This window comes from Pipistrellus hanaki (assembly GCF_964339955.1).
Source record: "Pipistrellus hanaki genome assembly, chromosome: 2".
Lineage (NCBI taxonomy): Eukaryota > Metazoa > Chordata > Mammalia > Chiroptera > Vespertilionidae > Pipistrellus > Pipistrellus hanaki.
Window position 1 is genome coordinate 134,458,263 of NC_140504.1, and position 72,089 is coordinate 134,530,351.

At 39.1% G+C, this 72,089-nt stretch overlaps 1 protein-coding gene and 1 pseudogene across 3 annotated transcripts; one reads left to right on the forward strand and one right to left on the reverse strand.

Annotated features, from left to right (window-relative positions):
- Positions 1–9,789: 9,789 nt before the first annotated feature.
- On the reverse strand, positions 9,790–36,909 carry BRDT (bromodomain testis associated; the record flags this gene model as incomplete). Of its 2 annotated transcripts, none has more annotated exons than XM_084873415.1 (17): positions 9,790–9,858; positions 10,623–10,797; positions 11,538–11,743; positions 12,414–12,511; positions 15,039–15,210; positions 16,556–16,617; positions 26,812–26,943; positions 27,137–27,250; positions 27,341–27,630; positions 28,099–28,271; positions 29,494–29,682; positions 30,354–30,482; positions 32,456–32,797; positions 33,328–33,500; positions 33,893–34,007; positions 35,439–35,576; positions 36,721–36,909. In XM_084873415.1, the coding sequence occupies 17 exons, from the start codon at positions 36,907–36,909 to the stop codon at positions 9,790–9,792; spliced, it is 2,766 nt and encodes a 921-aa protein (XP_084729541.1). The 2 variants fall into 2 exon arrangements, with proteins under 2 accessions (XP_084729541.1, XP_084729540.1); XM_084873414.1 differs by having other exon boundaries at positions 15,024–15,210.
- Positions 36,910–64,439: 27,530 nt separating this feature from the next.
- On the forward strand, positions 64,440–64,839 carry LOC311615677 (large ribosomal subunit protein uL22-like; annotated as a pseudogene). The gene has a single exon. The product of its transcript is annotated as a large ribosomal subunit protein uL22-like (transcript).
- Positions 64,840–72,089: the final 7,250 nt, after the last annotated feature.

The following is a 72,089-nucleotide window of genomic DNA, read 5'->3' on the forward strand; positions in this document are numbered from 1 at the left end:
CATCGATGAGAGAGAAACACTGATCGGCTGCCTCCTGCGTAGGGGATGTGCCTGCAAACAAGGTACATGCCCTTGACCGGAATCGAACCTGGGACCCTTCAGTCCGCAGGCCGATGCTCTATCCACTGAGCCAAAACTGCTTCGGTAAGCCTCTCTTGTTTTGACCAGTGTTCAGATGTTCTCCTGCACACTTGCCTGATGGAATTTCATTAGGCCTTGATCTGGATCATGGGATTATGATTCAGAGAGGGGCAGAAACTGGTTTTCCTACTACTCAGCGGACATTATGACTTGATTCGTTCCTAACACTTTCTGAAGATGCTGATATTCTGCAACTATTTCAGTCGTTATGTTGAAGAAGACCGGGGAAACACACACACACACACACACACACACACACACACACACACCAAGCAACACTTGGAGAGTCGGTGGGCTTAGAGAAAAATGAATTCAAATTCTAAGCAGAGCAAACAAGCAGAATTTTTCTTTTTAATTAAAGAACCAGCCCTATGTGTGCTTAGTGGTTATCTCGTTGGAAGCTTGTGGTCTTGAAAACAACACTGTTCTATCCGATTAAAAAATACACCTGGCATGGCAAGCGAGTATGGGCGTATCTAGTCTCTGGCCTACAAGGTCAGACAGCTAAGTTTATCTTCCTTATTATGCAAGCAGGCTAGAAAGCAAAGTTATTTTTATATTTTATATTTCAGAGAATTTCAAACAGTAGTTTTATAAAACAGAGGTTAGCCTTCTCAGTTATATAGAGTCATGTCTGGAAACCCCTGGTCTGTTCTCAGTCCTTATAAGTTTTCCCTTTACAAGAATATTGTATAATATTCTTGTAAAGGGAAAACCATCTAGTATATAACCTTTTGTTTTTGGCTTTTTACACTTAGCATCATGTGTCTGAGATTCAATCATGCTATTGCATGCATTGTGCCTTTTTTATTGCTGAGTAGTGTTTCATTGAATGGATGTACGGTATTGTTGATCCATTCCTCAGCTAAAGGACAGTTGAGTTTCTTCCAGTTTGGGTGGCTATGAGTAAAACCACTATGAACATTCATGTAGAGTGGTTTTTTTGTTTTTTGTGTGTGAACATATGTTTTCATTTAAGTTGGCTAAATACTGAGAGTGGGAATGCTGGGTGGGGTGGCAAGTGTGCATTCAACTTTATGGCGAACTGACAAACTGTCCAGTTTTGAGTTTACATGCGCAGTGTGTGAAAGTGATGGTTGGGTCAGTCAGATTCCTGCAAGCACTGGGATTGTAAAAAAAAAAAAAAAAATTAAATTAATTTTAGCCATTCTAAGAAGTGTGTAATGGTATCATTGACACTTTAATTTGCATTTCCCTAATGGAGAATGTTGGACATCTGTAGCACTTGTGTGCCACTCGAATACATTCCTCTTTGACTGCTTTTGTTACTGTGGTAGGAAGTGCAGGGGCAGAGGGGCATTCTCTGCTGTCCTAATTCAGCCTCAGAGGCAGGCACTACGTCCTTGGACATCAGGGCGGGACCTTCTCACTTATCCTTCCTCACCCCCAGCAGCTCTGAGAGTCTGCACCTGAGATGCATTTCCTTCCCGCCAGCAGCAGTGGCTCTTCATCAGAGCCTTAAAGGTGAGGTTTGTATTCTGTCGTGGTTGTTAATCCTCACCTGAGGATCTTTGCTCATTGATTTTTCGGGAGTGTGGCAGAGAGGGGGAAGACAGAAAAATCATGTGGGAGAAACACATGCATTGGTTGCTTCCTGCACCAGCCCGGATAGTGCGGGAATCGACCTGGGACCGCTCTATCCACTGAGCCAAACTGGCAAAGGCAAGGCTTATATTCTTTAGGAAAGATAGGGGAGAAAGATTTGGGGGTGAGGGGTAGGTGGGGAGGGCTCTTTGCTTTTCTTGTATCTGCCGCCATTGAAGGATGGCTTCCTTAGAATCCTTATCCTGCACCCCACATCTTCTTTGTGAAGTACTGATGCCTGGATCCAGTCTATGGAGAAGAGCCGGTAAGTGTTTGCAGATTTCTCTAGTGTTCCCAGGGGTTCTACATTCTCAGCTCTTCAGCCTTTAGCCATTTGATACAACTTTTAGGTGATTTTTGTTGTTGTTATCAGATTATATAGCATTTGATGGTATCTGCTCAGGTAAGCCAATACTTATGTCCTGCCTCTACTTTGATGTGTTTGTCTTTTCTTAGATTTCAGGGTATTTTGGTTACCTTGCAATCTCAGCCCTCAATTATTATTTTTATAGCAAGGCCTACGCTTGCATGAATTTTGTGCATTGGGTCTCTAGTTAATAAATAATACAAGATATATAAAAGCCTAAGCGATTGCCCAGTAGCTATGACATGCAATGACCACTAGGGGGCAGACGCTCAATGCAGGAGCATCTGTGGTTTTCAGGTGATGCACCTGGAACCAGAAGGAGGGAGTCTGATTCCAGGGTGTGTCACCCAAGATGGGGGAGGGTAATCTGGGACTCCTTGGGGGGTGTCAGAGAGCTGGGTTCAACCTGATCCCTGCAGGTCAGGCTGAGGGACCCCACCAGTGCATGAATATGTGCAATGGGCCTCTAGTTCTCAATGGGCCTGAGAATCATTGATTGGCTGCCTCCTGCATGTCCCCCCTCCACTGTAACTTTGTGTATTCACCAAGATAAACTCACATATGTAAATCTACTTTTACCAAACCTTGTAATTGATATATAGCATTATATTTGTTTTAGATATATGATTTAAGTATATATTGTACAATGATCACAAATTTAGAATTTTTTGAGAGTATTATCTTTTTTAATTTAAAATTTTAATAATATAAATTTATATTCTATATAATAAGGAGGTAATATGCAAATTGACCATCACTCCAACACACAAGATGGCCACCCCCATGTGGTCAAAGATGGCCGCCCTCATGTGGACACAAGATGGCCACCTCAAGATGGCCTGCAGGGGAGGGCAGTTGTGGGCAATCAGGACAGCAGGGGAGGGCATTTGGGAGGGACCAGGCCTTCAAGGGAGGGCAGTTGGGTGTGATCAGGCATTCAGGGGAGGGCAGTTAGGGGTGATCAGGTCAGCAGAGGAGGACATTTGGGGGCAGCCAGGCCTGCAGGGGAGGACAGTTGTGGGGGAACTGGGCCTGCAGGGGAGGAAAGTTAGGGGTGACCAGGCCAGCAGGAGATGGCAGTTGGGGGTGATCAGGCCTGCAGGGGAGGGCAGTTGGGAGTGACCAGGTTGGCAGGAGAGGGCAGTTGGGGGTGACCAAGCCTGTAGGGGAGGGCAGTTGGGGGGTACCAGGCCTTCAGGGGAGGGCAGTTAGGGACAATTGGGCCAGCAGGGTAGGCTGGCAGGGGAGAGCAGTTAGGAGCAACCAGGCTGGCAAGAGAGGGCAGTTGGGGGTAACCAGGCCTGCAGGGGAGGACAGTTAGGGGTGACTAGGCTGGCAGGGGAGGGCAGTTAGGAGCAATCGGGCCAGCAGGGGAGCAGTTAGGCATTGATCAGGCTGGCAGGGGATTGGTTAGGGGTGATCAGGCTGGCAGGCAGAAGCAGTTAGGGGCAATCAGGCAGGCAGGCAAGCGATTGGGAACCAACAGTCCCAGATTGGAAAGAGTGCAGGCTGGGCTGAGGGCCCTCCCCCACCCCCCATGCATGAATTTCATACACTGGGCCTCTAGAGAATAGAGAACATGTGGACACTTTATGCACTGTAATTTACACTCTATAATTTTATCACATATGTAACTTTGTGTATTCACCAACTTTGTGTATTCACCAACAATGATACAGATCATTTCTATAACAAGGATGCTTTCTGTTGCCCTTTTATATCACCTACACCTTTTCCCTCCTAGCAAGCACTAATCTGTTCTGTTTCCAATGTTTTGTCATTTCAAAAATATTATGAGATCATATAGCCTATAACTTTTAGGGATTTTTTTCATATGGCTTTGAATTTTTTTTTTTTTTTTTTATAAGAAACTGCCAATTAGTTTCTAGTGTGGCTGTATCATTTTAAGTACCACCAGCAATGTATGAGTGATCCATTTCTCTGCATACTTATCAACATTTTGTGTTGTCACTATTTTTCATTTTAACCTTTCTGAACTCATTAGTCATTAATAGTTAATGATGCTAAAATTTTTAAAAATGTTTTTATTTATTTCAGAGAAGAAGAGGGTGAGAGAGATAGAAACATCAATGATGACAATCATTGATTGGCTGCCTCCTGCATGTCCCCCACTGGGGATTGAGCACACAACCCAGGCATGTGCCCTTGACTGGAATTGAACTGGGACCCTTCAGTCTGCAGGCATCTGATGCTCTATCCATTGAGCCAAACCAGCTAGGGCTAAAAAATATTTTCATATATATACATTTGCCATATGTATATTCTCTTTGGTAAAATTTTGGTGTGTTTTTTTTTTTGCCTATTTTTTTATTTATTATTTTACTATTGAGTTTTTCTAAATATAGTATTTATTATTGATTTCAGAAAGGAAGGGAGGAGAGATAGAAACATCAATGATGAGAATCATTGATTGGCTGCCTCCTGCATGCTCCCCACTGGGGATCAAGCCCACAACCCAGGCATGTGCCCTTGGCCGGAATCGAATCTGGGAACCCTCCGTCTGCAGGCTGACGCTCTCTCCACTGAGCCAAGTCGGCTAGGGCTACTGTTGAGTTTTAAAAAGTAATTTATTTTATAGATTTTGGAGAGATGAAGGGGGACAGAATAGATTTTGTTGTTCCAGTTATTTATACACTCAACTTTTACAAATTAGATAAGTGATTAGAAAATAAGAATGACAGCTATTTAATTCAGAAGTTCAGTAAGTACATTGTGATAGCATAATTGATAGTTCATTTAGAAAGAGAGATATGTTCCCCTACCTCATAACATATATAAAAACATCTTTGATCCATCTGGAATTTTAGGGTAAAAATTAAATCTGGTATTTTTAGTGCAAAAAATTATAAGACTATTTTATCATCTTGATATGCAGGATACATTCCAAAACAAATAATATCCTGATACTATAAAGGAAAATCACTAAAATGACTATTTAAAGTAGAGAACTTGCATGCATATCTTGTGGACACAGACAATAGGGTGGTGGAAGCTTGGGGGAGAGGTGCGGTAGAAGTCAATGGGGAATATAAGGGGACATATGTAATACTTTCAAAAACAGAGGCTTTTTTTAATTTTAATTTTTTAATTTAAATTTAATTAAAATTTTAATTTAGAAAAAAATATAAATTTGAAAAGCCAAACAATATTTATAAGCTGAAGAGCTAACATCTGAAGGAAAAAAAAGTCTATGAAGCCCAAGAGGAAGATGACTAAAGGATATTAGTGACTACACAAGTCATATGGTTAACAAATATAAGATGATGAACCCCACTTGTAGTCTGTGAAATGTCAATTTAAAAAAACAATTATTTTTTTAGTCGAAGTATCAAAGAATGTGAGGGCAGCCAAAACCGGTTTGGATCAGTGGTAGAGTGTCGGTCTGCGGACTGAAAGGTTCCGGGTTCGATTCCGGTCAGGGGCATGTACGTTGGTTGTGGGCACATCCCCAGTAGGGGGTGTGCAAGAGGCAGCTGGTCGATGTTTCTCTCTCTCATCGACGTTTCTAGCTCTCTATCTCTCTCCCTTCCTCTCTATAAAAATCAATAAAATATATTTTTAAAAAATTAAAAAACAAAGAATGTGAGGGCAGCAACATCTAATGCTAGTGAGGATAATGGGAAAGTGGTACTTACACCTAGATAGATTCTTGTGATATATTAAGAAAAAACAAGCCTCTCAAATCCTCTTGATCATATAAGCTAATTTCTCAATAGCTGGGGTGGGAAAGAGAAATTCTTACTGTCTCTAAATGTTGTCTTTAAATAAAAGCTTTGGGATTTAAAATGAGAAATTACAAAATTTATAATTAGATATCATATTCTTTTTAAAATATATATTTTATTGATTTTTTTACAGAGAGGAAGAGAGAGGGATAGAGAATTAGAAACATCGATGAGAGAATCATCGATCAGCTGCCTCTTGCACGCCCCCTACTGGGGATGTGCCCACAACCAAGGTACATGCTCTTGACTGGAATGGAACCTGGGATCTTTCAATCTGCAGGCCAATGCTCTATCCACTGAGCCAAACCAGTTTCGGCGATATCATATTCTTATATAAATGATTGGCTGGTTTGCTCAGTTGGTTTCAGCCTCATCACATACCTAATATATTATGTGTTTGATTCCCAGTCAGGGCACATACCTAGATTTCAGGTTCAATCCCCAGTGGGGGCACATACAGAAGGCAATCCATCAATATTCCTCTCTCATATCAATGTTTCTCTCTCTCTTTCTCTCTTAACCAATAAAAACTTATCCTCGGATGAAGATTGGGAAAAAATAATGCTGGGCCAGTGTGGTTCAGAGGTTGAGTGTCAAACTATGAACCAGAGGTTCTGGTTCGATTCCTAGTCAGGGCACATGCCTGGGTTGCTGGCTGGATCCTCAGTGGGGGGTGGGAGAGTTGTGCAGGAGGCAGTCAATCAATAATTCTCTCTCATCATTGATCTCTCTCTCTCTCTGAAATCAATAAAAATGTATTAAAAAAAAAAAAAGACTACCCTGTTTCCCCGAAAATAAGACAGTGTCTTATATTAATTTTTTCTCTCAAAGTTGCACTAGGTCTTATTTTCAGGGGATGTCTTATCTTTCCATGCGCTAGGTCTTATTTTCGGAGGATGTCTTATTTTCGGGGAAACATGGTAGTAACATGATCCCTAATATGGAGTGTGCAGAAGGTAGCCTATCAATAATTCTCTCTCATCATTGATGTTTCCATCTCCCTCTCCCTTCCTCTATAAAATAAAAGAATATTTTAAAAATAGTAACTTTCAAATTCCCATAAAGAAAAGAATGTTTAGATCATAGGTTGATGATGGGGAGGTGGTATTGGTTAGGGTTCTGAGCACAATAGATATAACCGACAGCCTAGTGAGAGTGAATGGACCAAGGGAAATGTAAGATTTCTGGGCAGATATAAAACTAATGAGTTTATGCTCATGAATTTCAAGTGAGATGAGTTATCATGGTTTTATGTCTTTCTCTAGCCAGTTAGATTCATCGAGAAGTCAAACAATCTCTTCCTGAGTATCTATATATATAAAAGCCTAATATGCTAAGTGTCTGACTGAGCAACCAACCAATAATCAGTCACTATGATGTGCACTGACCACCAGGGGGCAGATGCTCCAACCAGTAGGTTAGCTTGCTGCTGGGGTTCAGCTGATCGGGACTGGGCAAGATGGGGCCAGACAAGCCCTGGAGCCCTCCTATTGTCCCTCTCGCACCACAAGCCCTGATCGGCCTCTATTGGGACCAGGTGAGATGGCTCTGATTGGCTCCAATGGTTGGCCAGCAAGGGACTCCACCCATGCATGAATTTTGTGCACCAGGCCATTAGTAATGTTATAAACCGATATTTTTCTCTCATAAACTGACTTCAACCACCCACCAAAAGTTTGTTGAACATCTACAATACAATATGTCAGACTCCTTACAGACCGAGCAAAGGTTAAAGTTTAAGTTGGTTAAACTAAATACTGATACTCATATTACAGCTAAGTGCTGCTCCAAGTGTTTATATGAAAACCTTAAGAAAGCCATTATCACCCTGGCTTAGTAGCTCAGTTGGTTAGAGTGTTATCCTAATATATCAAGGTTATGGGTTCAATCCCCAGTCAGGGCACATAGAATAATCAATGAATGGGTGCATAAAGAAGTGGAACAACAAATTGATTTTTCTCTCTCTCAAATGAATAAATAAAATAAAAAAAACACTCATTGTCGAAACCGGTTTGGCTCAGCGGTAGAGCATCAGTCTGCAGACTGAAGGGTCCCGGGTTCGATTCCAGTCAGGGGCATGTATGTTGGTTCCGGGCACATCCCCGGTAGGGGGTGTGCAAGAGTCAGCTGATTGGTGTTTCTCTCTCATCGACGTTTCTGGCTCTCTATCTCTCTCCCTTCCTCTCTGTAAAAAAATCAATAAAATATATTTTCAAAAAAACACCCATTATTATTTAATATAAAAGATATGCTAAAGCTACAGTTTTTTATCTAATCTATAGACAAAGATAATTGATCAATTTTTATTAATTAAAGACAGTTGAAAGATTGAGTGTGTGCATTTGACAGAAGTAAATTCTCATTCTTTCTCTTCAAAATGGAAAATTTGTCCTGGCTGTTGCTCAGTTGGTTAGAGCACTGTCCCTATACATCAAGATTGGAAGGAAAGTTTTCCAAATCTTAAGTGTCACATAATCAATATTAAAAAGAATCATTAAAATACTGAAGTATAAAGGAAATGAAAGCAATACCTGTTACTTCATTATCTAGAGCACATGTGTCAAACACAAGGACCGTGGGCCAAATCCAGCCCGCCAGGCCTTGCAATGTGGCCCGCACCGCGCTGTCATCACTGCATTCCGCTGTCAGTTTATGACATTGTCAGTTTATGACTGTTCAGTAAACCATTCGGCCCGCGATTTACGCTGGATTTTAGATTTTGGCCCCTTCTCTGATTGAGTTCGACACCCCTAATCTAGAGGTAACCACTATGTATTTCTCATGTATGTTAATATATATATGTGTGTATATATATGCATACACAGATTACATAGAGATATAGCTCATCTATATCTCTATGATCTTTTAGGAAAATAACATAAATTCATACTGTTAGTAAACAATACCAATTCCTTGGTTAAAAATAGGGTTAGTTGAATAGGTATGATATTATTTTAATATTGGCTGTTTTACAAAGGTATTAACATCATTTTAGCTACTAGTTTATCATGTTTTTTAAATGGATAACAGTTTAGAAGTGTTTCTAAAAAGTATATTAAAAAAAAACAAACTCAAGAAACATTTTTGTTTCTATACATAATAATATACATTTTTAATTTTTACTTTAGATGGTATCAGAATAGTGCCTGAATTGTATAACACTTTAAGAGTCCAAAATCTTAAAATACATGGAGCTGATACACATGATTCATACATAAATAGCAACTTGAGAATAATGAAAGAAAAATATTGTGCAGATATAAAGATCTTACTACAATTAAGATTTACACATCAATTGCTATCACATATACAAGTTAAATGCTGTATAAGTTCCTATAGAAACTTATATACATAATTAATACTTACTGTTAGTTATTTTGCCTCAAGTTTAACATCTTTCAAACCATAGGTAATCTTTTCCTTATATTAATTTCAATATAAATTTTGAATATATAACCAGCAGAAATCTTATGTAACCTGACACTCAAAGAAACTATTATTTGTTAGTGGTTCTAAATATTTTTGAAGGCAGACAAATATTTGTTTTAAAAGTTAAAAACTTAACAGGAACTATGTTTTAGATACACCTTTATATATTCTTCATTTTTAAACAAACAGGGACTATCTCCTTTGGATTTTCACTAAGACAAGGCCTATAATACAAAGCAAATAATTATTTAGAAAATGAATAATATCTGGTAATTTATTCAATTTTTAGGGATCCAATATTATAAAAGTTCCTGTAATGTCATTAAAAAATGAACATATACCTATTATGAAATGTAATGAAAAATGTTTAATCATTTTAGAGCAGTCAAAATACAACATTAAGATTGGTGTATTGATGTCTGAAAGCAATAATTTTGCCATATGCATCTTAGTCTTTTATATCATTCATTTTAAATTGATGGTTAATTCAAAAACTGAATTTCAATCCAAGTTGTTTTCAAACATTGTCATAATGTCACGTTGAAGAGTCATATCAATGGTACCAGCCATCTATAAAAAAGAAGAGAAAATTTAAATGTTACATAAAAAACTTATGACTTTATTACATCTATATAAACATGATTATGCAACATTTGGATGAGATCATACAATATGGATCCAACTTATTTAACATAATGCTTTTGTATGTAATTTTACTTCTGTATATATACTGTATAATTTTTGTTAAATATTGTTTATGTGATAAATAATAATTAAAACTTACAAGAGCACTAAGAACAAACTTAATCTTTCTCTCCGAGATAAAATTCTCAGTGTTGGTATTAATAAGAACATGAACTGAGATTACATTATTTCATGTATCTCTGTAACCAATATAATGCTAGGCACAGGCACATCAAATTATTTTCTGAATGAACCAATATCTTACCTATAAGTCCACACTACTTTAAAGTAGACCCATCATGTGTAACAACATTGTTAAATAAGTGATAAGTCACTTTACCTATGTGCTAAATATTGCCCTACATACTCAATACATATAAATTCATTTCATCTTCACAATAGGCATTATTATTCTTCCTAATAGATAAGGAATTTGAGGCACAGAGAGGTTAAATAGCTAGCCCAGACCCCAAAATCTAGCAAATGGCAGAATCAGTATTTGAACCATCATATAGTAGCTCCAGAAACTGATCCTCTCTAAAGAGGTAACACTTCATTAAAAAACTATCTCAAGTGCATGTTTGAGCATGTGAAGACACTGTTCTTTAAATCTTTCCTTTGTTAGATTTAGTAAACTAAAATTCACTTACTGCTTCTCTCCTCCTCCGCTCTTGCTCTCTCTCTCTTGCTAGGTTACGGTCTTTGAGAAGTCCGGGTCTACTGTTCTCTTGAGCTTCCAATGACTTCTGATGTTCTTTTTGCTTGTCTCCAAGGCACTTGTTTGGCACCTTATTTGAACAAGGTTCCAGAGTGGAGCCAGGGTGCCTGAAAGAATAGTAGGTTTCAAATTCCTTAGAAGTTATTACAAAAGTATGCTATTAAATGACAAATATAAAGCAATGTTCTAGAAACCCTTCTTTATATATCATAACATTATTTTAAAGATTTATTTTTGAGCCCTAGCCAGTCTTGCTCAATGTTAGATCACTGGCCTGCAACTGATGGAGCAGGTTCCATCCCTGGCCCAGGTTGGGCACATGTGGGAGGTAACCAATCTGTGCGTCTTCCTCCCATTGATGTTTCTCTCCGTCTCTTCCCCTCCCTTCCATTCTCTTAAAATCAATGGAAAAAATATCCTCAGGTGAGGATTAACAAAGACAAACAAAAACAACTTCCCCCTCCCCCCCCCACACACAACCCAAAAGGCATTTTTTTTTTCCTTTGGTGTCTAACACAGTGATGGGTTTTGAAAACTGTGATCAAGATATACGACTATCTAATTACATATAGATTGGAAACACTAAGACATTTCTGTTAAATTATGATATATTTATTATTTAGAAATACTAGTATCTTTAGCAAATCAATGAATAACTTGGTTATTTCTATCCTTTTCAAAGCAAACTACTACTAATCAATAAAAAATAAATTTACTCTTTTGCAATTATAATTTTCTCTATGTCCTACTAAAAATAGGTAAATCATGTAACAGAACAGAAATTTAATATATTTAAAATATATGTCTAAATCTCTCAAGGCCTCCTTTAATCCAGTAAATTACACACCTTTGATTTTCTTGAAATACTTTGGGTTCCTTTGTATTCTGTTCCAGATGTTTCCGTATTAGTTCCTCTGTTCGAGCTTTTACTTCCTTTTCTATTGCTGCTTTTCTAAATTGATTGAAGAGCTCATCTGAGGATTTCCGTACACCTGAAGTTTTAACTGGTTTGCCTAAACTTTTCCAAGAGTCAGCATTCTTGATTTTTATATCCTAAAAAAAACAAAACATCTGATTCAGTCTATGTCTGCATATATCATTCAAATTTTGGAAGGATAACAATGTTTTTTTGATAGGGTAATAGATAAAGGCTTAATGTAATTTTATAAAAGGTTGCTATAGTTAGAAAAGATATGAAAACAGATAAGCTAACATTTAATTATTCATCTAAGACAAATTAAAATAACATGCATGACAAGGATTTCAATTAATGTGTAAAACATGTACTAAGGCATAATCCGCAAAAAATAGAAATAAATAAACCAGTCACTGTAATATTTATCATCCTATAGGAAAAATAAAGCAAGTATAGAAATGATTAATGAGACAAAGTCAGATGATACCATAAGAATGGCATAGGTTTGGGCCCATGGGGCAGAAGGCAACCAATCGATGTTTCTCTCTCAAGTATGTCTTCAGGTGAGAATTTAAAAAACAACAAAAACCCAGTTATCTGGCAAATTCCAGCATTATAGAATTTACAAATAAATACAGTCATAAGAACTAAGGGTGGGCAAAGGTTGTTGTTCACAGGTAACTATTTTTTTAATAGGCAAAAATTAGGTTTAGAGATCCAAAATCTCATTTAAGTTCTTAGGGCCATTACCATATTAAATTTTAAATCCTTTTATATACTTGTGAGAAAAAAAAAAATTACTCTTACCTTCTGCACAGAAACTTGACATTCAGATTCGATCACCATTGTGTCATCACCAGACTGATGCGTCACAGTTAGGCCATTCAAGCGATTTTCATAATCACCTAGATGCAAACATTTTAAAAACAGTATAATCAAAACAGTTCATCTTGCTTGTCCAGAATTTGTCTTTGTTCCCCTCTCTGGGTCATAAACTTTTCAAAAAATATGTATTTTATTGATTCTTCACAGAGAGAAGGAGAGGGAAAGAGTTAGAAACATCGATAAAAGAGAAGCATCGAGCAGCTGTCTCCTGCACACATCCTACTGGGGATGTGCCTGCAACCAAGGTACATGCCCTTGACTGGAATCCAACCTGGGACCCTTGAGTCTGCAGGTTGATGCTCTATCAACTGAGCCAAACCGGGTAGGGTGGGTCAGAAACTTTTGATGCTTCTCAACTTTCCTGGGAATCATTATATTGTAAAATAAACATTTTTTTTAAAAATATATATTTTATTGATTTTTTACAGAGAGAAAGGGAGAGATATAGAGAGCTAGAAACGTCGATGAGAGAGGAACATCGACCAGCTGCCTCTTGCACACCCCCTACTGGGGATGTGCCCGCAACTCGGGTACATGCCCTTGACCGGAATCAAACCCGGGACCCTTCAGTTCGCAGACCGACGCTCTACCACTGAGCCAAACCAGTTTCGGCGTAAAATAAACATTTTTCACTTGAAATTTACCACCTCTATTTCTGTCCCTTTTTCCTTCTTTTTTTTTTTTTTTTTTTTTTTGATAGCATAAATTAAAGCTGACATTGTGGTTCACCCACCAAAATATATTTTATCTGTCCCAAAACTACAGCAATCCTCCAGTGTGTAGGGTGACCCCAGCTCTATTAGAACAAACCAATCACAGTAATCCTACTCAGATGGATCATTTAAGAAAGAGAAGGTGTAAGCCAATGTAGGGCTTCTAGGGAATGATGCATCCTGGTGGCCAAACTGAGAACAAAGGAAACTCAAAAAAATGGAAGAAATAAGACACCAAACACCTAGAATATACAGAAACTCAACTACAGGTCAATGTAACCCAAGAGTCAAACCAAAGAACTGGAATATGAGGAAACAAAAGTCACCCAACCAGAGAGACAGAAAGAAGAATCCAAAAGTATGAGGATAGTGTAAGGAGCCTCTGGGACAGCTTTAAGCCTATCAATCTGGATTTTTGGGGCGCCAGAAGAAGAGAGAGAGCAGGATATTGAAGGTCTATTGAAAGAAATAATGACACAAAACTTTCCCTACTTGGTGTAAGAAATAGACTTACAAGTCCAGGAAGCGCACAGAACCCCAAACAAGAGGAATCCAGAGAGGACCACACCAAGAAACATCATAATTAAAATGCCAAGGGCAAAAGACAAAGAGAGAATATTAAAAGCAGCAAGAGAAAAACAGTTAGTTACCTACATAAGGGAGTACCCATATGACTAATCAGCTGATTTCTCAACAGAAACCATGCAGGCCAGAAGGGAGTGGCACGAAATATTCAAAGTGATGAACAGTAAGACCCTACAATCAAGATTACTCTACCCAGCAAAGCTATCATTCAGAATTGAAGGTCAGATAAAGAGCTTCACAGACAAGAAAAAGCTAAAGGAGTTCATCACCACCAAACCAGGATTACATAAAATGCTAAAGGGTATTCTTTAAGAAGAGGAAGAAGAAGAAAAAGGTAAAAGTAAAAAATATGAACAACAAAAAGACATCAAATACATACCTACCAACAAGTGAATCTAAAAATCAAGTAAATAAAAAGTCTGAAGAACAGAATGGACTGGTGAATATAATGGAATCAGGAACATAGAAAGGGAGTGGACTGATAATTTTCAGGGGGAAGGGAGACTGAGGGGTGTGGGAGAGATTGGACAGAAATCTTACACCTATGGATGAAGATAGTGGTTGGGGGTAAAGGCATGGGGTGGGGTGGGGAATCAGATGGAGGGGAGCTATGGAGGGGAAAAAAAGTAACACCTGTCATAATCTGAACAATAAAGATTTATTAAAAAAATTTTTTTCATTCAAATGTAAAGAGTGCCTTTGGGTATGAAGCATATAATTTCTAACAATGAGTTTCAATGATTATTTCTAACCTGAAATGTACTAGTTATGATTTTCAGTATCTCAGATACATAGCAATTAAAATGACATTACCAATTAAAAAAAATATTTTTATTGATTTCAGATAGGAAGGGAGAGGAAGAGATAAATAGAAACATCAATAATGAAAGAGAGTCATTAAGCAGTTGCCTCATGCATACTCCCTACTGGGGATCAAGCCCACAACCTGGGCATATTGACCAGAATTGAACCTGGGACACTTCAGTTTATTGACACTCTATCCACTTAGCCAAACCGGCTAGGGTGACCTTAGCATCTACGCTAGTAAAAGAAGACATGCAAATTGACCATCACTCCATTATGCCCACCAGCCAATCAGGAGGGAATACACAAATTAGAAGGACAAAGATGGTGGCCACCCAATTGTTCCAGGTATGGTGTGGCTGAGCGGGGCGGGAATCTCTAGTGTTCATAGGTAGATTTAGAAGTCAGTTTCTCATTTGCAGTCATTTACTTGCTAATTTATTACCTGAGGGAGGCAGGATTTGTAAAGATGATATCTTTTCCAAACTCTGTTTATGTTCTAATTCTTGATGATTAATTGTTAACTGGTAGTGACCTGGTGCAGTTCCACTTGAATGTGTAGTCTGATGAAAAAGGGCAATGGTACTAGAGGTTATATCTTGCATAGAAGATTGTATCTGTTAAGACAAAGTTAAATAAAATTACCTTTACAGTTTTAACCACTCACAAAACATAAGAATATAGAAATATGAGAAAAGAATATAATTTAACACTATCTTTGTATATGAAATTATTTAAGTCACACAAATTTATAAGGTATAATTATTCCTATCTTACAAATGAGAAAACTAAGGTTTAGAAAGATTAAATATCTTGGCTATCATAGACATAGCTTATACTAAGTAGTTAGTCAAAGCCTAAAATCATAATTACTAGTACACATAGTCTTACATGTATATTATCAAACAGTGCTACTTATTTTAAAAAAATATATTTTATTGACTTCTTTACAGAGAGGAAAGGAGAGGAATAGAGAGTTAGAAACATCAATGAGAGAGAAACATCGATCAGCTGCCTCCAGCACATCCCCTACTGGGTAGTGCTACTTATTTTTAAATGCTTTCCTGTGATCTACTGAAAATAAAAATTTAGCTTTTATACCAAATCTAGAGACAAATCCTTTTATCCCTTTTTCTTCACTGAATTACAGACCAAAGGGAGAGGTGATTAAAATCACATGATGGTTTGAGCCATATGACTATCAACAAATTCTGATTCAGTACTCAGTTAAAAAGCCATGTTATAATAGCTAACACTTAATGATTATGCTGAGAAAGGCACTAGGCTAAGCCCTTTTCCACCTACTGTGTATTATATACGGGAACACCAAGGCTGCCCTTTTTATTCAGATTTATAAGACTGAGCCAAAAATTCTATAATTTGTTCTATTTATTTGTTTGACTTAGATAATAGTTATATTTTATTAGAAAAATGTAGCCTAATACTTTATTCAATCTTCTTTCATAAGAAATCTTTCAACATTTGACAAACTGAATAGAGTGACAAGTCTTTATGTAAATCAAACAAACAACCAATTGCAAAGAAAGCTACTACTATACTAGTGAGTTATAGCATACACTAGTGGCCCGGTGCACAAAATTTGTGCACGTGGGGGTGGGTCCCCTCAGCCCAGCCTGCACCCTCTCCAATCTGGGACACCTTGGGGGATGTCTGACTGCTGGCTTAGGCCTGATCTCTGTGGGACCACTGGCTCCTAACTGCTCACCTACCTGCCTGATTGCCCCTAAGCACTCTGCCTGCTGGCCTGATCGCCCCCAACTGCCCTCTCCTTCTGGCCTAATCTGATCACCTCTAACCACATCTGCCTCGGCTCCGCCACCAAGGCTTTGTCTGGAAGGACATCCGGAAGGTCTCCTGATGTAATTAGCATAATGCCCTTTTATTAGTACAGATAATTTTAAAATTCTAAGGTAGAGAAAAAATGGAGAATTAACTTACCACCTTTACTTTCTTTTTAGGAGGAGATCCATTCTGTTTCACTTCAGTAAATTTAGGTAACATTTCTGCAAAAGAAATGTTTGCAAGCTTAAAATTACTTCTAAATTACAATTATTTTCGAATTAAAAATAAAATGGTGAAATGCCTTAACTGCAGCCTCCTAAGAGGTTTTTACACTCTCTAGGATTTTGCCCTCTTTGAATCCATCAACATTTCTAAAGGGATACTTGCTTTTAAAAGGGATATCTCTTTCCCACATAATGGAAAACATATCCACTCACAATTTTCAATTTGCATTATTTAGGCAAAAAAGAATAGTGTTACTTCACTGTTAAGAGCTCAAATCAGTGATATTTTTAAAAAGGAACAAGTCACAAAAGAGAGAAGGTTTTAAACAAACAGTACCAACTATACTAAAATCAGCATTTACCAAGTAGGTGTTAAGAGTTAAATTAAAATAAGAATTTACTATAAGACAAGGGTATGTTAAATATCTGAAAGGATATAGTATTTTATTAAAAGCAAAGCTATTTGATTTCATGGTAAAGTCTGCTTTGCTTGCTAAGCATTATAATAAAGATCCCATATGATTAGTACTCTATTTACATCTAAATTATTTAGCAGCCTCAACCATATGGCTCCAAAGGGGTTTTATACTAATTTAACTTGACAAATACCTTTACAGCTGACACTGGCAGTAGAGTAGGTATAAGAACAAATCTCTGACATGGTGCTCATAGGTTCCTTTCTTTATTAAAACTAGAGTCCAGTGCACAGATTTGTGCAATGGTAGGGTTCCTCAGCCTGGCCTGCTGATATCCCCCAAGGGGCCATGGATTGAAAGAGGGTGCTGGCCAGGCCAAGGGACCACACTGGTGCATGATTGATAGGGGCTGGGGAGGGACTGTGGGAGGGCTCCAGGGCATGTCTGGCCCATCTAGCCATGGGTGATTGGGGTCAGCCCGGGAGGGACTATGGGAGGTTGGTAGGCCAGGGAGGGGCCACAGAATGGCTCCAGGGTGTGTCCAGCTTGTCTCGCCCAGACCACAGCAGCAAGCTAACCTATGGTCAGAGCATCTGCTCTCTGATGGTCAGTGTGCATAATAGCGACTGGTCAAAGGGTCAAACCGTTGGAGGGACAATTAGCATATTAGTGTTATATAGATATATATTCTGGTGCTATTTTCCCCAATTGCAAGTCCAGGTCAGTGTGGTAAAGCTCCAAACTATAGTTAGTGCCTTCATCCCTCTCTCCAGGTCACCTTGCATGAGCAAGTGATCATTATTTGCTTCAGGCTCCAGGACACCAAGGCTGGTCAATACGAAATCTTATTCAGACTAACACATTTAAAATTTTTTAAAATCCTCACCTGAGGATATTTTTTCATTAATTTTTATTTTATTTTTTTAAAATATATTTTATTGATTTTGTACAGAGAGGAAGGGAGAGAGATAGAGAGTTAGAAACATCGATGAGAGAAAGTCATCCGTCAGCTGCCTCTTGCACACCCCCTACTGGGGATATGCCGGCAACCAAGGTACATGCCCTTGACCGGAATCGAACCCGGGACCTTTCAGTCCCCAAGCCGACGCTCTATCCATTGAGCCAAACCGGTTTCGGCTCCATTAATTTTTAGAGAGAGTAGAAAAGAGAAGTAAAGACAAAGAGAAATATTGATGATGTGAGGGACACATCGACTGGTTGCTTTCTGCTTGAGCCCTGACCAGGGCTCTGGGCCAGGGAGGAGCCTACAACTGAGGTACAGGCCCTTCACCAGAATCGAACTTGGGACCCTTCAGTCCACAGGATGACGGTCTATCCACCAAGCCAAACCGGCGAGGGCTACATTTTAATTTTAATAATTACCTTCTGCCTCCTGAAATGTAATCATTTGGATATGTTACTGTTCTTTCCTTTTCTAAAATGATTGGTGCTGGACATTGTTAAAATTGATAAATGCTACTCAATAGTGTGCTTTTTTTTTTTTTTTTTTTTTTTTAGTTATTGAAATAAAGTTTATTAAGTGAACTACAATTATGTACAAAATAGGGTAAAATTGTAAAGAAATATCAACTTAAAAATTGCCTGTCTAAAAAGACATATTAGTTAATAAACTCTCTTAGGGGAATAGAATGCACTCACAGCTTATGTTAGAAAAGTGTTGTGTGAACGAGTAACACCTACAATGGTTGATAGTCTACTTTAAAAGTTCAGTGGACAAGAGGAATATTCCCAGGGAAGTTTGCTGTTTTTATATCTCAAAAGCTCGAAGGCCTTCTTTTTTGAGTGATGGGTACATTCTCTTTTGTTCTACAAAAGCATAATCATACAGACTGATCTGACATTAGTGGATGTGTCAGTGTTTAAAGCCCGAGGCCAGCAATAGATGTTAATATTTTTATGAATACTCTAGAAAACTGAGCAAAATGTGCAAAGGAAACAGAAATGGCTTTATTTTTTACATTACCTATAAAAGGCCAATTGTGCTGCTCAAGCGAATCAAAATGATTATAGATGGCTTATGATGCAGGGATGTTGTGAATGTGTGTGTGTATAAACAAGCAAAATCTTTCTCTTTCCAAGAACATATCTCTATATTCACTTAACATGAAACCTCCGATTTCCTCAACTTACAATCCAATTGGGAAGGTTCTCTTTTTCCATGTGTCCCAGACACAGGCAAAGCTTGAAGGTTAGTGATGTTAGTCAAGGGGCCTGTGGCAGTTTTCACCTTCTTGGTTACCTGCCTTCTGAGACCTGGCCTGGTTTGTGGTTGCTGTTTATGGTTCTGAAGTACTTTCTGTGTTTAAGTTGGCAAAAAATGTGCTTTAATTTAAAGGATTCAAGTATTTTCAATTATATGAACCCTATCAATGTCATTCTACTAAGTATAATTTAAGTGTTGGGGGTTAGGTGGGAAAAGGGAGGAAGATAGACTGCAGAAACCAAAGATATAGAACCAGGTAGCTTTTACATTTTGGGAAAAATTATGATTTCACCTTTGAACAAAATCAGACTTTATAGTATATGCATATCTATACATCTGTCTTAATTGTTCGAATATGTATCTAAACTACATTATTCTATGATATAAACTCTTAAGTATAATAAAAATATGACATGCCATGTTATTACTCTGCTAAAAATTCAAGGGTATCATCTTGGTTTTCTGATATATAAAACTAAAGCTCTGAATTATTATACAAATTAGCACTTGGAAATCTGAAGACACCAGCAAAAGGCATAAAAGAATTTATTAAAAAAACCAAACAAACAAAACCCAAGCCAGGCTCGCTCTTCTTTGAGTACAGTTGTACCCTTTTCTCGGGTGTATACCTGTTTCCTCTATCCTAAACTCTAAGTGTTCCAACAAGGTTTGCAACCAGGGAGCAGTGGGCAGCGGCAGCTTCTCCCCTGTCCCCACATCCTGTATCCAAGGGCCCTTCCTTTGTCTCACTATCCTGAGCTTTAAGAAACTTACTTTTACTTTAAGAAAAAATAATCAAAGCTACCTAATATAGTATGTCTTTAAGTCTTACAGACTATAGATAGATGAAAATGATAGCCAACACTTAGCATTTTGCTTTTCATTCTACTCTCAAATCAGAAATTCCAGAAACACAGAAAAGTAAAAGTGCATATTTCTGTTTATATTTCTGGCCTTTGCAATAAAAATACAAAATACATATTTTCACTCTCAAGCTTAAGAAAACATTTCACTTAGAAAAGAAGTCCTACCAGATCTTACAAACATAAATGAAACAGGGACAGCAACATGCATACCTATCTTTATAAGGATCAAATTACATAATGTATGTAAACTACTAAACAAATCATAACAGAAATGTTAGGTAATGTGTTCTGTTTTCATATCTTCAAAAAAATCCTCAATATGAAAGTTTGATTGGAAAGTTTTCATTTTAAATAAGGCAAAAACAAATTATAGAAAACAATAGAGTTGGATAAAGTGTTTAATAACCATCACTATCAAGCACGGAGATAAATGCTCCAGAGTTGCCAAATATTATCAGCAAGACTTAAAACTTGGTAAGTTGATATAAATATAATACCATAAGGCAAAACAAGAACGTAATGCCATATTCAGAAAAAAAATTACTGAAGGTCTATTAGAAAAACAAATAACACTTATGTCATATGACAGGGATAGAGGAGTGATTGAAAACAACTACCTAATTCTCCTACCTTATTTTATAGGAAAGAAGGCATGTCCAGAGGTGCTAAATGATTTACCCAAGCTTATCACCTAAGTCATGTTCCATTGGTAAAAATCAAGCAATTTGTTCCTGAACGGAAAACATTTGCTCCTTTACAGAATGTTTTGACAATTTTCATCTAATTATTTGGAACTTATTTTAATATAGAACAACAAACTGATTGTAAATTGCCCGTTCCTTTTACTAAGGTCATTTTAACTAGAATTAGAAAGTGGCAACAAAACAAGAAACCTACATTGATAGTTACAAACCTGGCAGCACATAAAGTCACCTGGGTTACTTTTAAAACTGCATATACCTTGCTCCACTCTTTATTCAACTCATATTTGGGTACTTTTAAATGTTCTACATGTGTTTTTAATGTACTGCCAAGCTCAGTGGATAGAGCTTCGGCCTGTGGACTAAAGGGTTCAGGGTTCGATTCTGGTCAAGGGCACACGGACTGGATCTGGGGCATGGAGGAGGTAGCCAATCAATGATTCTCATCATTGATGTTTCTATCTCTCTCTCTCCCTCTCCCTTCCTCTCTGAAATCAATAAAAAAATATTTTTAAAAATACATTATTAATGTATGGCCAAAAATGAGAAACACTATTCTACAAAGCCTGTTTATTCAAGAAGGTCCAGTTTGAACAGAAAAATTAAAAAACACAAGTCAAAATATATCACTGTTAATAAGACTCAAGGCTCAAGTATGGGCTTCAATATATGCAAATTTTTCATCAAGCCTCAATCCTTGAATTTATCCTTTTGATACTTTGTAAACATTTTGATGAGAACCTAATACATATTTAAAATTTAAATGATAAACTCGAACCATTTCTCTCAAACTCTCTAGCTTGAATAGCAAAGATGGCTTCAAAGCTGACATTTTGTGCTTCCTACATTTCCTAAGCCATCCCGTCCTAAAAAGGTAGAACAAAATCTATACTTGAATGTTTGCCCTTTTTCCCTTGGGTGGAAAAAAAAATCACATTCTAATTCTATAGAAGACCTAGGCTGTAATACCAGAGAACTTTTCATTTTCTTTTATTTTCTCACCTACAAATAAGAAAAGTTATTTTAAAAATAAACAATTGTTAAAAAAAACAAAACCTTAATTTTCTGAACATCACACCAAAATTTATGATTCTCTCACATTATTGATGTTTCTATCTCTCCTTCCTTCCTCTCTGAAATCAATAAAAATATTAAAAAAAAAAAACACGTATAAAAGCAATAAGTCCAGAGGATGAACTGATGTGTTCACTTTGTCTTAAACAGGTAAAGAATTGATGCCATAATCTTTGAATTTCTTTGTGTATAACTATTTAGCAATTGGAATTATAAACATTTCTGTACATTATTCTATTTCACTGTAATCCAGGATCTGTGCTTACATTTAGACATTTTCTGAAGTTATTTTCTATTAGGTATGATTCAAAAGCACTATTACCACTGAGTTGCTTCATTTGATTGTTTCCCAGTAATATTATCAGCCACAAGATTAGTTCTAGTAATTATATTCCTTCTTATTATATCACTCAAGATAGCTAAGGTTGTTGAGCATTAGAAAATTCTCAATAGCTTATATGAGCATACTAGCACAGCCTAGCTTACATAGGAATATATATATCTGGAATTCATTTTATTATCAAGCTTCATTTACATCTTTGATCTGACATTTAATGAAATTTTGAGATGATGAAAAATAAAAAGGTCTTATATTTATACCAACGTTCAATAAATTTTCATCACATATCTGCACATGATAATTTTCACATGCTGATCAGAAGAAGTTTGCAAGTTAAGTACCACTAACCCACAGATTTCTCATTAGTTTTTTCAAAGATTTGGGATTTCATTACTATTCAATCTTAGAACTGACTTAATATCTTGTTTGCAATGATAAAGAATTTTTTTAAAATAAAACTTTCCTTGGAAATAACTGCTCTGTCATTAAATTGCCTTCTTAACAAAGCAGGATTAAGAATTTAGTCCCTGGAGAGAACCAAGATGAAATTGGACAAAAATCTTACAACTATGGACGAGGACAGTGGGGGAGAAGGAGTAAAGATAAGCAGTAGGGTGGGAACTGGGTGGAGCTATAGGGGGGAGGAACATCTGTAATAATCCGAAAAATATTTACTAAAAAAAGAATTTAGTCCTTGTTTTTCAAAATTGTATAAAATAGTGTTTGAAGACACATAGAATTATTTAAGTAATGCAAAATAAATAGCTCTAACAACACTTAGCTGTTTTTTCACAGATGTTACCCTTAAAACATATTGGCACATCCAAATAGAACGATCTATATAGATAAAAGCATAAGTGATCGTTTGAGTAGTTGACCATTCGCAGTGATGCACACCGACCATCAGGGAGCAGATTCTCAATGCAGGAGCTGCCGCCTAGTGGTCAGTGCGCTCTCACAGTGGGAGGAGTATTCAGCCAGATGCCAGGCTCACAACTGATGAGTGCCTCCGTGGCAGTGCGATCCTCTCCCAGGGACACTCCTCCGGTGCCCCTCCCCCATCCAGACCAGGACCAGGATTGGGACTGGCATTGAGACTGACTGGGAGCAAACTCATGGCCGTTTCCTGGGCCCGGGAGTGTCGGTATCACCCTAGGTTGGACACGCGAAGACCAGAGTGGAGCTGCAGCGAGCCTACCATGCCGCGACAGGTGCAGTGGGGCCGGCATGAGTAGGAGTGGCGCAGAGCTAGGCCTGGGCTCAGGCTTCTCTTGGGCTGCTTGCTGCTTAGCGCACCAAGGGGGCTGTTGGACCGCTGGTTTCTGCCTGATCCCACAGGCCAGGCCAAGGGATCCCCTTGGTGCATGAATCCCTACACCAGGCCTCTAGTATTGTAATAAAGATGCCAACTCATAATACAGAATAGCTATAAGAACCTTGAGTGTCAGTAACATTAAAAATTCAATTTAGAGACTTGTCTCTGATGAACAAATTTTATAAGAAATTATGGCTTGACTAAGAAAACTGTATAAAATCAAGTTGCTATAAAAATCCAGGAGGACAGGTATTAAAAAGGATTAATAAAAAATTCATAAAGATCAATGTATTTCTATCAGAAAATAATTTTTTACAGATTTCAGAAAAGTTTCCTCTAACAAAATTTTGAAGAAATGAAATCATATTCTTATCTCCTATCATGAATAATCAAAAACCTTCTTACCTAGAGTGCTGGGAAGCCAGATATTCATAGTCATAATCAATTTTAAAGCCACAAAATCTTGGCATGCTCTGCCTCTTGGGAGTACACCTGTTTCCCTCAGACACGTTCCCTCTGCCTTTCCCTCTCTTAAACTCCAAGGGCCATATTTTTATTTCTGAAATTTGTTTCCTGAGCCTGCCCAGTCCACCTGGCTCACTTCAACTACCTCCCTAACTTTCTATATAAACTTTCTCTTACAATTTGGGGGAAAAACTACAAAATCTTATATTTATTTTCAGTTAATTTTTACTCATGTTAGTGAAGTTTTTGCTCAATATGCCTTATTTTCAAAAATTATATTTTTTCAGTGAATAGACCTATTTTCTTCCACCTTTAAACTCAAACTTGGGATTTGTTTACTTCCTGAAAATGTCATGTGTATTTTGAAGAATGGTAGATGTGTAACTTATTTCTACAATAGGTATTATCATTGATAACTAATGATTATTTTTCATAATTTACAAACCATTTATATATTTCTATTGTTCTCAGGAGAAGTAAAAATGTTCTTAGCTAACACACTAGAAATTAGGAGTCCTATAGTATTTTAATGGGCACAACTGAAGTTAATATTTAGGACAAAAGTTCCTATTGCTTTCATTTACTAATTTATTAAGCAAAAATATAAATTTTTTCATTGAAATATACAATCTGAATATTCATAAAATATACATTTCAAAGGTAAATGATAACTCATACTTTCATGTTAAAAGACAAACTGATCTTTGTGTCACAAACCTATATACCATCATAATGTGGAATGAAGTATAAAACTTTTGCTACTTTAAATATGTAGTTTTAATTTTATATACCCATTTTTAATTGATTTGAGAGGAAAGGAGAGAGGGAGTGAAATATTGATGTGAGAAACATTGATTGGTTGCTTCTTGTTTGCATTACCATAGGAAATAAAAAATAACAACCTGGTTATGGTGCCATAACCAGAAATTGAACCTGCCATATTTCAGTGTATGGAAAAACGCTCCAAAATCCAACTGAGGGACACTGGCTAGGGCTGCTAACTGGATTTTTTAAATAATTATTTTTAAAAATAGTTCCTGCTATTTGAAAAAGATGACATTAAACAATAATGTCATAAAATAACAATTTTAAAGTTAGAATTCTGAGGCCAAATTATTCTGCTAGAAAATTAGAAAAACCTAACATTATACAGAGGGAATAGGAGTTGAAAGGATAGTAAGTGGTAAAAGGAGTCAAATATATGGCGATGAAAGAAGATTTGACTTTGAGTGGTGGGTACACAATTTAATATATAGATGACGAATCACAGAATTGTAAGCTTGAATGTACATAATTTTATTAACTAGTAATCCCATAAATTTAAAAATATACATAACAGCCCTGACCAGTTTGGCTCAGTGGAGAGAACGTCGGCCTGCAGACTGAAGAGTTCCAGGTTTTATTCCGGTCAAGGGCATGAACCGTGGTTGCAGGCACAAACCCCAGTAGGGGGTGTGCAGGAGTCAGATGAGATACTCTATTAAAACGCTCTGTATATAGTACTTTTCTTCTAATACTCAAGGAACTTACTGATCAGAATTCAATATATAATTAGATAATTCAAACTAACTGTTCCAATATGAGTTTTATTCTACAAATAAAAGACAAACTGCTCTAACTTATTAGGCCAAAAATGCTTTATTTATTAAATGAAATTACAAATGCTATTACAATTTAAAACCCTAAATGTAACTTAAGAGTTTTCCCAGCATTGTTTTATGCTTAAAAGTAAAATATAAGGAAATAATGTATATTCAAAGGCCTAAATTAATTTTTTTCTGGCATAACAAATTCCAACAAAATTATAAGTTCTGTTTATTCTAACAGAAATATTTACCACTCTATACTTTAGAAATGTAAAAACAAAATACAGAAATAAGATCACATAAATACTAACTAAACAAAAGCAGAAGTGAAAACGTAGTGCAAGTCAGCAAACCCTTACTGCCAGAGTGAAATAAGGATATTCTAATAGTTGGTAGGAATATCTGACGTGCCAATATTCTATGTGAGATGTTTATTTTTTGTTTTTTTTAAAAAGATCTGAATTTCATGACAAACAAACATCTCATTTTAAAATAAAGCAAAATTTTAGGCACAAAAGTGTTCTGTATTCTGAATTTGCCTTTTGGTGAACAATGATGAATGCTACTACCACTTTGGTCCTTGGGACAGAGGTTACTTGTCTGCTATGTAACCATCAATGAAAGTGCATTAAGAGAACATGAATGAGTTAAGTTTGATACAGCTGACAATAAACTGCACAAGGTAATGTGGTACTTTAGCATAAGTGAGAGTCTAAATTTAAAATACAATTTTCTATAAATGAAAGAAACTGTTTTACAGTTTCTAGGATGATTCGTTTCTTAATTCAAAATGATTATCTGAATCAGAATATAGTATATTGTCACAATAGGACATGCTTTGCAACATTAGAATGATCTGATATATATATATCATGAAAAATAAAGTGAAAAATGTCCTCAACCTTTTATCTTAGAAACAGAAAACCAGCATTTTGTTATTTGATATTTTTTGGTGTTAAGATTTGATCTAATATTATGTACTAAGAGGCTATCCCATCTTTAGTAAAATTTTCAATATTATAAGTCTATAAGCCATATACATATAATATGAAGTTTATTTTACACAGTACCTCTTAAGGAAAATAGTGAGATCATCAAACATGGGATTAGATAAGTGTGGCATCCAAGCCATACTTTCTCGGTAAGTAACAAACATCTCAAAAATTTTCCCACAACCAGAGGTGTGCTTAAAGGGATAGCTAACCTGATTCGGAATCACTGCTGTCGGAAGAACTTGAACTACTGCTACTACTTCCAGACTCTGACGAACTGCTGCTACTGTCAGTCAATCGCGAACCAATTCCAACAGCAGCTGTGGATGATGGCGTTTTCTTAGCTACAAAATAAGGAAACACATTGAAATGCCAATAGGTGTCCCCACAGAATGTATACACTTTAATAGCTAGTAGCTCAATTTTGAAAATGAAATGTATTTTAATAAACACAGCCTATATAATTATTCAAAGTGTGTATATACATTTTTGGGGGACACCCCATAGTCACAGGAACATTTGAAAATGACCACTTACATTTTGTTTGGCATTTTCTGGAATTTAACTGATTATTGACATCCAGTAATCGCTTTTCTAACTCCTGTTTTTTCTGTGCATGAAATTCTTCATTTGACTTCATTATTTTCTTACCTGTGTGATTTAGGACACAAATAAAAGAATGAGCAAACTTAAAACTACCAAACATCAGAATGATATCTACTCAAGTACAGAAATACCTACCACGAGGTTTTAGTGGTCTTTTTCTTAGACATGCAGCAACATATTTTTCTAGCTCTCTCAGTGTTGTTGTTTTCAGTGTTTCAAAGTCTATCTCTATCTCCTCATGGTTGGAATTTCTCAGTGAAGGTTCTCTTGAATGTATTATATGAACGACTTTTCCAAGTTTTTCTCCAGGGAGTTTGTTTATATCCAAACTTAATCGCCTTTTCTCATCATGGCTCATAGGTTTAGCATTATCTTCATCCTCAGATTTCAGAGCCAATACTGGTTGTTGCCTCTTCTTTGGCTCACTGCAACAAAATTAAATTTAGTCAAGTCTATTTTACAATATATAAAAGTGTAAGTGACTGCTACAACTGAACAACAGGTCAACCAGTCGCTCTGATGTGCACCGACCACCATGGGGTACATGCTGTTGAGAAACTGCCCCCTGGTGGTAAGTGTGCTCCCATAGCCAACCTCCCATGGCCAGGCCACCTTCTGCGGTCCCTCCCCCAGTGGTCCGCCCCCAAGCTGGCTGGCCCTGACCTGCCCCATAGGGGCTGGCTGGCCAACTTCCCACGGTCCCTCCCCCCTTCTCTCCCTCTGGGTGGCAGGCCTCGATAAGATTGGTCTGGCCCTGATTGGGACTCAGCAAGATGGCCCCAATAGGCCCTGATAACCAATGAGCCCTAGGGACTCCACCAGGCCTAGGGATTCATGTACCCAGCCTCTAGTTTTACATATTCTTTTAATAAGGCATCATGAAAGATACTTACTTGATCTTGGATTTCTCCTTTGATTTCATTTGCTTAAACTTCTTTCTTGGATTTTCATCTGTGTTATTAACCTTTTCTTTTCTCTTTTCCTGTTTAGATTTGTCATTTTTTTTCTTTAGCTTATGGTGTGGTGCTCGGGATAGAACCTGCAGCTGCTGACGAACAGCTTTAATCTGATAAAGGAAAAATTCAATAATAATTAAATAAATTAAAGACACTAGAAAAAAAAATGATGCACTCAAAAGTCAAGAGTATCCTTCACATTTATTTTAAATTCATTTAATATAACTTTTCTCTTGGGTTCTAATTTCATTTCATGAATTCATTATATTGACTTACAAACACTATCATGTGCTCACCCATAAACTTAAATATTCATCTAAATGAGACCAAGAATAATTAATATTTCAGGTAGTCTTAAGTTTTAAATAATTGATTTTTCAGGCTTTAGCTTAGAGCAGCTTAACATTTTATCATAAAAGGTAGCAAATATTAAAGATATCATCCATAAAATATCTTTGATTATGATATACAGTATAAGCCATTTCAAAGCAAATTAGCTCATTGTGGTTAAAAATATAAATAGCCCTGGCCAGTTTGGCTAACTGGATAGTGTTGACCTGTAGACTGAAGGATCCTGGGTTTGATTCCTGGTCAGGGCAGATGCCCAGGTTACGGGCTCGATCCCCTGTAGGGGCTGTACAGCAAGCAGCCGATCAATGACTCTCTCATCACTGATGTTTCTTTTCTCTCTCTCTGTCTCTCTGTCTCTCTCTCTTTCTCTCTCTCTCTCCCCCTTTGTCTCTGAAATCAATAAAAATATATTTTAAATAAAATAAAATAAAAATATAAATAATGGGATTTTAAGATATATATATTATATATATATATATATTTTAGTAGAAAAAATATTAAACATTATAAATGTGTCAATAGTAAATAGAGCTATAGTTGCTAAGTGATCTAGATGTAACAGCTTTTAAGCTACACAATCTATAATAATAAAAGCATAATATGCTAATTAGATCAGAAACCGGGGCTGCAAGGGCCAAGCCCCTTGCTTGAATTTCATGTGTTGGGCCTCTAGTGGATTTTATAATAGACCAGAGGCACAATGCACAAATTCATGCCCTGGCCAGCAATTGGGGCCAATGGGCCAGGGCAGGACCGCAGAAGGGCTCCAGTGCATCTCACCCAGTCCCCCAGCAGCAAGCTAATCTACAGGTTGGAATGTCTTCTCCCTGGTGGTCAGTGTATGTCATAGCAACTGATGGAACAGTTGAACGAATGGTCTAAAGAGTGGTCAGACACTTAACATATTACACTTTTATTATATAGGAAGGATCAGCAGCAACAGCTCATATAAATACAAAACGTATCAATACACTTAGCTACCTGTTCCTGAATATCTGCAATACGCTGAGCTTGTTCATCTTCAGAATCACCAGAAGAGTTGTCTTCAGAGGAAGTTTCAGTACTGCTTTCTCTACCAAGGGGCTTTGTGGTATTTGCTTTGATATTATATACAGGCTTAATCTCAACAGGTTCATCTGGGATCTTTGCAAAATGCATTTCAAAAACATCCTATAATGGAAAATTAGACTGTTAAGTTTTTCTGTATGTTTTATTTAATGCAGCACTGTTTCCTTTTAACAAAAGCTACATTTTGGTATCATATTTTTAGGACAATCTGGTTTTCCTTGTGGTCATCATTTTGTAATATATACATTTTTCAGGCTATTATGTGTACAACTTAAAACATATACAGTGTTATATACCAATTATATCTCTATAAAAGCAGATAAAAATTATCAGAAGAAATATAAGACTCAAGGTTACCCTCCAGCCAACCATAGCAACATTTCTCACTTTTTTCAGGTAAGGTAGACCAAATTATATTGGGAATCTTCTTCACAGATCTCCTGTCCTGTTGTATTTATCAGTCTACTGCTTCCCAATAGTTCAGCCTCAAAAATCCACTTTCCTTTAGTGGGACATGGGCTCCAGTGAACCCTATTTCATATATCTATTATCCTCTCTTCATTAACATTTTCCCCAATATCTTCTATATGCCAGGCACTTCATTAAAATATTTGAACTAAAGGATGCTATACCTCAAAAAATAAGCAATCCCATCAATTTAAAAATTGTACTTTACTACTTGGGTGTTATTCTTTATCTTTTGAGTTATGGTTCTAAAATTTCCAAACTATATTCAGAGGAAATTCACTTTCAAAGCACAAGTAACAACTTACCTGGAGCATTCTTGCCATTGTCACTATTTCATGATCTCTAGGATTATATCTGTAGCAATTCATGAACATTAATCTAACATCTTTAGCAAATTCACATGCATTCGGGTATTCCTGGTTGTCCATTTTTCTCTAAATAAATGAAAAATTACAGGATTCACAAGCAACTCAATAATTATTTAATCACCTCTATTAAATGGTTAGAATAAGGAAGGAGGGCATTACAAGAAAAAAAAAAAAGAATAGAAACAAAATCACAAAAGCAGGAAAACAAGATGTTTTCAGATAATCTTGGAGTGACAAGTTTGATCATAGAAAAGCAGTGAAAAGAGCACCTAAATCTAAGATGTATATTATAACTGTCCTAGGAATGAAGACATTTAAAAATGAACAGAAAAGAAATTATTAGCAAGGTTGCATTTTTAGGTAGCTACATATGAAGTACATAGAAGAATGAAGATGTAGAGTAACCAGTTGGGCAGACACTACAAAATAAAAACTACCAACAGACAAGTAAATCCTTTAGACTGCTAGGAAAAATGTGTGTATTAATGAACAATTCATAAACAAATATAAAAGACTAATAAACAAATGTAACATGCCAGACCTCATTTGTAATTGAAGAAATGCAAAACAAAAGCATGAAATAATTTTTTACCCATCAGATCATTGGATGTTGGAATGTGCTCTGACTGGGATCAGAGAATAACTCCAACCAACAGAGCCATAGTGTCTGAAGCTAAAAAATTACTTAAAAAAAAAAAAAAAAAAAAGAATAAAGACACAATATAACACCTAAGCCCTCATGGAAGAGCCACAACGTTTGCACTTTTGTGAAAAGAAAAAAACTGCGATGGAAAAGATGAAAAAAATGAGGGTAAACAAAATTTAGTAACATGTTAATAAAATTGAAGTTGATGATACAAAATAAAATAAAACTGTGTTAAATAAAAACCAAACTTCCAGACCAGTGATTTTTCAGCCAGTGTTTGGTGGCACACTAGTGTACCACAAGATTTAAAAAATATATTTATTTTATTGAATTTTTACATAAAGGAAGGGAGAGGAACATTAGAAACAATGATGAGAGAAAAAAATCAATCAGCTGCCTCCTGCACACCCCATTCTGGGGATGTGCCCAAAACCAAGGTACATGCCCTTAACCAGAATCGAACCTGGGACCCTTTAGTACACAGGCTGATGCTCTATCTATTGAGCCAAACTGGTCAGGGCAGCCACAAGAATTTTTAAAACATACAATACCTAATTATAAGAGGACTGACCTCTTTTCCTTCAGATTGCCTAGTGAAAAAATGACAACAGCTAATACAAGAATAGCCATTGGTGTGAATGAATAAAACTCATACTTTGCTTTTGTGAGATTGGCAAAAAATATAGGACATTTTTGGGGGGCTCAGTTGGTTAGTGCATTGTCCTGTACACCGAAAGGTATGTGCTGTCAGGGCATATACCTGTTTTAGGTTCAATCCCTAATTGTGACATACTCATGGGAATAAACAAATTGATTTTTCTCTCTTCCTCTCTCTCTAAAATAAACATATCCTCAGGTGAGGAAAAAAAGTTATTGAATATATAATGAGATACTGTTTACAATATGGTAAATGAAAATTCATGGTACAGTTATATACTGTAACTCAAATATTATAGGAAAGAACCATAGATATGTTTGATTAGAAGAAAATAAAAAGATACACTTTAAAATGTTCCCATGATTTGCGCCTGGTGGTGAGACTACTGGTGATTTAAAATTTTCTTCTTTATCATTTTCTGAATTAAAAATTTTTTTAAAAAATATATTTTATTGATTTTGTACAGAGAGGAAGGGAGAGAGATAGAGAGTTAGAAACATCAATGAAAGAAAGTCATCGATCAGCTGCCTCTTGCACACCCCCTACTGGGGATATGCCCGCAACCAAGGTACATGCCCTTGACCGGAATCGAACCTGGGACCCTTCAGTCCCCAAGCCGACGCTCTATCCATTGAGCCAAACCGGTCCCGGCTGAATTTAAAATTTCTTACAAGGACACAATCACTTTTATAATCAGGAAAAAAAAAAAAACCTCCCTCCTATTAAGACATTTACCTTGATAGTTCCAAGATCCATTGGATTTTTCACAATATCGTAGTAGTTATGGAGTCCCAATGCATTAGCATCAACAGGATTATAAAAGGGCCATGCATATGAAAAGTGCTTCTTTGCAAACAGTTCTTTCAGAATCTCACTACAGTGCCTTAATTGTGCAGTTACTTTAACTTTATATTGTTGCTGAGAATTTGGCAAAACATTCTTCCCCCAACTTTCTTTTACGGGTGGCATTTTTGCTGGTTTTTTTTCTGTAAATGCTGGGGAAGATGCACCACTTGCTTTAACTACTAAAGTTGTAGGAGTTGTTGTATCTGCTTTCCTCTTTACACCTTTTGTAACCTAAAACAAAGCAATTCAACAACAAAACTATAAGGTGACATTCAGAGCAAGTTTCTTAAAAAACAAAGGTAAGGATTATTAGCACCAAGTCTCCACATATTAAATATTAGTAAAAGTTATTTTCTTTTTTATAGGCAAAATAAGTAATTTACATATTCTCACACCCCAAGAATTCTCTTGTGCAAACCTTTGAGACCAATGAAAAATAGAAGAAAAAAAGTCAGTTATACTAAAAGTTTTTGAATACCTGATTCAACTAGAGTGTATGAATTTTAAAAGTTATTGACCCACCAAATGTTGAGTAAATAAGTTACATCACACACATACAAAAGAAACTACAAAGATTCTAAATCCTACCTAAAAAATCTCCAAAATTTGGTTCTCATGTAAGTTTCTGTTCACAACATGTATATAGACAACAAGATTGACCACTGTAAACTAAAGGTCAATTTTCATATTAACTTTTTAAAGTATAGACATCACAACAATCAAACGTACACTCAACTATTTTAAAACTACAGTAAACTTACCTGGGCCACTGTTTGTGAGGTAGAGTTGGGTGGAGCATCTTGTGCCATATTTAAAGGAGAAGTAGATGTTTCAAGAAATACAGAGGGACTCACTTGCTGCTTAAATACTTTTTCTGATCCTTTAAGAGACTGTTTTTCTTTAACAGAAGAAACTGCTACATTCTGTTGAGTGCCTGGTAAAGTGTGAACCAATATTTGAGTGAAATATAAAACTAAGATATTTTTCTCTAGTATTTTAAATTAATTCATTTAATTCAACTTTTTAGCAATATAAACATGGCACATTCCCACTCCCCCTTTAAACGCCCCCCTCCCACACACACACCTGTTGAATAGTGTTAGACCAATTTAGATTTAGCAAAGACTTCAAAACCTATTATTAATGGTGGGCTTATCAATTTTACTCAAAAAGATGTGTAACAAACTCAGACTAACAGACAGGTGGTAGTAAACACAAGCAAAAATTTCAGACATCTTGGACACACACACACACACACATGCACGCACGCAGACACACACACACACACACACACACACACGAGAAAGAACATAAACTCTGGCTTACCTTTCTTTAGTCTTTCCTTACCACCCACAACTTGTTCTACTTTTGGCATCTGTAATAATTTCTGTTTAAATAAATTCTCTAGAGCTTGTACCATAAGAACAATGTCATCTCCAGGCTACAAAATATATAAAATATGCCATAAGGTAACACAGTATGGTCACTGTACCAAGTACTTCTTAATAGTACTTAAATCCATTAGGTTTTTTAATAATGGTATATTATACATTAATCCAATGGTTTTCAAGAAGACATTACAAATATTAGTACCAAGTTTCTATATTTGTATATTTGTCAAGCTATCTTATAGAAGGCAATAACTCTTTGTCTATCACTTCTAAATTAAGTTTAGAAAAAAAAAAGTGTAGCAGCTCATATTTTAAATTCTAACATCCTACCCCTTTAATTCTAAAAAGAACCCATGATGCCTTCTGAGCATTAAGAGTTACAACTCAACCAATCCCACCAATGTGAAAGGTATTAGAAATTAAAATTTCTACCTCACAAATAGGTTACAAAACTTATTCATGGCTATGCAAATTACTTGACTTGTCCCAATTCAGTTTTCAGTTAACTAAACCATAAAATGACATTATTGAACTCAATTTTTAAATCCTAACTACTTTGCTTTGCTTTAATTCACTATTGAGCAGGGGGAAACCTCAAATAAATTACAAAGCAAAAGTCTAAAGCCGAGAATACTTATTTCTAAGACAGGGAGTTCAGGAGAATTACTGAACTTTATTTTTAAATGTTCAATATGAAATTGTTAACAATGGAGAATTGTTAAATTAAAATGAAATTGCCAATGATATTTTGTATCAATGGTTCTGAATTTTAAAAAATGACATTTGCTAATAGTCTTAAATCTTTTAAACATATAAAGTGGCACTGATAATTACCTTGGGAAGCAAATAAAAACCTTTATTACCTTTCTGTGTCACTAGTGATTTTGAATAAATAGAACTAAGTTTAAAAATGATTAGATATCTCAGAATAGTTAGGAATCCAATTTCATGGTTGAAATGTGAAGATCATGTTCAAAATGACCACATATATTATCAAACAAGCTAATGCATTAATTGATGCAAATACTACTATTGGGCTATAACAGAGAATGTCTGATCTTAAATTTGTTATGAAGTTTGTAATTTGTTTAGCATCTTAGATTATGGCCAGGGATTCACAAAAAGAAAATCTAAACAAGATTAGTATATACATAATGATGTTTATCATTTCATAACAAAAATGGCAGAAGTGCGTTGAAGAATATTTTCAAATAATACTTTACTCACAAAAGCCAGCTATCACTGGCATTTCATTTTTAAAAACATAATAAGTCATTACAGCTATTCAGAAAAAAATATAGCAAATAGATTGAACAAATATTGATAGGTAAAAATTAGGAAAACTGGTAAAAAAAAAAAATCATTATTCTTAAAAGTATGTAAAATACCCCAAATCAAGACTTGATATCTGAAATTAGCTCACTTATTTATACACAACTATATGTAACAGCATAGAATTAGCAACCATAAGGCTTACATACCTTGTTGTATAGATAACAATTCGAGAACATTGTTTTGAAGTCTTCAATGCACTCTGAAGCCTGCACATAATACTTATTTTCCAAGCGCTTCTTAATTGTACTTAAATCCATTGGGTTTTTGATAATGGTGTAATAATCCTATAGTTTAAAAGAAGACATTACAAATTATTGTATTAATGAATGAACTACAACAATTGGCACACAAAGAAATTTAAGGAATGACATAATTTGGAAACCAAAACCATCAGTTATGAGAAGTCAGTCTGATTGTCATGGCGTTATTTTTCAGAGAGGAAAAAAAATCATTAAAAATAACAAACACAAGAATGTAAAAGTAGAATCATACTGGAAAATAAAAAGGGCATGAAGATAAATAAACTAGTATTTATCAACTCTGAGAGATCCAGAGTGTAAAACCCAGTTCCATGATTTACACTCTATTTAAACATTTCTTAGCCATTCTGTTATAAGATGGCTAAAAATTCCTAAAGTTGAATTCTATTTGTGATGCCACAATCTGCCAGGAACTGTCAAGAGCGACATTCATGACAACCCACATTAAAAAGTTAAGTGATGTCCTAGCTGTTTGGCTTAGTGGATAGAGCATCAGCCTGCTCTATTGGTTCCCGGTTCAATTCTGGTCAAGGGCATGTATCTCAGTTGCAGGCAACCAATCAATAAGTCTCCCTCACATCAGTGTTTCTCTCTCTGTCTTTTCCTTGCCCCTCCCTACCACTCTCTCTAAAAATCAATGGAAAAATATCCTTGGATGAGGAGTAACAAAATAAAAGTGACAAACTATAATAAGAAAGCATGTACTATAATTTAACACAAACTACTAAAACAATAATTTCAATACTCAGAAAAATGAGTTTTGTTGTTTAAGAAAAAATACTCATTGGGGTATTCTTTAGTGGTGCTGAATAAATCAGGTGTTTATTAAATATCCCTCTATATAAAAGGATATACAAAGTGTCCCCTCGGGATTTCCATTGGGAGAACGGGAGTTCGATTGCTCCCTATGAAGTGCACTGACCACCAGGGGTGACAAGGAACATGACAGGTGACCAGAAAAGGAGAGCGGGGAGGGTGGGACACTGATGGAATGAGGGAAGGAGGAGGCGGAGAGGTGGGGAACCTGATTGGTCCTGATTGCTGGCCAGGCCTAGGGACGGGCCTCTGGTATTTCATATTAAAGATTAGCTTATTTGTTTCAGAGATTTACACGGTTTTCCTTTGCTTAAAAAACCCCCTAATATAATTAATTATAAGAAATACTTACGGGCAACTCTAGTTTCACGGCATCCACAGGCTGCTGAAAAGGCCAGGAAAAACTATGCTTCCATAAAGCCTTCAAGACAACTCTTTGTAGATACTGCAGTTGATTTGTCAATCTCCCATTTTTCTTAGTATTTATATACTCTGGTGGTGGAGGGTTAATAATAGCTATTTGTCTACTTGGCAGAGACATTCTTAATTGCTTCAAATCCTGATATTCTAATGTCCTGAAAAATAAAACAAAACAGAATTACTTTCAAATGGTTCTATAGGAACTGAAAGTATTATTCAATAATAACAGAAAATAAACAAATGGGACTGCATCAAAATAAAAGTCTTCTGTACAGCAAAAGAAACCATCAACAAAACAAAAAGAAAGCCCACCATATGGGAGAACATATTTGGTGATGATACATTTGATAAAAGGTTAATATCCAATATATATAAGGAAGTCATGCAACTTAACAAAAGGAAGACAAACAATCCAATTAAAAAATGGACGCCCAAGCCTGTTTGGCTCAGTGGATAGTGCATTGGCCTGTGGACTGGGAGGCTCCATGTTTGATTCCAGCCAAGGGCACATACATGCCAGGTTGCCGGCTCAATCCCCACTAGGGGGTGTACAGGAGGCAGCCAATCAATGATTCTCTCTCATAATTGATGTTTCTATCTCTTCCTCTCTGAAATCAATATATTTTAAAAATAATTTTTTAAAAATATATTTTATTGATTTTTTTTGACCCCCTCCCTCCCTCCCACCCATCCCCTCCCTCCCCAGAGTTTTGTGTCCATTGGTTGCACTTATATGCATGTATACAAGTCCTTCGGTTGATCTATTATCTCCCCCAGATCTTCCTCCCCAAAAATAATTTTTTAAAAAATGGGCAAAGGACCTAAATAGTCACTTCTCCAAAGTGAACATATTACAGCCAAGAGACATATAAAAAAATGTTCAAAGTCACTGATCATCAGAGAGATACAAATTAAAACAATGAGGAATCACCTCATACCTGTCAGAAAGGCTACCATCAACAAATGACAAGTGCTGGCAAGGGTGAGGAGAAAAGGGAACACTAGGAGTACACTGCTAGTGGGAATGCTTACTGGTGCAACTATTATGGAAGACAGTATGGAGATTCCTAAAAAAATTAAAGATGGAACTGCCATTTGACCCAGTGATCCCACTTATAGGAATATATCCTAAGAAACCCAAAGCACCAATCAGAAAGAATGTATGCACCCCTATGTTCATAGCAGCAAAAGGTAGAATAGCTAAGATCTGGAAACAGCCCAAGTGCCCACCAGTAGATGAGTGGATAAAAAAGCTGTGGTACATTTATACCATGGAATACTATGCAGCAGTAAAAAAGAATTACAGCTTACTCGTGAGACAACGATAAGAGTGGGCTAAAGGGAGTAGATGGGGGGCAAACAATAAAGATTTAAAATATAAAAATAAAATAAAATGGTTCTATAGGACTGAAAGTATATTTAAGAGTAACAGCTATTGTACTTTAAAGCACATGCTTTTTAAAAACCAAATGATAACTGAGTCCATTTTTAAACAAATACAAACCTTTTTCTATATAAGTACTAGAAGTTGTTTCATTATGTATGCCTTGGTTTTGGATGATTTAGGTTATTTCAATCTTTCACAGTATTTCTGTTTTTCTAAGACACAAATATGTCTTAGCAGGAAAAGTCCGTATGTTTCTGGAAAAATAAAATAGGAGGTGAAGTTAAAATAATATTCATATATAGTTATTCTATAATTATTAATTCAATGTAGAGGAAATGCTAAAATAAAGGATTTTCTGACTAATTTAAATAAAATGATTTTAAAACAATTAGAAAAACATGTTAAAATGCTACTTTTTAGTGCATATTGCTACACCTAAAATAAAAGTTTAAAATTTCATAAGTATTTTCAGAAAGACAGTATCTAAGATAATTAGTAAGCATTGCTACTTTTATGGATTAGAGAACAAAGGGATTACACCAAGTATGTTAGCAAAATGAAAAGTATAATTAACAAATAAAGTATTCATTTTTAGAGATCAGTGTTACATTTAAGCCATTATCTGTTTGTATTAATGTGGTGTTAGTTCTCAATTTCTTTTTAATTGTGATAAAATACATAAAACATAAAATTTACTATTGAACCATTTTTAAGAGTATGGTACAGTAGTGTTAAATATATTCATATTTTAAAAATATATATTTTATTGATTTTTTACAGAGAGGAAAGGAGAGTGATAGAGAGTTAGAAACACCAATGAGAGAGAATCATCAATCAGCTGCCTCTTGAACACCTCCCCACTGGGGATGTGCCCGTAACCCAGGTATATGCCCTTGACCAGAATCGAACTCAGGACCCTTGAGTCTGCAGGTCGACGCTCTATCCACTGAGCCAAACAGGTTTCGACTATATTCATATTTTGACAAACTATTTTCCAGAACTTTACCATCTTGTGATACAAATTATACCTATTAAACAACTCCTTTCTCCACCCTCCCTAACCTCTTGCAAACACATTCTACTTGCTTTTTCTATGAGTTTGACTATTCCAGGTATCTCATGAGTAAAATCATAGAGTATTTTATCTTTTTGTGACTACCTTATTTTAGGATAAGGCTCTTGAGCTTAACTATATTGTAGCATATGTTAAAATGTTTATCTTATAAAATTCAACTGTATGTTTGTACCATATTTTATCCATTCATTGATGGACACTTTGGGCCACTTCTTGCCTATTAAGTGTTGTGAGCATGGGTGCATTAATATTTCTTCAGAGCCCTGCTTTTAGAAATGTGTAATTGGAATTTCTAGGTCATATGGTAATTCTATTTTTTTTTTTTATTTTTTATTTTAGAAATTGCAGTGTTTTCCTTAAGTGGCAGCATCATTTTACATTCCCAACATTCAACAGGGTTCTAGTTCCTCCTTATTTGCATATCATGTTATTTTCTGAAATTTTTGTTTAAAAGTAGCCATTCTAATGGATGTGAGCCTTGTCAATCACTTTAAAAATAGCACTGCCCAGGCCCCAACCTCTGGAGGTGGGACTTGGAAATCAGTTTTTATTACTTGATTTTTAAACTAACTTGGTGTTTCTGCCCTGGTGGAGTGGCTCAGTTGACTAGAGTATCATCGTGTGCACTGAAAGGTCTCAGGTTTGATCCCTCCTCAGAGTCTATAGAGAGGCAACCAATTGGATGTCTCTCTTGCCCACTCCTTTCCTCTCTAAAAAGTTTCTTGGTGTCTCTGATGTGTAGCCAGGATTAAGGATCACTACCACTACATTAACTTGGAGGTGATTACCAATCTTATAATTTATTTTATCTTATGATTGGACTTTTCTCACATACACACAAAAAAACCCCTCAAAAATCTTTAAGAATCAAGATGATATTCTAAAATATCACAACTGAAAATGGCTCTTGCTCAGCTGATGTGCCTCACTGGTTGAGCATTGACCTATCATGATTCAATTCCCAATCAGGGCACATGCCAAGGTTGTGGGCTTGATCCCCATTGGGGGAAGGGGACATGCAGGAGACAGCCGATCAATAATTGATGTTTCTATCTCTCTGCTTCCTCTCTAAAATAAAGTTAAAAAGAACATTAAAAAAAAAAATGGCTCTTATCCTGGCATTTTAATTTTTTAAAGCTAGACTACCTTTTAAGTGTCCCAATTATAAAGATAATCACTATGACTTCTATCATCATAAATTAAAGTTTATTGACTGTTTTAAAATTTTATAGTTTTGCTGTGCATTATATTGTGTCTGGCTTCCTTTCATCAATGTTATGTTTGTGAGATTTAGCCACATTATTTACCTATGTTGTCCGTTCATTTTCATTGCTATATGGTATTCTACTATTGAATTATCATCCATCATTCCTATTGGGACCTTTGTGTTTTTCCAAATAATTGACTAATGTCATGCATATGTGCAATATTATGTTGTGTATTAACCCAGAAGTAAAATAGTTGAATCACAGATTATGTGTATGTTCAACTAAGGAGAAACTAAGACATAACCAAACACAAGTTATTTTATATCAAATATTTGCAATAAGCTATTAAATATATTTTGGAGACTAGGGAAATTTAGGGAATTGTTCATTTTGATAGGTATGAGAATTACATGGTGATTACATAGGGAAAATGTTTAAATGTATGCTAAAAAATTGGTGTGAATAGTCACACCTTTATAGTATGTGCTAAATGGTTTTTGCAGAAAACCCTATATAGAAAAGCAAAGATGACTACATAATTTTCCCTATATGTTAAAAATTTTTAATAATGAAGTGTACTGTGATGGAAGATACAGATGGACTGGCCAAGAATAACAGCTGATAATTATCATTGGGCAAAATAATAGCTAATATTGGTAATCTGATCTTTTCAAAGTAAATGTTGTCTTACTGTTCAAAGTATTTTTTAAAAATATATATTTTATTGATTTTTTCTTTTTTACAGAGAGAAAGAGAGACAGACAGAGAGCCAGAAACATCGATCAGCTGCCTCCTGCACACCACCTATTGGGGATGTGCCTGCAACCAAGGTACATGCCCTTGACCTTTCAGTCCACAGGCTGACACTCTATCCACTGAGCCAAACCAGTTTTGGCTGTTCAAAGAATTTTAATTTTATTTATTCCCAAAATTTTTAAAAAAGAACTTATATGTGCCCAGATGGTTTGTCTTAACGGTTGAACTTCGACCTATGAACCGGTTGATTCCCAGTCAAGGCACTTGCCTGGATTTCGGACTCCACCCCCAGTGGGAGGCATAGAGGTGATTTTCTCACTTCATTGATGTTTCTCTCCCACTTCCTTCCTGTCTCTGAAATAAATAATAATATATACAAACTCATGTGGCTTTTTATGATACTTAGCAAATTTCTGTGTTAGCTACCAACTTCACTTTTTTTTTTTTTTTTACTGTCTCTAAAGCCTTTATTTTTATTAACAGGAAACAGAAAAAGCCAACATAATGGCCCAGCAACACAGACCAAGAGATTTTCACCTTATCTTGACATAATGGTGTGTCATGTTCAGTTGCAAGGTATCAGAAATAGTATCATTCATTTAGTTTGTTTATCTCTAAAATCACTTGTACTCCAGCATGCTAAAGTATGGAGTTATAAATATTCTGGCTAGTATGTATAAGCCATGACTATCTTGTGGGTATGAAAGTTCACTGTTGTTTCTAATGTTTATGGTGAGTTGTCATTTTATTGTTACTGCTGCTTTCAAAGCAGTTTTTGCCCATTGATTACAACAATGTTTCCTTTTCCATTCTTGTTCCCAGCCAACTGGACTCTCTCGTATTAGCATTTTCCTATGTATTTTTTAGAAACTATATGGGTGTGTTTTTTGTTGTTTTTTTACACAAGAGTGCTGGTCATTACCAGAACTTAATTCATCTTAGAAAAATGTCTTCCCTCAAAGAAAAGTTTTAGGGTAGCCACCCTTTCCTTTAATAGCTACATAATGTCATATGGATGTGGACATAGGAGATATTATATGCAACATTGCAATGAATATTCTCATATGTACAGTAATGAATATATATGCCACTACCTATTTTATATATATATATATATATTTGAGGGGAGCTGGTCTATTTCTATTAACAATTTCTGGGACAATGTTTTTAAATTTTGCTAGATGTTTTCTTGTTCTCCTGATGCATTCCAACTTCTAGTTCTACCCACAATGTACAAGAGTAAAGTTTCAAACTTCAAGTGGTTGTGAATATTTTAAAGTCATTTCTGACAAATACCCATAGATCAAATATTTCTTGAAGTGCATACATAAGCTAAAAGTTATTTCCAAAATGTTCACAGAAACATAAAAGTTCACATCTAATTCAGAGGTTTCCTCCTTTCAAAAACACCAGGACCAACCAATTTCATGTATTTTCCAAGAAAAAAGTTTAATTCCTCAATTATTACTATAGTAGGTATTAAATTGTGCTGCCCAATATGCATACTGAAGCATCAAGGAATCAAGCTGATAAAAAAAAAAATTTAAGTTAAGGTATCTTGAACCAGGAAGGCTCAATTTTATATAGTTGCATGTTTTGAGGCTTTGAACAAAGCTTGTTTAAAACTATTTTCCACACATTTCAACGAATGGCAGAGAATGTTATTCTGCTGTTTGGTGCCTCTTCTGGTGGGACCTCATAGTAGATCTTACACATGCAGGAAGGAAGTAGTATAGCATAGAACTAAAGAGTTTGGCTTTTGAATATCAGATGGTTTCGGAATTAGTAAGGTTAAAAAAGAAAAAAAAAAAAAAAAAAAAAAAAAAGGTAATCTGCGGTGATGAGCTCAAACACTCTAAATCCAGCATCATCAAATGAGCTGCCTCCAATCCAAGGGAGAAAAAAGTTTCTTTAAAATAAAATCAGGGCCCTAGCCAGGGAGGCTCAGTTGGTTAGTGTCATCCCCCTAAACCACATGTGTCAAACACAAGGCCCGCGGGCCAAATCCAGCCCGCCAGGCCTTGCAATGTGGCCCGCACCGCGCTGTCATCACTGCACTCCGCTGTCAGTTTATGACATTGTCAGTTTATGACTGTTCAGTAAACCATTCGGCCCGCGATTTAGGCTGGATTTTAGATTTTGGTCCCTTCTCTGATTGAGTTCGACACCCCTACCCTAAACCAAGGTTGTGGGTTCAATCCCTAGTCAGGGCACAAAAAAAAACACACCAATGAATGCATAAATAAATGGAGCAACAAATCAATCTCTCTCCCAAATCAATTTTAAAAAGAATAAAGAAAGCCCTGGCTGGTTTTTCTCAGTGGTTAGAGTGTCACCCTGCAGACTGAAGATTCCAGGCAAGAGCACAAGCTCTGGTTTTGGGCTTGATCCCCATTAAGGGGCATGCAGGAGGCAGCCCATCGATGATTCTCTCTCATTATTGATGTTTCTATCTCTCTCTGAAATCAATAAAAGTATATTAAAAAATAAAATAAATATAAATAAAATGAGGCTTCAATTAAGGTCAAACAGGTAATCTAGAAAATATATCTTCCTCACAATCATCCAGGCTTCTCATCTGCTCCTCCCTGCAATCTGAGTCCTGTCTAGAACTCTTCTCTGTACTCTAGATAATGACCTCCCTCTGAAGGTCCCTTCTCTCTCTTGATCGGATCTTTAATATTTCTATCCTAACTTACCCTCCCATATAAACTTTCTCAAGTGTCCCTAAAATTCTTCTCTTGATCCTATTGTCTCCTCGTAGCCCCAATCTTCTTTCTTTGGTACCTCACATCAGAACATCCTTAAAAATGGCCTCGTTTGGGACCGGTTTGGCTCAATGGATAGAGCGTCAGCTTGGGGACTGAAAGGTCCCAGGTTCGATTCTGGTCAAGGGCATGTACCTTGGTTGCGGGCATATCCCCAGTAGGGGGTGTGCAAGAGGCAACTGGTCGATGACTCTCTCTCATCGATGTTTCTAACTCTCTATCTCTCTCCCTTCCTCTCTGTACAAAATCAATAAAATATATTTTTAAAAAAATGGCCTTGTTTTTTTACCCCCATCTCACACTCTCTCCCACAATTTCTCTAATTCCCTTACATTAAGGTTAATACTATACTTAGTTGTTAAAGCCAATGGGTTCTTTTTGACCCCTATTTCATTTGACCTCTCAACTACATCTGTCACTAGACTATTGTGACTCTCTTAAAACTCTTTTCTAGTTTCCAGGATACATTTTCCCCAGATTCCATTTGTTAAATATTTATAAAGCACCTTCAATGAGGTCAAAGACTGAGCTAGAAATTGGGGATACAGTCTCTTTACAGAGATTATAAAACACACAAACAAACCCAAAACAAACAAACAAACAAACAAACAAACAAAACACCCAGCACCAGCACCAACAACAACAAACACCCAGCACCAGCTGATTTGGCTCAGTGGACAGAGCATCTGCCTGTGGACCAAAGGGTTTCGGGTTCAATTCCAGTCCAGGGCATTTACCTTGGCTGCAGGATCCCCCCCAGCTCAGGGCTCATTGATGTGTTTCTCTCACATCAATACTTCTCTTGCTCTCTAAAAATCAATAGAAAAATATTCTCGCGTGAGGATTAAAAACAAAATAAAACAGGGTTCTATGGGAACAAAGAGAGGGCCAGAGTGGAATTCCAGATGCTATTTGCTTCATAATTTCATTTGGCTAGTCCATTAATCTCCCCTCCTTTGCACCCTATTTATATGTCATCTACAAACTCCCGGGATATGGTCTCAGTCACTGCAAGATTTCAAATATCTCTACACAAATGACTGACTCTAATGTACATATTCTGAATACTTCTTGTGGCCTGGCCAGAGGTGGTTGAGTGCTGACCAATGAAGCAGGAGGTTACCTTTGGATTTCTGGTCAGGGAATATGCGGGGATTGCAGGCTGGCTCCCCAATGTGGGGCAGGCAGGAGGCAGTTGATCCATCGATTAGCGATTCTCTCTCAGCATGGATGTTTCTCTCTCTCCATCTCCCTTCCTCTCTGAAATCAAAAAAAAAAAAAAAATATATATATATATTTTAAAAATAATACTGTGTTCCTATTCTCTGTCCCTCAAGCCATTGGCTTGGTTCACTCGTCACTTCCCACCTGAACTAACGCAATGGTTTGATTCCTAACACAGGCTAGCGGCACCTTGAGCTCAGGCCCAACCCGGATTCTGCCACTTTCAACCAGAGTTAAGCTTGTTCCAAGGGCTTAACTCTCGTTGAATGTTAGCGAAACGAATAAAGGAGTGGAGGACAGGGATTTCCCGGTCCCAGATGCTTTTCTCCATCACACACACAACGGAAATGCCAGCTGCAGCCAAGGCGCTTCCGAGACGTCCGTCACCGGCACCCGCCGTCCGCTCCGCTGGGAGGCGGCCGTTATTTCACCGGACCCCCAACTCCTCGCTAAAAAAGCCCCCACACCGAACCACAAACACACACACGGTCCATAGAACGGCCTCACACACACAATTTAAAAGGGTCGATGGGGTCAACGAGCTTGCCCTTGATTGAGGCCCAAGGAGGCCAACCGGCAGCTCACCTGGGCGGCGGGCGGGCGGCGCGGGCCCGGCCTCCCAACCGCCTCCTGGGCCCCCGGGCCCGTGGGGGAGGGGCGGGAGGAGAGGCGGTTATTCCCCCCCCTGCCCCCCCTCCCAATCCCCCAGCCCGGCCCCCCCACCCCGACAGTGCTCCCCGAAGCTCTTACGTCGTGTAAGAAGGATCTTGTTTGATCGTCCCCTTGAGTTTGCACAAGGTGAAATGGTGCAGGCAGCGGCCTCTCCACGGTTCCCCACCAACCGTCGCCGCTAGCTCTGGCCCCGATGGCAGCTGGCAGCGCCTTTATACCAGAGCCCTCCCGCGGGCCGCCCTCCCATTGGCCCTCGCACGTCACGTGGGCGGGAGGCGTGTCCAGGGTGTGAGCACGGCGGTTGCGCGCCTGCGCGCTGCCTGAAGGCGCTCACGCCCGGGGCACATGGTGGCTGAGCAGCTTACAGCAAGCCAGTTAGGGTTGAGAGCAGGAGCGCTGCCCTGGAGGCATTAACGGTAAAACTGCTCTTTGGGAAGTTCCCGAGTTCGGGCTTCATCATTTGCACCCTTCTCTCCAGCCCTCCCTCAAACTTCCCATCCTTTGCATCTAGCGAGAACTCAACAGGAGGTAGCGGCTGAGGTTGGAGCCCATATGGATTCACTGAGTTTATTATTTGTTTTTTTCTTTAATGCATTTTTATTTGTATTTGAAAACAGCTTAAAGTAGTTCATTGAGGTTTTAAGTGGCACTTAAGAGCCGTTTCACAACAGCTGCGGGCCGGAGGAGAGTGATTTAGCGACCACCTCATCATTTGTGACTGTATTAGAAGGATGTATTTTGCACGGTAGTTGCCTTCTGGATCCTATTGCAGTGATCCTAAATTCTTAATACATTGATTCCTAGGTGGGAAAAGGAAGGACAAAAACAGCGGAGGAACTCCGAGAGATAAGCTGTCAAAACCAATCAACCTCATTTCCTGAAGCTCAAATCTGGGGGAAGGGTCATCACAGACCTTGGGCGTATCCTAATTCTGTCGTTTTTATATGAGTGGAGGTCCTCGGGACCAAGGGTTCACAAAACAGCAACACACAAGAGGTCACTTAAAGAAAGGGACTTGCAGGCATGCTTACATTATTAGTAAGGCTCTTCTTATTCAAAACACTGGAAATGGCTGGTTTTAGTAAAAGAAAGGAGTAGAAAGCTTTTATTTCCAAGTTACAAAACTATCAATAAACTTAAACAAATACACCCATGGAAGAGTCAATAATAGTGTCAAATTTGATTAGATTTAGTATTTGCATTGTTGTTTTGGTTGGTCTAAAATCCCGTTATGCAGGGAAAAGAAAGGATTTAGGGTGTGACCCAGGTACAAATCTAGGTGTGGCCCTCACATCAGGAAAGGTCTAAGGGAAGTCAAAGAAAGTGAAAGCCAGTGATTCATGCAAGTGCAAATTTCTTCAAACAAGGTTTTGGCTCCCCTCCTGAGAACCAGTGGAAGGGAGAAGTGCATGCTCCAGAGAAGCCTGAGTGATTTTTTTAAAAAGGCAAATATCATTATTAACAATTTTAAAATGGCCCAATTACTTTTCATTAGTTTTGAGATAAAGATCAAGGCCCTTGAAATGAGCTAGAAGGTCCTAGATGATTTATCTACTCCCAGTTCCCATCACCCCTCCCGCTGTACACCTAGCTCCAGCCACACTGACAGCTTAGCTCTCCCCATTGCCCTGAATTCTCTCCGGGCTTCTACAACAGGCTCTTCTCTCTTTCCTCCCACCCCACACTCAGGCATCAGCCTAAAGTCATTCCCTAACAGAGGTCTGTTAGATTAGGTAGCATTTAATACGATTATAATTATATAGCCAGGGGCATATTTCACATCGCTTCTCCTTACTTGACAGTAAGCATTCTGAGTGCAAAGTAGCAAAAACCTATAAAGTAAGGTGACCAGACGTCCCAATTCTTAACAATTTGCTCCGAGGCATTTTTAAAAAGTCCCGGTTTTTGGAAAGAATCTTTCAAAAAATCGGGACTTCTTTAAAATGCCACGTGACGTCTACGGCCATACCACCCTGAACGCGCCCGATCTCGTCTAAAATGCCATGGGACGCGGGACAAATTGTTAAAAATCGGGACTGTCCCGCCAAAAGCCGGACTTCTGGTCATCTTACTATGAAGTCTATTATCGTTGGGTACATTTATCTTTTAACCCTGCCAGGTGGTAAGGACTGTGACAAATCAGACTTGAATTAAGGGTTGGTGGGGAGGGGAGAGAATGACAAAACCAGATTTGAAGTTTTATTCCAAAAAACTTAAAATGGTTGTTGCAGAGTTAAGAATATAGAAAATGAAATTTACTTGGTATTAGAGTGGATAGAATGATGATTTGGGGTTTATGGTTTGAGTACCTGGAGGGGAGCACCATTTACTGGGAAGAGAATTGTAGAAAGAAAACCAAGTTTGAGTGAAGGAAAAGATCATTAGTTCAGTTTTTTAAAAATCTTTATATTGTTGAAAGTATTACATATGTCCCCTCCTCCCTTTGACCCCTTCTTGCCTGCCCCCACTTCCCACCCCAGGCCTTCATCACTTTATTGCTGTGCCCATGGATTATGCACACATGCACACAAGTTCTTTGGTTGATCACTTCCCATCCCCACCCCCACCCGCCTTCCCTCTGAGATTTCGAAGTCTTTGAGCATAATGAATTCAGGGCACCTCTGCGATATCTGGGTGGAGATGTTAAACGGAGAATTTATTGCACAGTTCTAAGTAGTCTAGGTCAGTGGTCTGCAAACCCATTAGTCAACAGAGCCAATTATCAACAGTACAACGATTGAAATTTCTTTTGAGAGCCAACTTTTAAGAGCTTTAACTTCTAACGCCACTTCAAAATAGACTCGCCTAAGCCGTGGTATTTGTGGAAGAGCCACACTCAAGGGGCCAAAGAGCCGCAGTTTGCCAAGATTGCCGAACACAAGTCTAGGTTAAAGATGGGAAAAGAGGGCAGGAGGAGATTAGGAGAGTGAAAAAGGTTTAGAGTATTATGGAGAATGGAGAAAAAGCTGGCCGGGTAAGGTGTTGGTAAGATACATATTTGAAACAGTTAAGACTGAGAAATTGGTGAGTGTTTAAGGGGAAGTGATATAGCTGCTTTTCTCCAACACTGAGATTTGCCAGGGATGTGTTACAAAGAGACAATAGAGAAAAGTAGCTTCTAAAATATTGAAAAGAAAGTAGCTGATATGACCAGTATAGTGACACTAGGATATCACAGGGCTATTCTGTGTGATATGGAAACAGTTGTAATTATGTATTTTTTTTAGCATCAAACATAGTTACATAAAGTATGCATTTTTGTTTCAATCAAGCTACCACATCAATATAGCTGAGTTTTCATCCTTCATTCTAACATCAGATTCAACAAAAGGAAGCCTAACTTCCTTATCTCCTATGGATTCATGTGTGCCCAGAACTCAGTTAAAGAATTTAAATTTATAAATAATAGTTTTGTGTAGGAATTAGGAGGCAAATAATACATTTAGACATAGGAGATGATGGATTACTAAAAATAAAAGTATTTGTTACATGCCCGGCCAGTGTGGCTCAGTGGTTGAGTGCTGACACATTGGTCTGATTCCCAGTCAGGGCATATGCAGGCTTGATTCCCAGGAGGGGGCGTGTACTAGGCAGCCGATCCGTGTTTCTCTTTCTCTCCCCCTCCCCTTCCTCTTTCTAAAATCAATAAAAACATTTTTTTAAAAAGTATTTGTTGCCAAAACCGGTTTGGCTCAGTGAATAGTGTCGGCCTGTAGACTGAAAGGTCCCAGGTTTGATTCCTGTCAAAGGCATGTACCTTGGTTGAGGGCCATCCTCAGTAAGGGGTGTGTAGGAGGCAGGTGGTCGATGTTTCTCTCTCATCGATGCTTCTAGCTCTCTATCATTCCCCCTTCCTCTCTGTAAAAAATCAATAGAATATATATTAAAAAAAAAAAAAGTATTTGTTACCCTAACTGGTTTGGCTCAGTGGCTAGAGCGTCGGCCTGTAGACTGAAAGGTCCCAGGTTCGATTCCCGTCAAGGGCATGTTACCTTGGTTGTGGGCACATCCCCAATAGGGAGTGTGCAGGGGGCAGCTGATTGATGTTTCTCTCATCAATGTTTCTAACTATCCCTCTCCCATCCTCTCTGTAAATAATAATTATATATATATATATATATATACATATATATATATATATATGTATATATATATATATATATATATATTTTTTTTTTTAAAGTATTTGTTACTTTTGTGTTGCTAAATCCCAGTCAGTTCTTGCTAATCCTTCTTAACCTTCCATTCTCAGTGCTGGAATGCTCCCATGCTTAGTCCTTAGACTTTCTCCCTACTGATCCACTACACTTAGGAGCACTTCTAGTCTCAAGGCTTATCTGTTTCTAGCTCCCAAATTTCCATGTCTAACCTGAACCTTTTTCCTGCCTCATAAACTGACTATGGGATATGTCCGTGTGAAGTCTAATGAGCATCTGAAACTTACTTAGCTTGTCCAAGCATGAACTCAGGATATCCCCTTTCAAACTGCTCCGCCCAGTCTTCTCCATCTTAGTAACCCCCAACTCCAATCCTAAACTCACTTAGGCCAAACATTCAGTTATCCTTCACATCTTTCAGTTAATAAAGTCCAAAGGACTTGATTCACCAGGAAATCTTTATGCCTACATTTTTAAAACCTATCCACAATCAAGTAAGCAAGCCACAAAGGAACATATCCAGGATCCTGACTAGTCCAAGTCAGTATTAACTTTTCATCTAGTTTATAGCAACAGGTGTCTAACCGATCTCCAATGCTTCTGCTTCTTTACTCCTTCATAGCCTCACATAGCAAAGGAATCATCTTTGCATTCAATTCTGTCACTCCACTCCTCACAACTTTTCAGTGGCGCCCCTTTTCCCTCACAGTGAAATCCAGCGTTCTTGCAATGGTCTTCAAGGCTCTCTATCATTGGCTCCTTCTCTCCTCATGCCCCATCGTATTTGATCCTATTGTCTGCTACTCATGCAGTGCACTGCACTCAGCCAGACTTTCCTCCGTGCTGATCCCAGACACTCTAGCTGTGCTTCTGCCAGAGCCTTCACTTGAGCTGTTCCCTTTGCTGGGAAGGCTCTTGCCCCAGAGTGGATTGGCTCAGTCCTTCATTTTCTTCAGACCTTGCATAATTAGCTTACCGAAATTAAACATTCCCTTCCTATTCAATTTCATGGCTTCAAAATTTGACTTCTGACTTGCATTTGACGTCACTATTTTTATTAGCAGTTTTTCCAGTTCTTTTTGTTTGTTATAAATATTTCTCTCTTTTCCGCATCCAGCACAGCTGGAGAGTGGTCTGGTTCCTGAATAAGGGGCTGCTGGGGATTGAGAAAATGAAGGAAAGAGACAGACCCTGAGATAGAAGGAAAACGCTGGGGCTGCATGGGACAGCTGTCCTCTGATGGAGAGACAGAGGCCCAGAGCCAATACAGCACTTTCAATTTTACAGCCTGATTATAACAAGATTAACATGGATGCAAAAGTTCTTGTTTTGGCAACATTGGCTGAACCTCCCACAGCCGGTTAGCCACTTAGGAAGGAATTAGGGAGGGCGACAAGGTCAGGCTTAAGGAGGCTGGGAGAGCTCTGCCCTCAGGCTGGGGCTCCTCTGTGGCCCTGCCACAGGCCAGCCGGAAGCTTCACCCCAGAGCCGCTCCCTACAGTTCATTTCTTTTTTAATTTGTATTGATTGCAGTTTCACTTTCCCTCCCTCTCTCTAAAATCAATGAAAAACATATCCTCAGGTAAAGAAAAAAAATAAATAAAAATGAGTGGTATGGTAAAAGCAATACATTTACATATATTTGCTATTTTAAAAAAATATTGCTTAATACTTTGTGATGTGACAATTTAAAGACCTAGTTCAGCCCAAACTTGTTTGGCTCAGTGGATAGAGCGTCGGCCTGTGGACTCAAAGATCCCAGGTTCAATTCCGGTCAAGGGCATGTACCTTGGTTGCAGGCACATCCCCAGTAGGGGGTGTGCAAGAGGCAGTAGATTGATGATTCTCATCGATGTTTCTAACTATCCTTCTCTCTCCCTCTGTAAAAAAAAAAATCAATAAAATATATTAAAAAATAAAGACCTAGTTCAGTTTATTTTGGTATTTGGTTTTAATGAAGTTCTAGCTAATAAAGATATCTCATTGTGGTACACAGATTCCAACGGAAATACACTATTGCTTATAGTTATGACATCTTGATACTCATTCGGTAATTCAACCCACCAATTTTGCAAAGTTCTTGTTAAAATCTGGCTAGTAACCATCTTTCCTGATGTGTCAGTTAATATTTTGTGAACTAACTGAGAGACTATGCATTTTTTTAATGATTTTAATAAATAGTTTCAAAACCCATTGAAACTTCTAAACAAATGATAAAATAGTCTCCAAGTCTTTTTTAGCTTCTATTTGCCTTATTATTACAATTCTACAGTACATCTCCTCTATATTATGTTTGTGTTCATCACCCAGCTTTATTATTATTACCGTTATTGGTTTTTGAGAGATAGAATGGGAAAGGCAGAGAAAGGGAAAGGGAGAGAGAGAGAGAGAGGAACATGGATGTGAGAGAGAAACATCAATTGGCTGCCTCCCGGACATTCTCAGATTGGGGATCAAGCCCACCACCGGGGTATGTGCCCTGAGAGGGAATTGAAGCCAAGATCCTTTGGTCCAATGGATGATGCTCCAACCGAGCCACACTGGCCAGGGCTTAGTTTTAATATGTCTTATTTGCTTTTAAGGTCAAACTAGATAATATACTGTGTTGTTTTTCTGACATGAATTCTTCAATGGCAACTGGATTTCCCATAATTTAATTAAATTCTGACACTGACTTCGGGGAGTTAACACAGACCCCACAGATTGAGAACTGCTTAGACCAGCGTTTTTCAACCGCTGTTCCGCGGCACACTAGTGTGCCGCGAGATGTTGCCTGGTGTGCCGTAGGTGCAGACAAGACAAGAATTTTATAATTTTTCACTATTTTGTTTACTTAATATTTCATAATAAAGTAATTATAAAATACTTTCTTTGTGTTTATTTGATTCCTATTCAAGAGAATTACTTTATATATAGTCAATATAGGCACAGAGTTAAATTTTTTAACATTTTCTAATGGTGGTGTGCCTCGTGATTTTTTTCATGAAACAAGTGTGCCTTTGCCCAAAAAAGGTTGAAAAACACTGGCTTAGACCATCAGAAAACACAGATATTTACATTACAATTCATTAACCGTAACAAAGTTAACAGATATGAAGTTGCAACGAAAATAATTTTATGGCTGGGAGTCACCACAGCGTGAGGAACTGTATTGAAGGGTCACGGCATTTGGAAGGTTGAGAAGCACTGGGTGAAGGGCTCGGTCCCACAATCTGCCCCTGTTAGAAGCCAGATGCACATGGGAGTGCTCAGGCCACCCACACTTCTGCCCGGCAGACTACAAATGGGGGGTTCCCAGGACCTCCTCCTCGGGTTCCTGGTATAACAACACACATCTCAACCCCCCCACACCCACCCCCCCACCAAAAACACTGTACTTACCTTTCAAGGCTCATGATAGAGGACACAACTCAGGAACAGCCAGTCGGAGTGGGCAGAGGAGGCCAGGGGGTACAGGGCTTCCATGTCCTCTCCCATCTCAGCACCTCCACGTGTTCACCAACCTGGAAGCATTCCGATTCTCTCTCTCTCCTCTCTCTTCTCTCTCTCTCTCTCTCTCTCTCTCTCTCTCTCTCTCTCTAATCACTGGACCCCCTCCCCTCCGAGGTCAGGGTGGGGCTGAAAGTTCCAGACCTCTAATTAAGTAATTAAGTGTAAGTGTTTGGTCTTTCGGGTGACAAGCTCCCATTCTGAGCCTATCAAAGGGGCCTCACCACGGTGGCGTAATCTCAGGGGTGGTGGCAAAGGGGTCCTTTGCATAACAAAAGCCACACCTATCACCCTCCTGGCTCAGGAAACTCCCAGCATTTTAGAAGCTCTGCTAGGAACAGGAAAAAGACCAAATATTTAATTTTTTACTATAGCGCATGATACTCTATTATACAGCTCTTAACCAGGCTCCCCATAAATGGAAACTGCGGTCTGCTTAAAGTGAACAACTGAGTCTGGGTGCCACTATTAGCTTCCACTCACCACCCACACACCCCCTGCATCAGTCAGTCCTCCAATCGGGAAGAACAGAACCCGCCCTTGTCAATCTAAACCGTAAAAGAGCTTCCGAAAGTTTCGGGAGCCGAGTTGTTGTGAAACTTGGAGAAACAGACTCAGAAGAGAGTAGATTTTAAAAGCTTTCTTCAGCCAAAACCAGTTTGGCTCAGTGCAGCCTGTGGACTGAAGGGTCCCGGGTTCGATTCCGGTCAAGGTCATGTACCCTGGTTGCGGGAACATCCCCAGTAGGGGGTGTGCAAGAGGCAAATGATTCTCTCTCATCGATGTTTCTAACTCTCTATCCCTCTCTCTTCCTCTCTGTATAAAATCAATAAAAAAGATTTAAAAAAATTAAAAACAAAAGCTTTCTTCACAAGAAGAAAAAAAAAATTGTAACCAGGTGAGGGGATGGAACTTAACTAAACTTACTGTGGTAATCCTTTTGCAACATATCAGCTCATTATGCGATTCACCTTAAACTTGGGCAATGGTATCTGTCAATTATGTCTCAATAAACCTGGAAGAAAATAAAATGAAGAAAATAAAATTTGTTCTAGTTTCCTTCTAGAACAAAAGTGACAGGCATACCTGGAAGAAAATAAAATTTGTTCTAGTTTCCTTCTAGAACAAAAGTGACAGGCATACCCTTGGCAGGAAGAAAGTTCCCCACCCCTGGAGGGCCGGAGCGGGGCCCCCTGGCTCTGTGGGAAGTCAGAGAAAGGGGCCTTGCCTGGGGCTGCCCAGTGCTCCCTTCTTTGTAAGTCCCGTGGGCCCCTTAGAGTTTAGGAGACGCATGCCGGTGGGGGAAAGAAGAGGGAGAAGTGAGGCAAGTGGGGGAAGAAGATGAGGGGATAGGGGGGCAGGGGGAAGGGGAGCTGGCCCCCAGAGGAAGAGTGAGAGCTGGGGCCTTTGTCTTGAGGCTTTTATACCTCCCTTGCAGGCAGAAATCTTAAGGGAGGTCTCAGGGGAGGGTTTTAGCAGAATATGCATCAGTTTTCTAGGTGTGGTCTCCGCTGATTGGTCAGTGTCAGGGCAGGGGGTTGTCAGTCATCGCAGCTGGTCCTGGTGTCACCCCCTGGTTTTCCGGCTTTTCTGGGCTTTGAGCTGGAATACAACTGAGGCCTAGATGTTGTTATCTCTAGGGAGGGGACCTTCTGTATCTGCCAGATAGGACACCACCTGCCTCAGTTTCCCCATTACACTTGTCCTGGCTTAGTGGCCGGTCTCACTACCAGAGCAGCATTAGATTCGACAGGTTGTGGGCTCAGTTCCATTTCAAATGCCAATCACAAGCCCAGGTTTTTACTCGTGCTTCTGACCAACTGGCCATAAACCGGACCTTCTCACACTCCCGCTTCAGGTTCAGTTAATTCGCCAGAGTGATTCACAGAACTCAGGGGAAAATGTACTTGCCGTTCCTGGTTTATTATAAAAGGATATGATAAAGGATGCAGGTGAACATTGGATGACAGATGCTTAGGGCCAGGCTGACGGAGTGGCTCAGAGCCTTCATGTCTCCAACCACACCATTCTCTCAGCACCTCCAGGTGTTCAGCAGCCTGAAGGTTACCCGAACTTTGGGGATTTTTATGGAGTCTTCATCCATAGGCATGATCGATCATTAACTCAATTTTTAGCCCCCTTTCCTTCTCAAGAGCTTGGCTTGCTTTTCCCAGTGATCAGTCCTCATCCAGGAGCCTCAGTAGAACAAAGACATTCCTATCACCCAGGAGGGTTTCCGAAGCCCTGGGTGGGGAACCAGGGTTAAAGAATAATTTGGGAACAAAAGATGCTCCTAGAGCTCTTATCTCCTGGGGCCTAAGGAGATTACGAGGGTTGCGGGAGCTCTGTTGCCGGAAGTGGAGGCAGGAATAGGTTTCCATGGTGTCACACCTACTGAATTCTTCTCACGTTGCTGACCATCTAGCTCTGAGGCCTGCATACTCTTCTAACCATGAGGCTCCACTGCAACCTGGTTCATAAAGTTAAGAATTCCATAGGTTCACTGTCATTTTCCTGGCCTCCTGTGTTTTAGCCCATTGCTTTTGGGTATTAACAAGGCCTTTGGGTATTACCCAAAAGCAATGGGCTAAAACACAGGAGGCCTTGTTTTTGGTTCAGCTCTGTCACCAACCAGTGAAAATTCGATTGATCTAATTTTCTTCTTTTGTAAAACAAGAGCTCTGACTTTAACTATCTCTAACTTTACTTCCAGTTCTTTTCTTTCTAAATTGAGATATAATTGACCCATAACATTATATTAGTTTCAGTTGTACACATAATGATTCAATATTTGTGTTTTTAAAGAAAATATGTTTTTATTTTTAGAGAGAGAGGGAGAGGGATGGAGAAATAGAAACATCGATATGAGAAGAACATCATCAATTGGCTGCCTCCTACACGCCCCTTATTGGAGATCTAACCCACAACCTGGGCATGTGCCCTGACCAGGAATCGAACTGCCACCTCTTAGTTCCTAGGTCAACGTTCAACCACTGAACCACAATGGCCGGGCTGTTTTGTTTTTTTTATTGATTTTTTTTTTCTTTTTAGAGAGAGAGAGAGAGTAGGGGGTGGGGGAGAGGGAGAGAGAGATTAATTATTGTTCCACTTATTTATGCATTCATTGGTTGGTTCTTGTATGTGCTCTGACAGGGAACCAAACTCACAACCTTGGAATATCAGGATAATGCTCCAACCAACCGTGCTACCTGGCCAGGGCAATGACTCAATATTTGTAATTCAATATATTGCAAAATGGTCACCACAACAAGTCTAGCTATCATCTGTCACCTGACATAGTTACATTTTTTCTCTTGTGGTGAATTCCTTCTAGTTCTAAAATTCTGTGAGTCTAGTCGAAACCGGTTTGGCTCAATGGATAGAGTGTCAGCCTGAGGATTGAAAGGTCCTGGGTTCAATTCTGGTCAAGGGCATGTACCTTGGTTGCGGGCACATCCCCAGTAGGGGGTGTGCAAGAGGCAGCTGATCAATGATTCTCTCTCATCAATGTTTCTAACTCTCTATCCCTCTCTCTTCCTCTCTGTAAAAAAAAAAATCAATAAAAAATATATTTAAAAAATAAAATAAAATTCTCTGAGTCTATAACCTCGGGAACAGCATTTTGACTTTCTTAGATTTTGTCCTGGACCCAGGCCACCTTCTTGCCCTTGCCCTGTTTTCCTGCCTCTGTTCCTGATGGACGGGTGTCACTGTGGCTCCTGCATTAGCGCAGCCCCTTCTCCTAAATGCTCTTCCACAGTTTATATTGTTATCTTTTATGTGCATGTGATTTATCTCCACAGAAGTATTTTCAAGTTACAGCCCTGTTTTGTAAAACATACCGACCGCTTCAGGTAACCTGGACATTTAGTAAGTATTAATTTCTTCATTGAAGAGTGTCTTGACAATCTATGCACCATTGTTATGAAAGTTTTTTTTTTTTTAATTAAAAACACAGTGTTAAGTAAAAATAGCTTTGGCTTGCCTGACTTAACTTGTTTCAGTGTAAAGACACTATGCATTCTTCCTCTATGGTCCTTCCTGTGAGTTCCCTTCCAAGAGCGGTTTTCATAAATCTTCTGAAAATGTACATTCTTATGGGAACTATTTCTCCCCAGGCATTCCATTAAACTTGTCTGTCAGGTTATTCGGCATTTTATCTTGTTCCTTAGAGAGTTACTCAGCACTGTTAGGCCATTCCACTACTCAAGACCCGCCCCTGCCTTCCCTTCTCTCACTGAGACCCCAATGGCAAGAGTGAGTTGCTAACCATGACTTGTACTGGCCTGGGGCCCCCACCACCTCTCTGGCCTGGCCGCCCCTTTCCTTTCTGCTCCCCGGCCTCTTTGTTGTTCCCTTGGCCTGAACTCCTCTTGTCCTCCAAATGTCAGCGTGCTGTGCCCCTTCACTTCCTTCCGGGCTTTTATTGAGAGACTGAGAGGCCTTCCCTGACAGCCCTGACCCACCCCACCTGGCCGGTCACTCTCAATCATCCCTGCTCGGCTTTGTTGCTCTTCAAAGAATTCATCATCAACTAACATATTTCATATTTATTCATTGATTGCCTGTCTCCCACGCTGCTGCTAGTTTTTCTGCTGCATTAGTGAAACAATACTGATAGAGTCGGTAAAGATTATAAGAAGCTGCTGAAACGGGTTTGGCTCAGTGGTAGAGCGTCGGTCTGTGGACTGAAAGGTCCCAGGTTCGATTCCGGTCAAGGGCATGTACCTTGGTTGCGGGCACATCCCTGGTAGGGGGTGTGCAAGAGGCAGCTAGTCGATGTTTCTCTCTCATCGACGTTTCTATCTCTCTATATCTCTCCTTTCCTCTCTGTGAAAAATCAACAAAATATATTTAAAAAAAATAAGACTTTTTAAAAAAAATTATAAGAAGCTGGATAGATTGAGAAAATTGGTTCAAAGTTCTAAAAATACGAAGTTTCACTTCATTGATTTTAATACCAGGAGCAGTTAAAGGTGACTTCTTTGTGTGGCCACTAGGTGGCAGGACGTGCACACACACCAGACTTCGCAAATGGGAGCGTTGATCTGAAGTTCGCCTTCAGCGGGCAATAATAGTACTAATCCCTTATGTTTGCAGGAGGCAGCTGGTCAATGTTGCCTTCTCACATTGATGCTTCTCTTTCTCCCTCTCCCTTCCTCTCTCTCTAAAAATCAATTAAAGCCGAAACCGGTTTGGCTCAATGGATAGAGCATCGGCTTGGGGACTGAAGGGTCCCAGGTTTGATTCCGGTCAAGGGCATGTACCTTGGTTTCGGGCATATCCCCAGTAGGGGGTGTGCAATAGGCAGCTGATCGATGACTCTCTCTCATTGAAGTTTCTAACTCTGTATGTCTCTCCCTTCCTCTCTGTACAAAATCAATAAAATATATTTAAAAAATAAATAAATAAATAAAATCAATTAATATATATATTTTAAAAAGTCATTTTTAGCTTAAAAAACAAAAACTAAACCAAACTCAAACCATGAAAGCGTCCCAGCCTCTCCCATGGATTTGGGATGGATCCTGAAATGCTTCTCCTTTCGGATCTCTTCAAACTTCAAACTATGTTTAGGGGGGAAAGGGTTTAAGTTAGGAAGCTTCCCGTAGACAGCGCCAGTGGGCAGCAGTGTGTCTGTTTATGTGACAACACACATACCTGCCTCTGGCACGGTGGAGTGCTTTAGGTGTGTTTTGTGTGAAAAATGAGGGTGTGTGATTCCCATTAGTATTGATAGGAACTGCACTGAGCCCCGAATGGTTTTGGAACACTAAAGTGGGATAGCAGAAAAATCACCTACGTGTAAACATATCATTTAAATCCATTAAATATTATTCTTAGGTTTTCTAAGTTTATAAGAGGCGACCACTGGTGCACTGGTGCAGAATTTTATTGGCAGAAATGTGATCTTTAAAAGCCCATTTCATTAATTGTCTTTGCTGCAGTGCCTATGGCATATTAGAAATAACTAAGGTTTTGAGTCTAAAATCTGGGGTGCGGTCCTAATTTAGCTCCTGGTGTACGACCTTCAGCACATGATGGAACCCCTCTGAACCTCACTTTCCTTCTGTGTAAAATTGGTATAATACTACCCGATTAACAGAATAGGTATGAGGATGAAATGAGATAATAGTACTGAAAACAGATATGAAGTAAAATCCCTGTATTAAGGTGATTGTTATTATCACAGAGGCAGGGGGACAGTGTGGGTTTTTAAAATATATATACTTTTATTGATTTTAGAGAGGAAGGGAGAGGGAGAGATAAAAACATCAATGATGAGAGAGAATCTTTGATTGGTTGCCTCCTGCATGCCTCCTACTGGGGATTGAGCCTGCAACCCTGGGCATGTACCCTTGACTGGAATCGAACCTGGGACCTTCTGGTCCACAGGCCGACACTCTATCCACTGAGCCAAACCAGCCAGGGCCACTGTGGGTTTTTTAAGCTGGAGGACCTGGGTTTTGTCATTACTCACTGTTAACCTTGGATTACTTTGTTCAAATTACTGAACCTCAGTTTTCTTGCTGGGAGGAAAAAAAAAAAAGAACAACAACAAAAAAAGAACTCAGCAACTCATTTATTGAGTATTTTCTAAGTGCCAGAGACTTCATTCTTAATATCTAAATTGTTTATATAACAACTAACTTAATCTCTATACCCATTTCTGAAATAGATTTGTTAAAATTGATTGATTATTATATAAGTACTGCATGTTAACCGATTGTGCCACTGGAGCTCTGAAAATTGATTGATTATTAAACTGTTGGTATTTTAGATCTAAAAGAGCCTTAAAAGCAATATGGTCTAAGTGCTTTATTTTTTATTTATTAATATACTTTATTGATTTTTTACAGAGAGGAAGAGAGAGGGATAGAGAGTTAGAAACATTGATGAGAGAGAATCATCGATCAGCTGCCTCTTGCACACCCCCTACTGGGAATGTGCCCGCAACCAATGTACATGCCCTTGACCGGAATTGAACCTGGGACCTTTCAGTCCACAGGCTGATGCTCTATCCACTGAGCCAAACTGATTTCAGCTAAGCGCTTTATTTTTTAAATATATATTTTTATTGACTTCAGAGAGGAAGGGAGAGGGCAGAAACATCCTACATAATAAAAAAATAACATGCAAATTAACCATCACTCTGCTATACCCATAAGCCACATCCACCAGCCACACCCACCAGCCAATCAGAACAAGTATGCAAATAAACCCAACCAAGATGGCTACAGCCACAGAGAGCAGGAGGGAGGCTTGGTTTCCCAGGCAACTGAAGAAGCCAAGCTTTCTGCCTGCCCTAGCTGGCTTAGGCCTCCACTCAAGGCTACAAAGTTTCAATTATAGAAGGTAAACAAATCCAAACAGAAATGACAGCTGCAAAGAAGCAAGCAGATGGCTTGGCTCTGCTCCAGGCTACAAAGTTTCAATTGTAGAAGGTAAATAAATCCCAGATACCAGGGCCTCCGCTTGGGTTGCCAGGGGGTGTGGCCAGCCTGTAAACCACCACAGGCCCCTCACCCAGGCCACCCCACACCCCAAGGGAATCCCCACCCTGATCCAGGACACCCTTCAGGGCAAACCAGCTGGCCCCCACCAGTGCACCAGGCCTCTATCCTATCTAATAAAAGAGTAATATGCAGATTATTGACCATCACTCCAACACACAAGATGGCTTCCCCCATGTGGTCAAAGATCCTGCTCCCATGTGGACACAAGATGGCCACCACAAGATGGCCAGCAGGGGAGGGCAGTTGGAGGCAATCAACCCTGCAGGGGAGGGCAGTTAGGGGTGACCAGGCCGGCAGAGGAGGGAAGCTGGGGGCAAACAGGCTGTCAAGGGAGCAGTTAGACATCAATCAGGCTGGCAGGGGAGTACTTAGGGGGTGATCAGGCTGGCAGGCAGAAGCGGTTAGGGGCAATCAGGAAGGCAGGCAGGCGAGCAGTTGGGAGCCAGCAGTCCTGGGTTGTGAGAGGGATGTCCCAGATTGGAGAGGGTGCAGGCTGGGCTGAGAGACACCCTTCTCTCCCCTCCTCCTCCCGGGCCTATGCATGAATTTTATGCACCGGGCCTCTAGTCAATGATAAGAGAGAATCATGGATCGGCTGTTCCTGCACACCCCACAATGGGGATCAAACCCACAAACCAGGCATGTGCCCTGGCTGGGAATCAAACCTAGACCTCCTGGTTTATAGGTTGATGCCAAACCATTGAGCCACACCAGCCGGGCATAAGCACTTTATTTTACTCGTGAAAAATAAAACTCCAGAAGAAAATATACTCCAGAGGTGAGGGAAAGTGCTTGACCTCCTAAGCTAATTGTGGGCAGAACTGAGACTAGGAAATAGCCAGTGGCTAGTTTCCAGGATATTTCATTGTCTCCATTCCTATCAAGGATATTCAGAGAAGTGTGAGACCGAGAGTTGCTCTGATATCTTTTGGCCCAGTTGGAGGTGTGAGTGAGGACCACCTGAGGCGGTGATATTGTGGTGCACAGCAGCTTAGGGGAGAGCAGAGAGGCGGGCAAGAATAATGTGGGTGGAGTGATGACAGAAGGCTACCTGGAGGAGGAGAGATGTGAACTGGGCATAGAAAAGCAACAGGAACTGGTAAGCAGAAAGAGAGGATAGACATTTCAGAAGGAGAACATGGCATAAGTCAAAGAGGGGAGGGAGGTAAGAAGACGGAATTTGCAGGAGCTAACGCTTCCTGTGGAGGAGAAGTGGCATAGGAGGCAGGGTAGGTGGTGGGTGAGGACTAGAGGCCAGAGACCTGGAATAACAGGCAAGGTTTTTTCTTAATTCCATAGCCAACGGGAACCATTGATTAATTAATGCAATCATTTGTTTAATAGAGGTTTATTGGGCATCTACAGTGTGCTGTGCTCAGCTGGGCACTGGGGTTTTGTCCCTGCTTTCAGGCAGGTTCCATTTAGTGTGGAGAACCCAGCAGCTGTAGCTCAGGAGGTCACGGTTTGATTCCTGGGCAGGGCACATATAGGTTTGCGGGCTAGATCCCCCGGTGGGGGCTTGCAGGAGGCAGCCCATCAATGATTCTCTCTCATCATTGATGTTTATTTCCCTCTCCCTCTCCCATCCTCTCTGAAATCGAGAAAAAATAAAAATAAAAAATAAAAAACAAAACATGTCTACTGTGAAGAGCTGGGTGATAAGCTGGTAAATGAATCCCATATTGAGAAATGCTCTGGCTGGCAGTCCTGGACAGGGAGCCGTGTTAGAGAGTGGCAGCGAGTGCACTCTCACACAGAGACAGCTTCTCTGAACAACTCGTAGGAGGTCCATGTGGCTAGACAACTGTTAGCATGAGGAGCTGGAGGAAGGGAGCTGGGGCTGGATAACACCGGAATGTGTTCTAAGTGCAAAGGGACTTCTAAGTGCATTGGAGGTTTTTAAGCAGGTAAGTGATTTGGCCTGGTTTTATTTATATGCATAATTAATTGATATATATTGAAGCCACTCTTCTTGTTTGCACTGTAGGGAATGAAAATAGTGGAAGCAGGGAGACCGCTGCCAGTCGGGGCCATGCAGAAATGCTCAAGAGAGACAAGGCAACTTTGATGGGGAGGAGAGCAATGAAGCACAGCATCTTCACGGCAACGAATGTGGGGGGCGTGGCTGAGAGAGACAATGCAAAGCTACCGTCTCCAGGGCGTATGGATGGGCTGGCTCTGAGGAGTAATAGAGACTTCAGTGGACTGAAGGAGGCCCCAAGAAGATGCGTCCACGTCTTAATCCCCGGAGCCTGAGAGTGTGACCTTATTTGGAAAAAAATGTCTTTGCAGATGTAATCAAGTTAAGGATCTCCAAATGACATCATCCGGGAGTATCCACACAAACCCTAACTTCTCTGACAGGGTCCTCATAAGAGACACGGAGGAGAGACAGGGAGAAAAGTGGAGAAGGCCGGGTGAAGATGGTTGCAGAGGTTGAGGTGATGCAGCTCAGGGGACTCCTGGAGCCACAGAAGATGGACGGATGGAAGGACGAGACAAGAAAGGGTTCCTTCCCAGAGCTTCCAGGGGGCGCAGCCCGGCTGACACCTGGTTCCCAGGGGCCTGGCCTCCAGGACAATGAGAGAGTAAATGCTGCTGTTTGAAGCCACCAAGTTTGTGGTAATACGTGATGGCAGCCACAGGAAACTACTGCAAAGAGGGGGGAGTCTGGGATGGCCCCCAGGTTTCTGCCATATGGTGTTGCCATTTACTGCATTGGGCAAGTCTGGGGTTGGGCGGTGCTGGTGCTAGGACTAAGCGTTAGAGTTTGCCCTAGCTGGTTGCTCAGTGGTTAGAGCTCCAGCCTGCAGACCAAAGGGTTTCGGGTTTGATTCCTAATCAAGGGCATGTACCTGTTGCAGGTTCAATCCCTGGCCCCAGTTGGGGTGCGTGTGGGAAGCAGCCAATTGATGCGTTTTTCTCACGTGGACGTTTCTCTCTCTCCCCTCCCCTCCTTTCCTTTCACTATCTCTAGAAATTAATGGAAAGGATATCCTTGGGTGAAGATTAAAAAAAAAAAAAAAAAGAGTTAAAGTTTGGACATGTTCAGTTTGAAATGCTTGTGAGAAGGCTTAGCAGAGAAGGTGGTAAGTAGCTGGATGGAGGAGTCAGAGCTCAGCCGAAACCGGTTTGGCTCAATGGATAGAGCGTCGGCTTGGGGACTGGAAGGTCCCGGGTTCGATTCTGGTCAAGGGCATGTACATCGGTTGCGGGCATATCCCCGGTAGGGGGTGTGCAAGAGGCAGCTGATCGATGACTCTCTCTCATCGATGATTCTAACTCTCTATCTCTCTCCCTTCCTCTCTGTACAAAATCAATAAAATATATTTAAAAAAAAAAAAAAGAAAATTAAAATTATAGCTCTTTCCCAAAGTGGTCATAAGTAACTTCTGAAAATGGTTCGGTATTCACTTGACCCAGAAAAACCCACAAAAATTATGCAAATCAAGAGATTCAAATCTTCATGTTCACTTTAAGAACACTTGTGAAACTGCTCAGGCCATCAAGGGTATGCATGTTTGAAAAGTCACCAAGCATCTGAAGGATGTCACTTTAAAGAAGCAGAGAGTGCCATTCCGTCGTTACAATGGTGGGGTTGGTCGGTGTGGGCTGGACACAGAGCTGGTGGTCCAGAAAGAGTGCTTCTTGCTGCATGTGCTTAAAAGTGCAGAGAGCAATGCTGGACCTAACTGTGGGGAAGCATGGGACTTGATTGGAAAATCTGTGAGGGGGAATCTCTTGGGGGACCTTGTCGAAGGCAGCAGACACTGCCTTGACTTTCTCAAACAAGTCTAAGCTCCTGGGTGTTTTACTGGAATCTTCATGCTTAGTCTTCAGGCGCCCTTGCAGATGCATGTGTGTTCTCAAGGATGCTTACCCTGCTGATAGTGTCTAATAGTTCATTTTATTTTATTTATTTATTTATTTATTTATTTATTTATTTATTTTAAGATTTATTAGTTAAAATTTATTTCCGAAGATGCTTTAGAGACATTTGTTACACATTTCCTTTTATCAGGTGATAGGTATATGGGGAATAGGATAAGCAGGAATGAAATTTAAGTCTATAAATATACCAGGAAGAAATGTTTTCTTGAGAACACTGCTGCGTTCTAAGACCTAACCAAACATTTTTTTTCAGAATCCTTAGAGTGAATAGATCAATATATAGATGTGTCCTGGTCTTACCTGGACATTTAGTGCCAATAGCCTAAAAATATGAAACATTTTTTTAAAAATCTGAACAAGTTAAACTGGGAAGAAAAAAAACAAATCTCAATCCATAAATTCACTACCCTAAGAAATTTTCAGTCTCATTTCTCCACATATTCCTTCCAGTACTTGGCCAGTTGAATAGCAAATTCTGTTGGGTTCCCAACAAAAATGTGTTCTCTTCTTCCTTCCCAACCTGGCTGCCCACTGTTCTAGCCTCAACTCAATACTGCTTTCTCAGACCCCAGCTCAAGCCTACTTTGTTTGGAGGGATTGAAGAGAGTGAGAGGGGGAAGGGGGCAACCCCCTTGGAGCTTTCATTTGTCTATTGTGAGACCAGCAGTATCTATATATATAAAAAGCCAGTGGCCAGAATGCTGCAATGACCTGAACGACCCATCACCCATCGCTATGACGCCCCCTCTGGCCAGTGAACCAGCCCAATCAGGGGGTGTGGCCAGCCAGTCAACCTCCCCTAGCCTCTTCCCCAGGCATCCCCACCTCTGATGGGCCCCCACTGCTCCCATCAGCCCGCAGCCCCTCACCCTTGTTGACCCTGCCTCTGATCACCCCACACACACACACCAATAAGGAGTGGAGATGGCTGGCCAACCTCCTGCAGGCCCTTCCCCTGCCTGGCCTCTCTCCAATCGGCCTGAGGCCCCTCCCCCAGTCAGCTCCACCCATGATCGCCCCTCCCCCAACTTCAATCAGGGGCAAGGCCAACTGGCCAATCACCCATGGCCCCTCCTCCAGGCCACTGGCCCCAATCGACCCCCTCCATCCCATTAGAGTAATATCGGGTCTAGTAACAATTAATGTCGTTTTTAAACATTCGTTTAAAATCTTGCTTGGCGTTGACTTGTATTGACATAACCTTCAAACACGTGGTATCTACAGAACGTGTGAAGTGCAATTAACAAGTTTTGCTTGAAAAAGTTTGTGTTTGGTTTGGTTTTTGTTGCAGAACTAGGGCTAAGAAGATGGCGGATGAAGAGCATATTCGGCACTGCATGCTTTACGAGTTCCAATTAGGAAGAAAAGCAAGTGAGGCTGCAAAAAACATCTGTAGTGCTCTTGGTCAAGATGCAGTTAGCGCCAGAAAATGCCAGCGTTGGTTTGAGAAATTTCGCGAGGGAAATTTTTCGTTAGATGACAAGAGTGGTCGAGGCCGTGTGTCCAATTTTGATCAAGAAGCTCTTCAAGCTCTTTTGGTGCAAAATTCTCAAATTACCCAACAAGAGCTTGTGACAACTTTAAATTGTTCACAAAAAACAATTTCCAATCAATTGCGTGCACTTGGCAAAGTCCAAAAGTTTGGAAAATGGGTTCCTCATGAGTTGACCGACAATAACCATAATCAAAGAGTCACAATTTGCAGTTCGCTCCTCTCTCATCAAAACCGTTTGCCGTTTTTAGAGCAAATTGTTACCGGAGATGAAGAATGGGTGCTGGATGTTAATTTGAAAAGGCGGCCTCAATGGTTGGACAAAAATGAGGCTCCGCAGCCCATGCCAAAACCTGACTTGCATGCGAAAAAAGTGATGTTGTGTGTTTGGTGGAATTTTAAAGGAATTCTTCATTATGAACTTTTACCATCTAACCAAACCATTACAAGTGCAGTGTATAGTGCCCAATTGAAAAGGTTAGCCCAAGCTTTAAGAGAAAAAGAACCCGCGCTGATTAATCAGAAGGGCGAAATTCTTCACCACGATAACGCACGACCGCATACTGCAAGAATCACTGCTGAAAAACTGCGCCAGTTGGAATGGGAAGTTCTCCCTCAACCTGCATATTCTCCTGATATTGCCCCTTCCGATTACCATTTGTTTTGTTCTTTGCAAAACTTTCTTCTTGGAAAAAAATTTAATAATGAAGAATGCCTCAAAAATGCATTGACCGAATTTTTTGCATCAAAATCACAAGAATTTTACAACAGAGGGATTAAAATGCTTCCTGAGCGTTGGGCACAAGTAGTAGAAAACAACGGCAACTATATTGTTGATTAAATTTTGTTGTATTGTTTAAATAAATTCGATTTAAGAAAGTATTAGAAAACGACATTAATTATTACTAGACCTAATAGTTCATTTTAGTTCAAGCTGCTATTACAATAAAAGCCTAAGGAGGCAGGCGAACAGGGCTGTTTGGGTTCCCATAGCCAAGCAGTCCCTTTGCCCTCTCTTTCACAGTGACGTGTGTCAGAATAACCCACTCATCCATCCCTCAGGGTCTGCTGATCAGCGCCAGCAATTAAGGGTTTAGATGTAGACTCTCTGGTCATCCAGGTGAACAGAGCTCCCAAGATGCAGTGCAGAACTTACAGAGCTTGTGGGGGTGTTACCCCGTAGGAACTTTCCCTGCCACGCTGGGAGGATCCTTCCTGAGTAAGAGCTGAACATTCATAAACCGGAAGAGGAAGCTGCACAGAAGAAAACGTTATCCCAGAAGCAACAGAAGAAACAAAAACGTATGCCTAATTCAGCATAACATAAATACTAATAAAAGTAAAGGGGGGAAAAAGCTTTTTTAAATCTAACTATTGTCTACATTTCTGGCTTCTTCTCATCCCCAACACTTGCTTGCTTTGCTCTCTGAGATCTAGATGCGCTGACATTCATTCAGTTTCTCCAGCTGCAGAAGCCCTCTTGCTGCTCCCTGGGTTGGATTGCTCTCGCTGCCCTTCCCCCACTCCCTCCCTCCTTCCCTGCATTCTGCCCCTATCCCCAGCACTCAGAAGCACACACTTCATTAGGACACTGTCCTGACTTTCCACCTCCCCTATGGGAAGTTAGGGGTGACCAGGCTAGCAGGGGAGGGCAGTTGGGGGCGACCAGTTGGGGGACTGCCCTCCCTTGCCAGCCAGGTCACCCCCAACTGCCTTCTCTTCCTATTTTTCAGCCTTATGGCACTATATATCTTTTTTTGCCTAGTCCTTATAGTAGTTTTAAATGTACACACACACACACACACACACACACACACACACACTTAAATAGAATTATTTAATTAATGTTTCTCCCTACCAGACTTTACTTTTTATGAGGGCAGGCATCTTATTCATGGTGGCATCTCTACTAGCATTCTGCTGCCCTTGGCCTGTTATGGGGTCTCATTGAATGTTGGCTGAATAGGTAAAATGAATGGACATATATTGCCACTAGTTGTTGGTTACTCAGCGAATTCTAAGAATTCTCAGGATGGTACAGACAGCTTATACAACTAAATAAAAGGAAGATGAATGATCCAATTAAAAAATGGGCAATGGACCTAAACAGAATATTTTCAAAAGAAGACAGAAGGAAGGCCAAAAGGCACATGAAAACATGCTCAAAGTCACTAATTATCCGAGAGGTGCAAATCAAAACAACAATGCGGTACCATCTCACACCTGTCAGAATGGCCAACATCAACAAATCAACAAACGACAAGTGTTGGCGAGGTTGCGGAGAAAAAGGAACCCTCGTGCACTGCTGGTGGGAATGCAGACTGGTGCAACCACTGTGGAGAACAGTGTGGAGTTTCCTCAAAAAACTGAAAATGGAACTCCCATTTGACCCAGTAATCCCACTTCTAGGAATATATCCCAAGAAACTAGAAACACCAATCAGAAAGGATATATGCACCCCTATGTTCATAGCAGCACAATCTACAATAGCCAGAATTTGGAAACAGCCTAGGTGCCCGTCAGCAGATGATTGGATCCAAAAACCATGGTACATCTACACAATGGAATACTATGCTGCCATAAAGAAGAAGGAATTCTCATCATTTGCAGCAACCTGGATGGAATTGGAGAGCATCATGCTGAGTGAAATAAGCCAATCAACGAAAGAGAAACACCACATGACCTCACACATCGGTGGATGATAAAGATCTTTATAAACTGATGAACCAAGAGACAGATATAGAGAAAGTAAAGCAACAGGCAGACTGTCAAATTACAGTGGGGAGGGTAGGGATATCAGGGGGAGATAATAGATCAACCGAAGGACTTGTATAAATGCATATAAGTACAACCAATGGACATAAAACTATGGGGAGGGAGGGGATGTGTGGGAGGGAGGGAGGGGGGCAATAAAAAAAAATCAAGAAAATATGTAAAAAAAAAAAAAAAAAAAAAAAAGAATTCTCAGGATGGGTCACTTCTATGCGGCTCTTTGGGTTTTGAAAAAGCACTTAGTAATAATGTTGAGTCTGATTCTCCCCTCCTGGAGAGCACTCACTCCTGGAGCACACTAAGGAGAACAGTGTTACCTATCAGTTTCCACGTGTGAGCATCAATTTCCACCCCAAATTAAAGGAGAGAAATGCTTGCAGGCCCAGGAGAAATGATGCTGATTTGGTGCTAGCAACACCGGGTTTCTCTGTGGCTGTCCTTTATGAAGGAAGAGAAAGCTCAGCGAAGGTGGTGGATGTCCCCGCAGCCCTCACAGAGCCACAGCCCACCGCTCACTCACACCTGATAATGTGCTCTGGCTGTTTGAGAATGTGTTTGGCCTCCCCGAATCAAAAGAGAAGATGATATTAAACGAAATCACTTTACATAAAAAGGAGAACACAGTGGCTAAGCATGATAAAATGACCACAAAACATTAAGAAAGAGATCAGTGACAGGTCTCAAATGTAGTCCAAACGGTGTTTCCTTTGAATGTTAAATCTCTAGCCCTTGGCCCTCGTCCTCAGAGCGATGAAAATATGGTGGACACGTGTACATTTTCTTTCTCATGGCTTGTGCTTAATTATCCATGAAGAAAAAAAAATTCACAAAATGTTTCATGTTCTTCTCTTTTAACTGCCAAAACAGGAACTTCTGAGGCTTTGACAGAATTGGCTACAATCCCTTTGAAAGTTTTATTAACGCAGAGAGAGTATGTTTTTAATCTTTTGTATGTTGATCACTAAAATGTATTTTCTATGATTTATTCATTCTTGTTTCTATCGTATTTTAAGTAAACAAGGAGTTAGTGAGCTTGTAAAATATATTGGGCTTTTTTTTTTTTTTTTTTTTTTTAAAGATGCAGAGTGATAATGATTAATGAACAACCTAAATATTAAATCAGAGGATTCTTCTCTATCTAGGACAGAAAGGAAGTCTTGAGATCCTTTGAGAGATTAGTATCTACTTTCATTTTAATGTAAACATCACAGACATTCCACTCTGAGCATATTTCTCTCCTCTAAAAAATTCTGTAGGTAGATGTATTTTCTGTGCATCTGTGGATGTCGAAATATAAATAAATCAAAGTGCTTACGTTTTTGTCTCTATTGATATTCTGAGTCAACAGTTGAAAGTTAAAGCAAGAAGTGTGTTTTTCATTTGCAGTGTACTTTTAAAAATAAGAGCATGCATCAGAAAATACTGAACGCTTGCTATAGTTAATCTATTATCATAATTGTCTTTTGTTATTCATATTTTTCAAAGTTCCATAAACCTCATTGTTTGGGGTCTATTTAAAGTGCTCGGAACATAACTACTATATCAATAGTTGCCTGAACAGAAAAATAAGGTGTCTTGTTTTCTAGATGGATCTGTGAGAAGTGTTTATTTAAAACAAAACAGAATTCTTGGGTTAAGTCTCAAAATAGACATAACTAAGGTAGTTTTAATACAATGCCCAAACAAGAAGGTACTTTAATAAAAACAGAGGTCAAGATATGTGAAATAAGATAATACCATCCTTAAAAAATTAAAAAAAAATGATTTCAGAGAGAAAGGGAGAGAGAAGAGAGACAGAGAGAGAAACATCAATAATGAGAGAGAATCATTGATTAGCCACCTCCTGCATGTCTTCTTGGGGATTAAGCCCACCACCCAGGCATGTGCCCTGACTGGAAATGGAGCTGTGACCTCCTGGTTCAGAGCTTGATGCTCAACCACTGAGCTACCGCCGCCAGACACCATCTTTTTTTTAGATAAAAGTTTATTTATTTATTTATTTATTTAAATATATTTTATTGATTTTGTACAGAGAGGAAGGGAGAGAGATAGAGAGCCAGAAACATCGATGAGAGAGAGTCATCGATCAGCTGCCTCTTGCACACCCCCTACTGGGGATATGCCCGCAACCAAGGTACATGCCCTTGACCGGAATCGAACCCGGGACCCTTCAGTCCCCAAGCCGATGCTCTATCCATTGAGCCAAACCGGTCCCGGCAAAAGTTTATTTTTAATTAGTTATATTGACCTTGTAGAGTCAAAGCCTCAGATCTTTATTTCTTTCTTATTGTTAAAACTGCACTGTAATTTGTACATACATAAGTTTATAAAAACAAAACAAACAATATTTGACCAGATCTTACCTGTGTTAGGCTAGATTCACAGACCACTGAAGGATAAAGAGAATGCCAAGGTATGAAAGTTAATAACTTCTAAACATCAGGTGATCTGGAATAGGTGACAGTGTGTCATAAAGACCCACTTTCCATCATTCTCTTATTCACCAGTTGAGCAAGTATTTAAGTGCCTCCCACAATCAGGCACCACTCAAGGTGATGATACATAAGTGAACTAAAGAGATCAAAAGAAGCTTCTATTCTAGTTGGTGGACATGAGATGCTTAACATTTAACATCTTTTCTAAGCAAGAATAAGGCATAGGCTATTAAAATAATCTCTAGATCATCAGCAAAAATTGAATTTCAAGAATAGCTATGGAGCCCTAGCCAGTTTGGCTCGATGGATAGATCATCAGCCTGCGTACCGAAGGGTCCCACGTTCCATTCCGGTCAAGGGCACATGCCTGGGTTGCGGGCTCGGTCCAACCTGCAGGAGGCAGCCAATTAATGATTCCCTCTCATCACTGATTTTTTTTTTTAAATCTCTCTCTTCCT